Source organism: Heterodontus francisci, chromosome 1 (assembly GCF_036365525.1).
Source record: "Heterodontus francisci isolate sHetFra1 chromosome 1, sHetFra1.hap1, whole genome shotgun sequence".
In the NCBI taxonomy this organism is placed as follows: domain Eukaryota; kingdom Metazoa; phylum Chordata; class Chondrichthyes; order Heterodontiformes; family Heterodontidae; genus Heterodontus; species Heterodontus francisci.
In genome coordinates this window covers 168,828,449-168,900,537 of record NC_090371.1, presented here as the reverse complement: position 1 = coordinate 168,900,537, position 72,089 = coordinate 168,828,449, and the positions used below count along the sequence as shown (strand labels likewise).

The following is a 72,089-nucleotide window of genomic DNA, read 5'->3' as shown; positions in this document are numbered from 1 at the left end:
ATGACAACATTTTATTATAAGTCAGACCACAATCAACAGCCGTCCAGGAGACTAGATGTTATAATTCCAGGAGTTTCACTAGAGGGTGGAATCTTATTACAGAGGATGTACGGCACAGAAACAGGCCATTCAGCCCAACCGGTCCATGCCAGTGTTTATGCTCCACTCGAGCCTCCTCCCATCTTTCCTCTTCAAAATCTATTCCCTTCTCCCTCATATGCTTACCTAGCCTCCCTTTAAATGCATCTATACTATTCGCTTCAACCACTCCCTGTGGTAGTGAGTTCTAATTCTAATCACTGTTTGGGTAAAGAAGTTTCTCCTGAATTCCCTACTGGATTTCTTGGTGACTATCTTATATTAATGGCCTTTAATTGTGCTCTTCCCCACAAATTGAAACATTCTCTCTATATCCACTCTGTCAAAACCTTTCATAATTTTAAAGACTTCTATTAGGTCACCTCTCAGCCTTCTTTTTTCAACCGATAAGAAATCCAGCCTGTTCATCCTTTCCTGATATGTATACCCTCACATTTCTGGTATCATCTTGTAAATCTTCTCTGCACCCTCTCCAGTGCCTTTATATCCTTTAATAATATGGCGACCAGAACTGTATACAGTACTTGATACGGGTTTAGCATAACTTCCCTACTTTCCAAATCTATCCCTCTAGAAATAAAGCCTAGTGCTTGCTTTGCTTTTTTCATAGCCTTGCTAACATGTGGCATGACATTTAGTGATTTTTGTATTTCTACTCCAAGATCCCTTGTTCCTCTACCCCACCTAGACTCGCACCTTCAAAGTTATAAGTGATCTCCCTATTTTTCCGACCAAAATGTACAATCTCACATTTATCTGTGTTGAACTTCATTTGCCAACTATTTGCCCATTCTGCAAGTTTGTTAATGTCCTCTAGTAATTTGTTGCAGCCCTCCTCAGTATTATCTATCCCCCAATCCCCCCTCCAATTTGGTGTCATCTGGAAATTTAGAAATTGTGGCCAGAATTTTACATTGGGCTGGAGGCCCCGCCCACCAGCAGAAAAAGTCGGTGGCGAGCCTGTCTCCACCGGGCCTGGAAGCCACGCCGTTATTTTATGTGGCCCAGGGCCCTAATTGGCCTCGGGTGGGACTTCTGCCCCTCTGAGGTAGGAAGACCCATCTACAAGAGCTGTCTCTCAGACCATTCCCAAAGGTTCCCATTTGTGCAGGTTTTTTTTAAAACTGCTGTTGCAAGCAAACCTTATATAATGGGCTGAATTTTGCAGTCAGTGGTGAATGAACAGTTTTTGTCAAAAGACTTTCGATGGGCCGGCAGTTCTTCAGTCCCTGCAGTGTCACTGAAAGTGGTGGCCACTCCTGGGATTGCACCTGGTCAGGACCGGCAGGCTGGACGAGGCCCCAGAATGCAGGTAAGTGTGTGGGGCCTCGTCGGGGACAATCAGCTGGGCCCTGGCAAGGGTTGGGGGGGGGGGTCGCTCGAGAGGGGAAGGGAGGTGCTCCCAGTGGGGATGTCTTGTGCCGCGAGGGCCCCCCCCCCCCCCCACAGACTGCAAGGAGACCGCCAGGTTTTACTTGGCGGCCTTCTGAGCTACTGAACCGTCCGCCTGAGCTGGTAATATTCCAGCGGGAGGAGGCCCTTAAGTGGCAATTAATTTGTCACAAATACAAGTTGAAAACGTGGAAACTAGGATGGTGTGTGTATGTTGGCACCATGTGTATATTTGGGTGCATGTGTGTGTACATGCATGTGGGCATAGTGTGTGTGTGTGTTTGTATGTGTATATGTGAGGGAGAGGGAAGGAAAGGGGAAGAAGCAAAGCCATCCCTATGATATTATTCATGCTGATTTACAGGAAGCCTTTGATAAGGTCTCCATAAGAGATTACCAATAAGTCAAAGATCTGTGGAAACAATGGTAGCAGGTGGATTGATCAGAAATTGGAAAAATAATATATAGGAAGCTTGTGAAAAGTGTATGATCAAACTGGTGTCGGCATTGAGGAGAGTAACAAAGTGATCAGTGCTTGGACCTTTTTTTTTGTCTATGTAAGTGACCAGGATGGTGAAACCAATTGAAAGCTTCTTAAATTTGCAGGTGATACTAAATTAGGAAGTACAGTAGGGATGGAAGATATGGTTAACAATTTGCAGAATGTTTAGATTTGTTTTGAACTTGTGCAGACAAATGACAAATTAAATACCCGATGAATGTAAAGTATTACACATGTGAAATATTAAAATACATAGATATTCAATCAAGGATAGGGAAATGTGACAGTAGGCTTGTTCATTTCAACATCAAGACACTGGGGTAGATCCTGACTTTGTGTGATGATACTAAATGGGTGATAGCAAGGTGGCAGCCTGTTAGACATCTCTTTTTATTTTCATTGAAGTCATTGGAAATAAAAATTGGGTGAGATGTAAAACGAACTGTGTTCACCTGTTTTACACCATTGCACAAAGTCAAGATCTACTGCATTGTGTCTGAACTTACTTAGATTAGAATGCAGAAAAGTAATTGCAAAACAAAGTGCCCTGTTACTTAAACTTGTCCATACACGTTTAGGCATTAACATTTTTCCCACAAAGTTGCTGGAAGTGCGAGCTGATAACGTCACAGCGAGAGAACTCTGGTGAGCAATGAAATAAACAGTGTATCTCCTTAACAAATGAGATTTAAGGATTGAGAAATAAACAGTGAAAGGGCTAAGAATGCGGGTGAATTAGAGCAGGTGGATTCAACAAAAACAACTGTGATTTGATTTATGTAGTGCCTTTAATGTAGCAAAATGTGTCAAGGTGCTTCACAGCGTTATTAAACAAAGTTTGACACGTAAGAAAATATTCGGGCTGATGACCCAAAGCTTGGTCAGAGAGGTAGGTTTCAAGAAGCGTCTTAAAGGAGAAAAGCGAAGTAGCGAGGTGGAGAGGTGTAGGGAGGGAATTCCAGATCTTAGGGCCCAGGCAGCTGAAAGCATGGCCACCAATGGAGGAACGATTAAAATCAGGGAGGCCAGCATTGGAGGAATGCAAATATCTGAGGGTTATGGGGCTGGAGGAGACTACAGAGACAGGGAGGGATGAGGCCATGGAGGAACTTAAGAACAAGGATGATATTTTAAAATTGAGACGTTGCTTAACCAGGAGCCAGTGTAAACCAGTGAACACAGTGATGACAGGTAAATGTGATTTGGTGCGAGTTAGGACATGGATAGCAGAGTTTTGAATGACCTCAAGTTGATGGAGGATAGCTCATGGGAGGCTGGCCAGGAGTGTGTTAGAATCGTCAAGTCTAGAGGAACAAAAAGCATGGATGAGGGTTTGTGCAGCAGAACGGCTCCTTGTAGAGCAGCAACGGGAAATGTGTCTGCTTCTATCAGCATTTCCCCAGACAATGTGTGCCCTTGGAGACAGATTAGAGGAGTCCATCTCTTGCATGAGTGCCATGATGTCTCAGGCATTTACACTGATGTCCACCTCCATGGGAAGAGTGGTCACCTGCGTGGAGAATCAGATACAGCAGGCAACCAAGTGCACACTGGCCCAGACCAATGGCCTGCACACTCTGACTGCCACCGTACACAGGATGGAGCACAGCCTCGCCTTGGTGTCTCAACACCTCACTGACATGCAGCAAAGTGCTCTCCTGCTCTCTGCTAGTAGGGAAGTGCAGGTAGGGCATGAGGGGAAAGGCCAAATGGCAGTAGGGACTCTTCTCAAAGTGTTGCCACTTATGACCCCTTGCCCCACCCCCCGCCTCCCCCCCCCCCCCCCACCCCAGCTCAGTCAGAGTCCCACATGTTGCTTCCTGCCCAATGACCGAGTCTGCTGCTGCACAGGAGCAGGACCCTCCTTATCTTCTTCCTCTTCCTCCTCCTCAGAGGATGCCGAACAGCCCTCCCCTTCCTCCTCCTGCAGCTCCAGTCTTGTCTGCTGCACTTTGTTGTGCAAGGTCCAGCAGACCAGTATCATTCTGGACACCTTTGCTGGTGCATAATGCAGGGCAATTCCAGATCAGTCCAGGCACCTGAATCACATCTTCAGCATCTCAATGGTTTGCTCAATGATCACTGTTGTGGTCATGTGGCACTTGTACCTCTCCTCTGCATCAGTGATAGGGGTCCTCACAGGTGTCATTAACCAAGTCCTCACAAGGATGCAGCAACCTGCTCAGTCTATGTGGAGGTGCGAAAACTTGTGAGAGATGTGACTGTCGCAGAGTGAAGGAATTCTGGCAGCTTTCAGTGTATCTTGCTCAGATATGCATGATAACTTTCCAGTGGTCACAAACAATCTAAACATTGATGGAGTAAAATCCCTTCATATTGATAAATATCCCAGGCTGATCTGAGGGTGCCTTGATTGCCACATGTGTGCAGTCTATGACTCCCTGTACCAATGGGAAGCCAGACACTGCAGCAAATGTGAGATCCCTCTGGGCCTGACTGGCATCAGTGTAGAAGTAGGCAAAACTGGCAGCCCTTGCAAACATGGCATCGGTCACCTGGGAGAGATACATTTGTGGGCAGCTGATGCTGTGCCTGGAAGGAGTCGGAGGCAAAGAAATACAGGGCTGTGGTTACCTTGTCAGCCACCTTGTGTGCCCACCTTGCCCTCTGGGAAAGAGGTATAGTTTGAGGATTAGATTAGAGATACAGCACTGAAACAGGCCCTTCGGCCCACCGAGTCTGTGCCGAACATCAACCACCCATTTATACTAATCCTCCACTAATCCCATATTCCTACCAAACATCCCCACCTGTCCCTATATTTCCCTACCACCTACCTATACTAGTGACAATTTATAATGGCCAATTTACCTATCAACCTGCAAGTCTTTTGGCTTGTGGGAGGAAACCGGAGCACCCGGAGAAAACCCACGCAGACACAGGGAGAACTTGCAAACTCCACACAGGCAGTACCCAGAATTGAACCCGGGTCCCTGGAGCTGTGAGGCTGCAGTGCTAACCACTGCGCCACTGTGCCGCCCTACAGGCTGCAGATGTCAGCAATAACCTTCTGCAAACGTCTGAGCCTCCTGAAGCACTGATGATCCATCATAGCAAGGAAGCTGATCCTGTGCTGGTATAGCCTGTGCTGGGCATATCGCTTCCTTCAAGGTGGAGCTCTGTGTCCATCCCCTCTGTCCTGTGGAGTGACATGTGGCTGTGGAAAAGGCAGCTGCTGCTGGTATTGTTGCAGCTCCTGCTGCTGCTGTTGATACTGCTGTTACTGCTAGTGCTGGTGCAACTCCTGGTGCTGCTGGTGTTGGTGTGGCTCCTGGTGCTGCTGGTGTTGGTGTGGCTCCAGGTGCTGCTGGTGTTGGTGTGGCTCCTGGTGCTGCTGGTGTTGGTGTGGCTCCTGGTGCTGCTGGTGTTGGTGTGGCTGCTCCTGCAGCTCCTCATCAGCGGTCCAGGTTACTGCTGCAATAAGTTGAACACAGGGACACAGTCTCAGGATAAGGGGCCAATCATTCAGGACTGAGATGAGGAGAAATTACTTCACTCAAAGGTTTGTGAATCTTTGGAATTCTCTACCCCAGAAGATTGTGGATGCTCCATTATTGAATACATTTAAGGCTGGGATAGACAGATTTTTGGTCTCACAGGGAATCAAGGGATATGAGGAGCGGACAGGAAAGTGGAATTGAAGCCTAAGATCAGCCATGATTGTATTGAATGACAGAGCAGGCTCAATGGGCCATATGGTCTACTGCTCCTATTTCTTGTGTTCTTGTGTTCTCCCATGCTGCAGTGGAGGCTGACAGCAGGGATGATCAGATCAAGGTGAATAAATCTTACTGACCTGACAGGGTAGCCAATGGAAATAGTACTAGCAGGCCAGGAAAGTGTGGGAGAGCTTGATTTTGGCCAGGTTAAATTATTAAAAATAATTTCATAAAACATAATAAGTACAATTCCAATACTTACACTTCAACTTGTATTCATACATAGATTTTGAGCTTATCATTGATGAAGTGCTATCTGGTGACCATGTTGTGGAACCGCTAGCAGATTGAGGCTACACTTAAGGAATCATAGAGTCATAATTGTACAGAAAACCACCAATAGCAGTACACCAGATACTGCAGGTAAATGTGAACAATTTTAACATATATTAAAAAACTCCTTTTAGGGAGGTTAATGTAGTGATTTTGTCATGCAATGTATAATGAAGGACCCATTCTAGGCACATTCAGGGAAAAATAAATCCTTGGAAATTCCTCTCCAAGCCCACAAAGCCAGTCAGAATAAGTTCCAGGAGACCATGAGGCACATTAGCCAACATCAAACATACCTTTTGACTGCAGTAATATCAGCTACAGCGGGGAAATTGGCGAGCTCCCTTTTCAATGCTTGCAGCAAATCCTCACTCACTGTACGAGCCAGCAACTTGTTTCCTAGGTCAATGAGCCTCTGTGAAATAAAGACCTCCTGACATCCAACCTAGTTCTGCACTTACGGAACTTAAGTGCATGTGCTGTGGATCTTCCGAACCTAGCTAATTCATGTATCTTATCCAAATGGAAATGGACTTCACCATTTTAAACATTTCCATTAAAGCATCCCAAAGTCTACATTTTTCTGAAGTATAAAAACTAGCTCTCTAAATCTTTTGTGGTAACTAAAGACTTTTAAACTAGTTGGAGGACTTATCCTGTCAAGAAACAGGTCTCTAGACAGGTGGCTTAGAGAAGAAGGACTAACATGTCAATGGCTATGAGTCAGACACTAACCTTACTCTGCCACCTTATTTAGTTACAACTGAAGGGCTTCTACATTTATAACAATGTATTTAATGCATGCAGTAATATTTAAAAGAAAATGCAATACTGCTGTGTGGAGATGTTGTTTAGGAGATGAGAAATAAATTATTTGGCAGTTGCCATGTATTTCTTGTCATTAGTTCCCTTTGGTTTTGTTATATAGTTTTCCAGGCAATTTTCTCCTCACTCCCCTGAGGCCTGATTCTTGCTGGGGATCTGGATGCCAGCAGCCCTTTTTCACCTCACCCAAGGAGCTATTCTTTATGCATTCCTTGAAATAGGAAATGGTAGGCTTGAGATCAGTTGACTCAGCAAAATCAAAGGTCAAATCCAAGACCTCTCTGATTTGTATGAATCGGTACAAAACAGCAAATGCATTTACCCATTTAGCTTTACATTATTTTCACTTTTTTAATCATATTTTTTGTTGTATTTTTCTCTGCCAGTTTTCTCTTGGTGTCGTGATGATGTTGGCTCCTTGCTGTAATATGGTTCAAAAGGCACCAGTCACCTTCCTGTTATAACTTGCTCAAGTGGCCACTATTGAAGTGAGTCCTGACTTTTAGCATAGACAGGTTGTTCAAATGTGGGGATTATCACAATTGAGCCCAATCCTGTCCTCAACTGACACCCACACATGTGGTAATTTCTTGGGAATAGCAATTAGGAGAAGGAAGCCTGTTCAATTTTCCCCTCCACAACCTAGGGCACAGAAACCAATTGTATTACCACTGCCTTAATTGAAAATACAAAACACAATACAGACTATAGATTGAACCTGGAGCTTTCCTGGTCTGTATAGACAATGTACTCACTGGATATACTCATGGTTTTATATGAATTTTTAAAAATAATTATATCTAACTGGATTTTATCTTTCCAATCTGGGATTGTGTGTCACGATGACAAAGAGGAAATGAAACAATTAATTTGCGTCCTTTTCTTATGTTATAGAGGGTCTGGGACATATTTGAACATAACTATCAGGAACACGTTAGTGCTCACAACAGCAGTGCTAAACAGTTGCATAAAATGGGACATTTAAACTGAGTTGCTCATGCAGTGGCACTGACTTGCCATTGCTAGACCAGAAAGGCTTGATTTTGTGAGGAGAGAGTGTTTGGACTCTTGAGAGGAACATGATGCTGCTGGCATCACTTGGGCATCAGAGGTGGGTTGAGGAAGCCCTGGTAAACCAATGAGCAGCAGATGAAGCTGTTGAGATGGGAGCACTGAGAGTGCCACTCTTCCTTGGAAGAGGACGGGGAGGAAGAGGAGGATGAAGGGGGAGCTGCAGAGGAGCCCAGTATCCAGGCATTGGAGGAAGTCCCAGGGCTCATGGCGATTGGCAGGCTGGCAGGGATGCATGGGCCTTGTTAATTCAACAATGATTCACCTGAGTGCCTCTCAGACTTTATGACAAGACGGCTCTGTAACTCATCTTCCATGAATGAGGAAAAATAATCCATTCAGCACACAACTCTAAATAATCCCATTGCCACCCTTATAGAACGAACCTCAGGACTTCACCACAAACCGTCTCCACTAACACAGACCTTTGTGCCGCCTAACAACACCACAACCCCTGCCCATCCCCATCCTTCACTCCATGGCCTTATTGACATCAAGCAATGATAACACACAAGCCTGTTCATTGGCATAATCATTAATATTATAATGGATAACACAAAGAATACGCAAACTCAAAAATCATCACCCAAATGACCCAGAAATTGCATTCAACGATGTGGCATCTTGTGCTCATGCCCACTCCTATGGCTGAGGATGAGTTGGAGGGAGCCTGCTTGCTTGTCTCTGCATGCGGCTGAGATGTCCATTGCTTCCATTCTAGACATGCTAGTACCCGTGGGGGCTTCTCCACAGGTTGCTGCACCACCGTCATTGCAGGGGCAGCCTCTGTCACAGGCCTTGCTGCATGAAGGTTCCTTAAGTCAGAGAGGCCAAGGAGGTGGAAGATGATGCCAGCGCCTCAGCCCTTACATGGTTCCATTGTGTGCAGTATGGGGTAGAGGCCTGCTCAGGTTGGGAAAAAAGAACCCGACCTGAACATGGCCGAACCACAGCGGACCCGAACCCGACCCGGCCCGAGTCCCTCCGATTTTGCCCTGAGCCCGACCAGACCTGACCTGAACCTGTCCCAACTTTACCCGACCCGGCCATCCGTTTACTTACCTTCCTGACCCAGAAGCTGCAGCACATGCATGATAACATCATAGTAACGTCACTCGATCACTGCGCAGACTCAGTTTTGTCCCACACTCCCAGCTCAGGTAAGTTTTATAATTTCAATACTTACCAGCAGAGCACTTACCGTGTGTGTCCGGCCTGACCCGACCCAACTCAACCTGGACTCAGCCCAACCCGACCCGACCTGAGCCCGATAGCTGGACCCTGAAGATGGGCCCGACCCGACCCAAACCCAACACACGTTGTTGGGTCTCGTCGGGTTCGGGTCGGGTAGCAGATCTCTAGTATGGGGCTGCCAGCTGGGACGCAGCGGGTGTCTGCTCCAAGCATCTCTGCGCCGTCAGTGCCACTGAGCTATCAATGCTACTGAGAGTTTCACTCTTTCTGTGCATGTCAGTGCACTACTCCTGCATCCACTTAGAGTTTTGTTGTTTATGGTTCTGTAAGAGGTTGGCCATTCTCTCAATGGAGGAGTTCATGCGCTCAAAACCCTAAGACGTTATGGAGCTCATATGCTGAATGGACTCCTTCAATGTGTGCCCATGACTCTACAATCTGGGAACTCCGACATGTGGGACCATGGCTGGGTCTGTCCTCTATCCCCTGAGGGGTACTGCCCACAGTTGACTCTGCCTCACTCTCCTCCTCCTGTTCACGTATGAGGTGCACTTCATCCAGTGCTCCCCATTCTAAACTCGACTGAGGACCAACTGAGGTGAGTGTGTCTGTGCTGGTGGAAGGAGCGCTGGTATGATGTGAGGGTTCAGGCTAAGGGACATTTTACCCCCCCTCCACAGAGAAGGCCGGCAATGACTGGACTGTTGCTGCTGGATCCCCCACTGCAACTGGCCGTGTGGGAGACACAAGAAGGTGGTTATGAGAACGTGCCCTACTCAGCAGGTGCCTTAGCACAATCAACACAATATATAACAACAGTTGCATAGCCATAGCATACACTGGACAGGAGTGATGTCCATGCCCCTCACCTGCACATTGAGTTATCAAATGACCCTATTCTGGATGAGCTTCTGCCCTTCATCATTGCGTGATGTGGTGGGACCTTTGCCATCTCCACTGCAGCCTCTTCATTTGCAGTCAGTTTGGTGAGCTGGGCCACACCACGACATGTCTGAGCCATTTCGCAAACATTATGTGCTCTTTTCTCCTACAGGATCAAGAGAGAGTTAGGAGATGGCTGCCCTCCCTCACCATTCACATTCACATGAGATGTTGCCTTCTTCAGTGATGTCCCCTGTTCATTCTCACTCGAGATGTGAGGGTTGCTCCTGCCTCAGTGATGCTACTGGCCACTTTATCTGATAATGTTGAGGAAAACTATGTGCAATCGGTCTGCTCAGCTAGTGTGTATTCCTGGAGTCTACAGAGTTAGAGGCCTGTCATCCCGGTGTTGCTTGGCAGACTTCAGTAGGTCATTAAACACCTTTTGGCACTGGACCTACATCCTTCATATCACTCCCTGGTTGCTGATCTCCATGGCCATCTCTAACTAGGCCTGCTTGGTCTGGCTCGCTGGTCTTCCTCCAGATGGGGGGCAGGGTACAGCTCTCCTGAGCGCAGCAGCCTTGATCAGGGCCTCAAAGAAAGCATCAAAAAATGTGGGGCCGCCCAGGGACGGCTAACTAAATCACTACTGCCCCTTTGCTCTCTCTGCTCATCCATTTGCAAAGGTAGTGACAAACCCAGTCATGGGTTCCGTTGCCTTTTAAATTCTCCCTCTGTGCTTAGCTCTCACCTCCTGCCTGTGTCTGATGCCCTTAATTGGGCACCGAATTTGCATCTGGGCCAATTAGTGGCTGACACATGGAAAATTGTGTTGCATCACTAACACTGATGTAATGCGGGCTCAGGACCCGGCAATGTTCTGGGTGTCGGGGTCCTGACTCTGAATTGAAAATTCTGCCCAAAGTGTCTGGAAATGTATATAAATACGTTATATGAGTCATAGAGTTTTACAGCACAGAAACAGGCCCTTCGGCCCAACGAGCCTATGCCGACCATCAAGCACCTGTCCTAACTAATCCCATTTCCCTGCACTTGGCCTGTAGCCTTGTATGTTATGGCATTTCAAGTGCTCATCTAAATATTTCTTGAATGTCGTAAGTATTCCTGCCTCTGCCACTCCTTCAGGCAGTGTGTTCCAGATTCCAACCACCCTCTGGGTGAAAAAATTCCTCCTCAACACCCCTCTAAACCTCCTGCCCCTTACCTTAAATCTATGCCCCCTAGTTATTGACCTCTCCACTAAGGGAAAAGTTTCTTCCTATCTATCCTAACAATGCCCCTCATAATTTTGTATACCTCAATCAAGTCCCCCCGCAGCCTTCTCCGCTCCAAAGAAAACAACCCCGATCTATCTAGTCGGTCTTCATAACTGAAATGCTCCAGCCCAGGTAACATCCTGGTGAATCTCCTCTGCACCCTCTCCATTGCAATCACATCCTTCCTGTAGTGTGGCGACTAGAACTGGACACAGTATTCCAACTGTGGCCTAATTAGCGTTTTATACAGCTCCATCATAACCCCGCTACTCTTATATTCTATGCCTCGGCTAATAAAGGCAAGTAACCTGTAAGCCTTCCTAACCACCTTATCTACTATAATGTGGGAAAAGGTGAGGTTATCCATTTTGATGTGAGAAATAGAAAAGCGAAATATTAGTTAAATGGAGAGGGACTACAGAATATGGCAGGGAAGAAGACTTTGATCCCGTTCCAGGTAGTTTTTGAGTAAAATGGCTGTAACCAATTCTAGAGCTTCAGGCCAGGGAGTACGTAACACCGTTCGGGTGGTGATGAAGGATAAGGAAGGAGGTGCACCTGTTGACTGTACCTTCTTCATTAAGAAAATCCTCATTGATTGCTGTGGATTCCAAGCTGCGGACATCTTCTGCCTGCAGGACTTCCCCAGCAGTGGATATTTCAATGTGACTTTCAAGAACAAGGCGGGATGCCTCAAGTTCCTGAAGGTGTTCAAGGAGAAGGAAAATCAGGCACTGCTGTCGATCCTCACAGTGGAGCCACTCTTCACGTTGCCATCACAACGTGACCGGGTGGTGGCAATTCACCTCTATAACCCCCAGGTTCCTGTCGTGGATGTACTCACCTTCCTCGGCAGGTACGTCGAAGTGTCTGGCAGCAGCACTGAAGTCAAGGACCCCTTTGGGATTTGGACCAGCAAGCGGCAGGTCAAGGTGACCTTGAGCGTCGATGCCAATGGAGCCATCATCCATCCTCCCTCCAGCTTCACTATCGGGGGAAGTCGAGGCTTCTTTGTCTACGCTGGGCAGCCCAAGGTTTGTCACACCTGTGGCAAATCTGGTCACGTGGCAGCTAACTGCAGCACAGTCGTCTGCAAGAAGGAAGGACATCAGACCAAGGACTGTAAGCAGAGTAAGTGCTGCAATCTGTGCAGTGGGGCAGGTCACCTCTACAAAACCTGCCCCAAACACTGCCTCAGTTATGCTCAGGCGGCAAGGTCCAAGGAAAGGCCGGGAGAAGGAATGGTGAATGCGTCTGGTGCTGGAAGGAGACAAGCAACCCACTCCGCAGTGAGGAAAGTCTACCTCAGAAGGAGAAGAAAGGGGAGGCAGCTAAAACCAGTGAATCCAAAACCTACCTGCAGCAAAGCTTTACCAGACTGATTCCTGGGATGGCGAGACTGATGTACGAGGAGAGAATGAGTCAGTTAGGATTATATTTGCTGGAGTTCAGAAGAGGGGGGATCTCATAGAAACCTATAAAATTCTAACAGGACTTGACAGGGTAGATGCAGGAAGGATGTTCCTGATGATGGGGGAGTCCAGAACCAGGGGTCATAGTTTAAGGATACAGGGTAAACCATTCAGGACTGAGATGAGGAGAAATTTCTTCTCCCAGAGAGTGGTGAGCCTGTGGAATTCACTACCACAGAAAGCAGTTGAGGCCAAAACCTTGTATGTTTTCAAGAAGGAGTTAGATATAGCTCTTGGGTCTAAAGGGATCAAAGGGTATGGGGCGAAAGCGGGAACAGGTTACTGAGTTGGATGATCAGCCATGATCATAATGAATGGCGGAGCAGGCTCGAAGGGCCGAATGGCCTACTCCTGCTCCTATGTTCTATGTTTCTATGTTTACCCCGTGCACGGAATCCCCTCCTCTACAGACAGAATCAATGGAGGAGGAGGCAGCAGATGGACAAACTGGTCAGTGGCAAGTGGTACAAAGGAAAACCACAAAGAAAAAACCTCCAAAAAAGGAACAGGCCACCACCCAAACCAGTGGCAAGAGGAGGCTACCGTCTGAGACAGTCTACGGCAGCTCCTCCTCACTGGACGAGGAAGGGCCGGAATGACGGCACCTGCAAAAGAAGCGACAGAACTCAAAGGAGCTGGAAGATAAAGCCCCCCAGATCCGGGGCACTGGAAGCTGTGATGGGCCCAGCATGCCCCAAACCCAAAGCGCTGAACCTAGCGACATGCCCAGCGCATCTCAGCTCTGGGACACCGAGAGCAAAGAAGCGTTGGGCACACTTCAGCCCCGGGAAGCCGGGAGCAGTGATGTCTTCGAGGAGGAACAGAGGGGAAAGACACCAACAGCAGAGGACAGCCCAAGCCTTGTTGCCTACAAGACCCCCCTGATGTCACCCCAGTGAAACAAACCCTGCATGAGAAACCAGGAGGTGTTTCTGAGCCCAATGAACGTGAAACAGCTTGTGTACGCTATGGATATGCAGGAACATACCGAAGGACTGGGACTAGCAAGGACAAATGGTGTGGGAATCAACAACTAACTTAAAAATGGGTATAAAGATTGCTTCAATTCACGTGCATAGCATTAAATCCACTACGCGATGTGTTTCAACCTTGGACTACCTCGCCAAGGTCAAAGCCGACCTGCTGTTTCTGCAGGCTTGTGGAATACCATCCCTCAGCGCCCACAGGCAATGGTTGTGATGGTGGTCCCATGGGCCATCGATCTGGTCAGGGGGAAATGATTCCCGTTCCTCCAGCCTGGGTATTTTGCTGCGGGAAGGCAACCTCACCATCTCCTAAGTTAAGGAGGTGGTGGGCGGTCGCCTCCTCGTAGCAGATGTAATGTACAACAATTCTCCGCTCCAGTTGATGAACGTGTACGCCCCGGTACAATGCAGCGAGCGGTTGACCGTCTTCCAGCTGCTCCCACTGCTGCTGGCAACGTCCAGGCCGGTCATTCTAGGTGATGACTTCAACTGCATCATCGATGCAGCCGGACAATCCGGCAGTGATGACAGCAAACTGGACGCTACGTCCAGATTCCTAATGGAAACAGTAAAAGATGCCAAATGCAGGACGTCTTCAGCAAACCTGCAGATGGAGCGCAGCATAGATACACCTGGTCAAGATCGGACGGGTCTGCCCGTTCCAGGATTGACTTCCTGTTTGTATCCCGTGCTGTCACAGTAAGATCCACCGACGTCAAGCCGGTGTTCTTCTCCGACCATTGCCTCTTACTGGCCGACTGTCACTTACAGGCCGACCAGCAGGTTGGCAGGGGAACATGGAAGCTCAATGCTACACTGCTAACCCCAGAGAACGTTGAGGAACTCAAAAGGGATTACAAAGGTTGGAGAACCGTGAAACCCCTCTTTGAGTCTCCAGTTCACTGGTGGGAGGCGATCAAGGAGAACATCAAGAGGTTCTTTATCTTCAAAGGTGTTCAGAGGGCGAGAGAGAGACAGAGGGAAATGTCCCGACTCCAGAAAAGTATTCAAAATCTGCTCTGGCTGCAGTCGAGCGGGGGTCGAGGTCAAGGAGGATCTCCAAGAGGTGAAGAGTCAGCAGGCCTTGCTCTTTACCACGGAGGTCTCCAAGATCATCTTCCGGTCCAGAGTCCGCTCCGTTGAGCAGGATGAGACGTGCTCCCGTTACTTGTTCCAAAAGGTACACACAGAGAGCTCTGTGATCAGAAGCCTGAAGGAATAGGATGGCTCGGTGACGTCTTCACGGTCCGACATACTAAGGATCAGCAAATCCTTTTATGCTGGGCTGTACGACGTGAAGCCCATGGACAGCACGGCTTCCCAGTCCTTCCTGCCATCTATCACGGAGGCCTTAGATGACAGCATGAGGGAGAGACTGGACAAACTGCTAACTCTGGATGAGCTGACAAACGCCGTCAGGTACTTTGAGACGAGTAGAACTCCCGGAAGCGATGGCTTACCGGTTGACTTGTTTTCGGCCCTGTGGGACTGGGTCAGCCCGGACCTGCTGGAAGTATACGAGAGTATGCTCCTGGCCGGCAGCATGGCAGAATCCATGAGGAAAGGCTTCATCACCCTCATCTACAAGCGGAAGGGGGAGAGGGCAGAAATTAGAAATTGGTGGCCCATCTCACTGCTTAACGTTGACTACAAGATTCTGTCCAAAGTCATCACCAGTCGGGCCAAGTCTGCTCTGGAGTTGGTGATTCACCCTGACCAGACCTGCACTGTACCCGGCAGGAAGATCTCTGATAGTCTTGTGCTACTTAGAGATACGATCGCCTATGTACGGGACAGGAGGGTGGACACCTGCCTTATCAGCTTGGACCAGGAGAAGGCTTTTGACAGGATATCGCACACCTACATGATGGACATACTCTCCAAAATGGGGTTTGGGGAGGGAATCTGCAATTGGATCAAACTGATCTACACAAACATCAGTAGCGCAGTCTCAATCAATGGGTGGGAATCAAAAAGTTTCCCGATCAAATCTGGCGTCGGACAAGGCTGTCCTCTCTCCCCTGTCTTGTTTGTTTGCTATATCAAACCTTTTGCTGAATCCGTTAGGAAGGATGCGGGCATAAGAGGGGTGACAATCCCAGGCAGCGGAGGCACTCAGGTTAAAAGTCTCCCTGTACATGGACAACATCGCCGTCTTCTGCTCGGAAACCCTGTCCATTCGCAGACTGATGAGCATCTACGGCCAGTTCGAACTGGCCTCGGGAGCCAAAGTCAACCACGGCAAGTGTGTCATAGAGTCATAGAGAGATACAGCACTGAAACAGGCCCTTTGGCCCACCAAGTCCGTGCCGACCAACAACCACCCATTTATACCAATCCTACATTGATCCCATATTCCCTACCACATCCCCACCATGTTCTTTGGGAACTGGGCTGACTGATCCTTTGTTCCCATCACCGTCAGGTCAGACTACCTGAAGGTGCTGGGGATATGTTTCAGAGGGGCCAGGGCATGTGCCAAAACCTGGAAGGAGTGAGTAGCCAGGGTACACCATAAACTGAGCTTGTGGGAGCAGCAATCTCTCTCCATTATGGGTAAGAACCTGGTCATCAGATGCGAGGCGCTCACGTTGTTGCTGTACAAAGCGCAGGTCTGGCCCATACAGCACTCCTGCGCCGTGACGGTCACCCAAGCCATTTCCCGCTTTATCTGGAGATCCAAAATGGACCAGGCCCGGAAGAACACGATGTTCAAACCTCTGGATAAGGGCGGGAAAAATATACCCAATGTTGCCCTCATCCTGATGGCCACCTTTGTGTGCGCTGCATCAAGCTGTGCGTAGAGCCCCAGTACGCAAACACCAAGTGTCACTACATGCTGAGGTTCTATCTGTCCCCGGTGTTGAGAAGGTTGGGCCTGGTCACATTGGCGCGGAACGCTCCATCCAGCTGGACCGTGCCGTACCACCTATCCTTCGTGGCAAAGTTTCTGCGGGAAAACACCTTTGAACAGCAATCCATCAGGCAGTAGATGTCCTCAAGGCCCTACGGGAAAAGGAGATGGTGGATCCTGTCAGATGGTACCCCGAGTAGACTGCCAAAGTCATTTGACAGAATGCCTCATCACCAGAACTTTCAAACAAGCACCAAGATGCAGCTTGGCTGGTGGTGAGAAGGGCCCTTCCCGTCGGATCCTTTCTGCACGCCCGGAGTCTCGCCCCTCCACATGCTCCCCTCGGGGTGGCTGTGGTGGGGAAGAGACAGTTGCCCACCTCCTTCTGGAATGTGTCTTTGCAAAGCAGGTGTGGAAAGAGATGCAGTGGTTTTTGTTGAGGTTCATCCCAAGCAGCTCTGTAACACAGGAGTCTGTGCTCTATGGGCTGTTCCCAGGAACGCACACCGAGATAAACATCAACTGCTGCTGGAGGACCATCAATTCGGTGAAAGACGCCCTTTGGTCTGCCCGAAACTTGCTGGTCTTCCAGCGCAAAAAGTTGTCCACGACCAAGTGTTGCAGACTGGCACATTCCAAGGTCCAGGACTACGTGCTGAGGGACGCACTAAAGCTTGGGGCGGCCGCTGCAAAGGCTCAATGGGGAAAGACCACTGTGCAAGGTCCTCCCACCAAAGTGAACTGAGGGGCTGGACCCATGGGAAACCCCTCAGGCTGTATACACCAGATATGGGTTTGCTGTAAAATGTACACAGCATGTAAAATGGAATGGAAGGGTTGTGAGGCAACTCACTCCTATATTGAAGAAAATTGATTTCCTTTGCACTTTTTGGAAAGTCAACTTGGTGCTGATTTGAATTGGTTTGTAATGCATTTTTTACAGATTTTTATGAATAAAGTATATTTTTGGAAAAAAAAGTTACAGTACTGGGGGTCTGGGTGTCCTTGTACATGAATCACAAAAAGTTAGTATGCAGGTACAGCAAATAATTAGGAAGTGTTATGGTCAAGTGAGGAGGGGTTGAAGGGCTTCCCTCTTTTCCCTCCTTGTTTGACCACAACAGGTTTAATTCTTTCTTAAAGTGGATGTACTGGCTAATTCAGTAGGTGTTTGATTACTTACTTGCAATGATCATAACAAGAACCAATCGGACAGGTTTTCTTGAGTTAACAAAGAAAAAGGTTAACTTTATTGTACCTAAACCGAAATATTAAAATAATAAACAATGCACCAACTTTCATTCTCTCACACCCACTGGAGGTTTTGGTCTTATTTAAGGAGGTATATACTTGCATTGGAGGCAGTTCAGAGAAGGTTCACTAGATTGATTACTGGGATGAAGGGGTTGTCTACAGAGGAAAAGTTGAGCATGTTGGGCCTATACTCATTGGAGTTTAGAAGAATGAGAGGTGATCTTATTGAAACATAAGATTTTGAGGCCGCTTGACAGGGTTGGTGCTGAGAGGATGTTCCCCCTCATGGGGGAATCTAGAACTTGGGGGCATAATTTAAAAATAAGGGGTCACCCATTTAAGATGGCAATGAGGATGAATTTCTTCTTTTAGAGGGTTGTTAATCTTTCGAATTTTCTACCCCAGCGAGCTGTGGAGGTTGAATCATTGAATATATACAAGGCTGAGATAGACAGATTTTTGAACTTTAGAGGAATCAAGGGTTATGGGGAACAGGCAGGACAGTGGAGTTGCGACCAAGATCAGGTCAGTCATGATCGTATTGAATGGCGGAGCAAGCTCGAGTGGCCCTATGATCTACTCCAGATCCTATTTCTTGTGTTTTTTTGTTCAATCATCCCAGCCCCAGCACATCACTGCAGGAGTCCCAGAGGGCAGTGTCCTACGTCCAACCATCTTCAGCTGCTTCATCAATGACCTTCTCTTCAATCACAGGGTCAGAAGTGGAACATTTGCTGATGATTGCACAGTATTCAGTTCCATTCGCAGTTCCTCAGATAATGAATCAGTCTGTGCTCGCATGCAGCAAGATCTGGACAACATTTAGACTTGGGCTGAAAAGTGACGAGAAACATTCACACCACATAAATGCCAGGCAATAACTATATCTAACAAGAGAGAGTTGAATTACCTTCCCTTGACATTCAATGATATTACCATTATCAAATTCCCCACTATTAACATATTGGGGGGGTCACCATTAACCAGAAACTTAACTGGGCCAGCCACATAAAAACTATGTCTATAAGAGAGGTCAGAGGGTGGGCATTCTGAGGTGAGTGATTCACTGCCTCACTTCCCAAAGCCTTTCCACCACCTACTAGGCACAAGTACAGGTTACTGGTTAGCATCTGGAGTACTGTGCCCAGTTTTGGTCCCACCACATAGTGGGTGATATGATAGCCTTGGAACAGGTCTAGAGAAGAGTTATAAGAATGATTCATAGCTTAAAGGACCTCAGCTACTTAGATAGGCTAAAGGACCTGGGTCTACTTACTTTAGAACAGTATTGACATAGAGGTGACCTGATAGAATTCTATAAAATAATTAAATGTCTGCATAGTGTCCCCTTGATGGATTACTCCAGTTTTACATCTTGGGGAGGTCCAGCAGACATGAGTTTAAATTATGTAAGAGTAGGAAAAGATTGGATGTTAGGTGGTTCTTCTTTTCTCAGAGAATTGTCAGCTTCTGGATTACATTGTAGGCTGGTGTGATGGGTTCTGATTCTGCATGCCTTCAAGAAGGTACTGGATTGGTTCCCAACTGGGGCAGAGATCACATCATACAGAAGGTTAAATCTCCTTATAGGGAATACTTTGTCCCTGTGATCCCCTGGTTTTGATCGCCTGAGCGAGTTGGAGAGTATTGTTTCTCTTATTGGCCCTAGGTTTTTCTCTTTTTTGCTCAGTTGATAACAAGGTAACAGTGATGGGTGTGAGGTGGGGTTTAAGTGGGAGTTGGGGAAGGGAGGAGTTTGCGGGAGGGAAGAAATGTTTAACCCTGATGGTCCTGCCTTCATGGTATGGGCCAGACTTGATGCACCAGCTGGTCTTTTCCTACCAGTCAATTCCTTATGTCTGTATCGATAGGACGTACTGCAACAACTCAACAAGGCTTCTTCGACATCACCTCCTAAACCTGTGACCTCTACCATCTAGACGGACAAGGGTAGTTGGTGCATGGAAACGCCATGGGATTAGTGTAGGATTAGTATGAATGGGTGGTTGATGGTCGGCACAGACTCGGTGGGCCGAAGGGCCTGTTTCAGTGCTGTATCTCTAAACTAAACTAAAAAGCCATCCTGGAACTCTCTACCTAACAGCACTGTGGGAGCAGTTTCCCCACATTGCCTACAGCAGTTCAAGAAAATGGGAAACAAGGATGGGCAATAAATGCCGACACCCATATCCTGAGAATGAATTTCTAAAAAAAAACAATCCTTCCAATTTCTTCTCCTTCCCTGCAAGAATCTCCTTTTCAGACATCCCCACATTGCAATGCTTAAATCTGGTGGGAATTGTAAGAATGAACCTGTGTCCTACCATTTCATTGAGTAATGTAATACGATGCATCAATTGGTAGTATTTTCCTCTTTGCTATTGTCTTTTTTTCAGTTTCTCCCCACCTCTTCTAAAGACATTGACTCCTTGCGGAGGTACTGGCATTGCCATTTTCATGTGTGATCTTAGGAAGTGAGTGTCAGTAAGCTATTTAAATGTGGAAGATATTACAGCCAAACTTGATCCAGTCCTGATTCAACAGTCACAATTGTAGACTTTCTAGAAAAAAGTCACTGAATGCAGACCAGGATTTGGAAGAATTGCTGATGTTTCTCCCTCCAAGCCCAGGCACTGAAACAAATTACAGCAAGGCTAATTATTCCCTGGTTTGGGATTTACAGACAATGTCCCAGACACTGCCATCACCATCCCCGGGTATGTCTTGTCCCACTGGCAGGACAGACCCACCAGAGGTGGTGGCACAGTGGTATACAGTAGGGAGGGAGTTGCCTTGGGAGTCCTCAACATCGCCTCCGGACCCCATGAAGTCTCATGGCATCAGGTCAAACATGGACAAGGTAACCTCCTACTGATTACCACTTACCACCCTCCCTCAGTTGATGACTCAGTACTCCTCCATGTTGAACACCACTTGGAGGGAAGCACTGAGGGTGGCAAGGGCACAAAATGTACTCTGGGTTGGGGACTTCAATGTCCATCACCAATAGTGGCTCGGTAGCACCACTACTGATCGAGCTGGCCGAGTCCTAAAGGACATAGCTGCTAGACTGGATCTGCGGCAGGTGGTGGGGGAACCAACAAGAGGGGAAAACATACTTGACCTCGTCCTCACCAATCTGCCTGCCGCAGATGCTTCTGTCCATTAGATTAGAGATACAGCACTGAAACAGGCCCTTCGGCCCACCGAGTCTGTGCCGAACATCAGCCACCCATTTATACTAATCCTACACTAATCCCATATTCCTACCAAACATCCCCACCTGTCCCTATATTTCCCTACCACCTACACTAGTGATAATTTATAATGGCCAATTTACCTATCAACCTGCAAGTCTTTTGGCTTGTGGGAGGAAACCGGAGCACCCGGAGAAAACCCACGCAGACACAGGGAGAACTTGCAAACTCCACACAGGCAGTAGCCGGAATCGAACCCGGGTCCCTGGAGCTGTGAGGCTGCGGTGCTATCCATGACTGTATTGGTAGGAGTGACCACCGCACAGTCCTTGTGGAGACGATGTCCCACCTTCACATTGAGGATACCATCCATCGTGTTGTGTGGCACTATCACCATGCTAAATGGGATAGATTTCGAACAAATCCAGCAATGCAAAACTGGGCATCCATGAGGTGCTGTGGGCCATCAGGAGCAGCAGAATTGTACTCAACCACAATCTGTAACCTCATGGCCCGGCATATCCCCCACTCTACCATTACCATCAACCCAGGAGACCAACCCTGGTTCAATGAAGGGAGCAGGAGGGCATGCCAGGAGCAGCACCAGGCATACCTCAAAATGAGGTGTCAACCTGGTGAAGCTACAACACAGGACTATCTGCGTGCCAAACTTTGTAAGCAGCATGCGATGGACAGAGCTAAGCGATCCCACAACCAACGGATCAGATCTAAGCTCTGCAGTTCTGCCACATCCAGCCGTGAATGGTGGTGGACAATTGAACAACTAACTGGAGGAGGTGGCTCCACAAATATCCCCATCCTCAATGATGGGGGAGCCCAGCACATCAGCGCGAAAGATAAGGCTGAAGCATTTGCAACAATCTTCAGCCAGAAGTGCCGAGTTGATGATCCATCTCGGCCTCCTCCTGAAGTCCCCAGCATCACAGATGCCAGACTTCAGCCAATTCGATTCACTCCGCGTGATATCAAGAAACGACTGAAGGCACTGGATACTGCAAAAGCTATGGGCCCTGACAATATTCCGGCAATGGTACTGAAGACCTGTGCTCCAGAACTTGCGTGCCCCTAGCCAAGCTGTTCCAGTACAGCTACAACACTGGCATCTACCCTGCAATGTGGAAAATTGCCCAGGTATGTCCTGTACACAAAAAGCAGGACAAGTCCAACCCGGCCAATTACCGCCCCATCAGCCTACTCTCAATCATCAGAAAAGTGATGGAAGGTGTCATCAACAGTGCCATCAAGCGGCACTTGCTTAGCAATAACCTGCTCAGTGACGCTCGGTTTGGGTTCCACCAGGGCCACTCAGCTCCTGACCTCATTACAGCCTTGGTTCAAACATGGACAAAAGAGCTGAACTCAAGAGGTGAGGTGAGAGTGACTGCCCTTGACATCAAGGCAGCATTTGACCGAGTATGGCATCAAGGAGCCCTAGCAAAACTGAGGTCAATGGGAATCAGGGGGAAAACCCTCCGCTGGCTGAAGTCATACCTAGTGCAAAGGAAGATGGTTGTGGTTGTTGGATGTCAATCATCTGAGCTCCAGGACATCACTGCAGGAGTTCCTCAGGGTAGTGTCCTAGGCCCAACCATCTTCAGCTGTTTCATCAATGACCTTCCTTCAATTATAAGGTCAGAAGTGGGGATGTTCGCTGATGATTGCACAACGTTCATCACCATTCGTGAATCCTCAGATACTGAAGCAGTCCGTGTAGAAATGCAGCAAGACCTGGACCATATCCAGGCTTGGGCTGAGAAGTGGCAAGTAACATTCGCGCCACACAAGTGCCAGGCAATGACCATCTCCAACAAGAGAGAATCTAACTATCTCCCCTTGACATTCAACGGCATTACCATCGTTGAATCCCCCACTATCAACATCCTGGGGGCTACCATTGACCAGAAACTGAACTGGAGTAGCCATATAAATACCGTGGCTACAAGAGCAGGTCAGAGGCTAGGAATCCTGAGGCGAGTAACTCACCTCCTGACTCCCCAAAGCCTGTCCACCATCTACAAGGCACAAGTCAGGAGTGTGATGGAATACTCTCCACTTGCCCGGATGGGTGCAACTCCAACAACACTCAAGAAGCTCAACACCATCCAGGACAAAGCAGCCCGCTTGATTGTCACCCCATCTACAAACATGCACTCCCTCCACCACTGACGCACAGTGGCAGCAGTGTGTACCATCTACAAGATGCACTGCGGCAATGCACCAAGGCTCCTTAGACAGCACCTTCCAAACCCGCGACCTCTACCAACTAGAAGGACAAGGGCAGCAAATACATGGGAACACCACCACCTGCAAGTTCCCCTCCAAGTCACACACCATCCTGATTTGAAACTATATCGCCGTTCCTTCACTGTCGCTGGGTCAAAATCCTGGAACTTCCTTCCTAACAGCACTGTGGGTGTACCTACCCCAAATGGACTGCAGGGGTTCAAGAAGGCAGCTCACCACCACCTTCCCAAGGGCAATTAGGGATGGGCGATAAATGCTAGTCTGGCCAGGGATGCCCACATCCCATGAATGAATTTTTAAAAAAATTGAAGGAGCAGAGGGCATGGAGTCCATCTTATTGAGGGGATGGAGGTGTAGGCCAACTGGATATCAATATTGAACAGGAGACCATTGAGGCTACAGAGCCTGAAAACATCAAAGTGGCAAAGAACATAAAAGAAAGTCAAAGGCATAGATGGGTAGAGACTGAATAAGGTGAGAATAAATTGTTATGACAACAGAAAATAAGTTTGATAGGACAGGAGCAAGCTGAGGCAATGGATTTCCCACAACAGTCCTGTTTTTGAACCTTGAGTTGAGAGTGATGAAATAGCTGAAAAATATCTGGAAAAGATGAAATCAGTGATGATCTGGTAGATGATTGTGTAGTATTAGATAGTGGGGTATGGTCACAAGGGAGCTACTGTCAACTTGGCTCAGGCAAAGCATTCTCACATTTGAGTCAGAATGTTGTGGGTTCAAATTCCATTCTGAATTTAAGCAAATAATCTAGGCTGACCCTACAATGCAGTACTGAGTGTGAGCTGCATTGCCAGAGGTGTCATCTATCAGATGAGATGGTAAACAGAAGTTCTGTTATGCCTGCTGCAGTGGACATAAAAGACCCCATTGCACTATTTGAAAAAGTGCAGGGTGTTGTCCTAATGCCCTAATCACATTTATCCCTCAACCAACATCACCAGAAACAGATTAACTGGTTATTTATCTCCCTGTTGTTTGTAGTCCCTGCTATGTGTAACTTGGCTGTCCTTTTTTTCCTACATAAAGTAATTATTCTTCTGTGAAATGCTTTTGGGTCATCATGAGTCCGTGAAAGGTGCTACATAAATGCAAGTTCTTTCTTTTTTCCTATATGAAGAATTAGATTGTTTCCAGTTTGTCTTCAGTCAAGTAGAGGCCTTTGTTGTGGACACCAATAGCACCAATTGTCAGCAGGTTTAATAAAATTAGGGACCAAAGAGGGGATTTACATATGGAGGCAGGGGGCATGGCTGAGGTACTAAATGAGTACTTTGCATCTGTCTTTAATAAGGGGGAAGATGCTGCCAAAGTCATAGTGAAAGAGCAGGTAGTTGAGACACTGGATGGGCTAAAAATTGATAAAGGGGAGGTATTAGACAGGCTGGCTGTACTTAAAGTTGATAAGTCACCAGGGCAGATGAGATGCATCCAAGGATATTGAGGGAAGTAAGGGTGGAAATTGCGGAGGCACTGGTCTCTTCCAATCTTCCAGTCCTCCTTAGATACATGAGTGGTGTCAGAGGACTAGAGAATTGCAAATGTTACACCCTTGTTCAAAAAGGGTGTAAGGATATTTCCAGAAACCATAGGCCAGCAGGTCAGAAGATTGGACAGAATATAAAAAACAGCAAAGAAGGACTAAAAGATTGATAAGGAAGGTAAAATTAGAGTACGAGAGAAAGCTATCCAGAAATATAAACACAGATAGTAAGAGTTTCTATAGATATTTAAAAAAGAAAAGAGTTAACAAAGTGAGCATTGGTCCTATAAAAAGTGAGTCTGGGGAATTAATAATGGATATTAAGGAGATGGCAGATGAATTGAACAGATATTTTGCATCGGTCTTCACTATTGAGGATACAAGCAACATCTCAGTATTAGCTGTAAGTCAGGAAATGGAAGGGAGGGAGGAACTCAAGAAAATTACAATCACCAGGGAAGTGGTACTGAACAAATTGTTGGAGCTGTGGGCTGACAAGTTCCTGGTTCCTAATGGATCTAGGGTGTTAAAAGAAGTGGCTAGTGAGATAGTTGATACGTTAGTTTAAATTTTCCAAAATTCCCTGGATTCGGGGAAGGTTCCTTTAAATTGGAAAATAGCGAATGTAACTCCTTTATTCAAAAAGGGAGGAAACTACAGGCCAGTTAGCTTAACATCAGTCTTAGGGAAAATGTTAGAAGTTATTATTAAAGATGTTATAGCAGGGCATTTAGAAAAATTCAAGGTAATCAGGCAGAGGCAACCTGGTTTTGTGAAAGGGAAATCATGTTTAACCAATTTATTGGAGTATTTTGAGGGAGTAACATATGCTGTGGATAAAGGGGAACCGGTGGATATATTGTACTTAGATTTCCAGAAGGCATTTGATAAGGTGCCACATCAAAGGTTATTGCAGAAAATAAAAGCTCATGGTGTAGGGGGTAACATATTAGCATGGATAGAAGATTGACTAGCTAACAGGAAACAAAGAGTGGGCATAAATGGATCATTTTCTGGTTGGCAAGATGTAACGAGTGGTGTGCCACAGGGATCTGTGCTGGGACCTCAACTTTTTACAGATTATATAAATGACTTAGATGAAGGGACCAAAGGTATGGTTGCTAAATTTGCTGATGACACAAAGATAGGTAGGAAAGTAACTTGTGACGAGGACATAGAAGGCTACAAAAGGATATAGATAGGTTAAGTGAGTGGGCAAAGACCTGGCAATTGGAGTATAATATGGGAAAGTGTGAAATTGTCCACTTTGGCAGGAAGAATAAAAAAGAAACATATTATCTAAACGGTGAGAGACTGCAGAGCTCTGAGATGTAGACAGATCTGGGTGTCCTAGTGCATGTATCGCAAAAGGTTAGTCTGCAGGTACAGCAAGTAATTAGAATTAGAATATTACAGCGCAGTACAGGCCCTTCGGCCCTCGATGTTGCGCCGACCTGTGAAACCATCTGACCTGCACTATTCCATTTTCATCCATATGTCTATCCAATGACCACTTAAATGCCCTTAAAGTTGGCGAGTCTACTACTGCTGCAGGCAGGGCGTTCCACGCCCTTACTACTCTCTGAGTAAAGAAACTACCTCTGACATCTGTCCTATATCTATCACCCCTCAACTTGAAGCTATGTCCCCTCGTGTTTGCCATCACCATCCGAGGAAAAAGACTCTCACTATCCACCCTATCTAACCCTCTGATTATCTTATATATCTCTATTAAGTCACCTCTCCTCCTCCTTCTCTCCAACGAAAACAACCTCAAGTCCCTCAGCCTTTCCTCGTAAGACCTTCCCTCCATACCAGGCAACATCCTAGTAAATCTCCTCTGCACCCTTTCCAAAGCTTCCACATCCTTCCTATAATGCGGTGACCAGAACTGCACGCAATACTCCAGGTGCGGTCTCACCAGAGTTTTGTACAGCTGCAGCATGACCTCGTGGCTCTGAAACTCGATCCCCCTACTAATAAAAGCTAACACACCATATGCCTTCTTAACAGCCCTATTAACCTGGGTAGCAACCTTCAGGGATTTATGTACCTGGACACCAAGATCTCTCTGTTCATCTACACTACCAAGAATCTTCCCATTAGCCCAGTACTCTGCATTCCTGTTACTCCTTCCAAAGTGAATCACCTCGCACTTTTCCGCATTAAACTCCATTTGCCATCTCTCAGCCCAGCTCTGCAGCCTATCTATGTCCCTCTGTACCCTACAACATCCTTCGGCACTATCCACAACTCCACCGACCTTAGTGTCATCCGCAAATTTACTAACCCACCCTTCTACACCCTCTTCCAGGTCATTTATAAAAATGACAAACAGCAGTGGCCCCAAAACAGATCCTTGCGGTACACCACTAGTAACTAAACTCCAGGATGAACATTTGCCATCAACCACCACCCTCTGTCTTCTTTCAGCTAGCCAATTTCTGATCCAAAGCTCTAAATCACCTTCAACCCCATACTTCCGTATTTTCTGCAATAGCCTACCGTGAGGAACCTTATCAAACGCCTTACTGAAATCCATATACACCACATCCACTGCTTTACCCTCATCCACCTGTTTGGTCACCTTCTCGAAAAACTCAATAAGGTTTGTGAGGCACGACCTACCCTTCACAAAACCGTGCTGACTATCGCTAATGAACTTATTCTTTTCTAGATGATTATAAATCCTGTCTCTTATAACCTTTTCCAACATTTTACCCACAACCGAAGTAAGGCTCACAGGTCTATAATTACCAGGGCTGTCTCTACTCCCCTTCTTGAACAAGGGGACAACATTTGCTATCCTCCAGTCTTCCGGCACTATTCCTGTCGACAATGACGACATAAAGATCAAGATCAAAGGCTCTGCAATCTCCTCCCTAGCTTCCCAGAGAATCCTAGGATAAATCCCATCTGGCCCAGGGGACTTATCTATTTTCATACTTTCCAAAATTGATAACACCTCCTCCTTGTGAACCTCAATCCCATCTAGCCTAGTAGCCTGAATCTCAGTATTCTCCTCGACAACATTTTCTTTCTCTACTGTAAATACTGACGCAAAATATTCATTTAATGCTTCCCCTATCTCCTCTGATTCCACACACAACTTCCCACTACTATCCTTGATTGGCCCTAATCTAACTCGAGTCATTCTTTTATTCCTGATATACCTATAGAAAGCCTTAGGGTTTTCCCTGATCCTATCCGCCAATGACTTCTCGTGTCCTCTCCTTGCTCTTCTTAGCTCTCCCTTTAGATCCTTCCTGGCTAGCTTGTAACTCTCAAGCGCCCTAACTGAGCCTTCACGTCTCATCCTAACATAAGCCTTCTTCTTCCTCTTGACAAGCGCTTCAACTTCTTTAGTAAACCACGGTTCCCTCGCTCGACAACTTCCTCCCTGCCTGACAGGTACATACTTATCAAGGACACACAGTAGCTGCTCCTTGAATAAGCTCCACATTTCGATTGTTCCCATCCCCTGCAGTTTCCTTCCCCATCCTACGCATCCTAAATCTTGCCTAATCGCATCATAATTTCCTTTCCCCCAGCTATAATTCTTGCCCTGCGGTATATACCTGTCCCTGCCCATCGCTAAGGTAAACCTAACCGAATTGTGATCACTATCACCAAAGTGCTCACCTACATCTAAATCTAACACCTGGCCGGGTTCATTACCCAGTACCAAATTCAATGTGGCATCGCCCCTGGTTGGCCTGTCTACATACTGTGTCAGAAAACCCTCCTGCACACACTGGACAAAAACTGACCCATCTAAAGTACTCGAACTATAGTATTTCCAGTCAATATTTGGAAAGTTAAAGTCCCCCATAACAACTACCCTGTTACTCTCGCCCCTGTCGAGAATCATCTTTGCTAATCTTTCCTCTACATCTCTGGAACTATTCGGAGGTCTATAAAAGACTCCCAAAAGGGTGACCTCACCTCTCCTGTTTCTAACCTCGGCCCATACCACCTCAGTAGACGAGTCCTCAAATGTCCTTTCTGTCGCTGTAATACTCTCCTTGATTAACAATGCCACACCCGCCCCCTCTTTTACCATCTTCTCTGTTCTTACTGAAACATCTAAATCCCGGAACCTGCAACATCCATTCCTGCCCCTGCTCTACCCATGTCTCCGAAATGGCCACTACATCGAGATCCCAGGTACCAACCCATGCTGCAAGCTCACCCACCTTATTCCGGATGCTCCTGGCATTGAAGTAGACACACTTTAAACCAGGTTCTTGCTTGCCAATGCCCTCTTGCGTCCTTGTCACCTTATCCCTGACCTCACTACTCTCAACATCCTGTACACTGGCACTACAATTTAGGTTCCCATTCCCCTGCTGAATTAGTTTAAACCCCCCCGAAGAGCACTAGCAAATCTCCCCCCCAGGATATTGGTACCCCTCTGGTTCAGGTGAAGACCATCCTGTTTGTAGAGGTCCCACCTACCCCAGAAAGAGCCCCAATTATCCAGGAAACCAAAACCCTCCCTTCTGCTCCTAATAGAATGTTATCGTTTATCACGAGGGGAATTGAATACAAAAGTACGGAGGTTATGCTACAGGGCATTGGTGAGACTACATCTGGAGTACTATCTACAGTACTGGTCTCCTTATTTAAGGAAGGATGTAAATGCGTTGGAGGCAGTACAGAGAAGGTTTACTAGACTAATACCTGGAATGGGTGGCCTGTCTTACGAGGAAAGATTGGACAGGCTAAGCTTGTACCCGCTGGAATTGTGAAGAGTAAGAGGCGACTTGATTGAAACATATAATATCCTGAGGGGTCTTGACAGGGTGAATGTGGAAACGATGTTTCCCCTTGTGGGAGAATCTCAAACTAGGGGTCACTGTTTAAAAATACGGGGTCGCCCATTTCGGACAGAGATGAGGAGAAATTTTTTCTTGCAGAGGGTCGTGAGTCTTTGGAACTCTTTTCCTCAAAAGGCAGTGGAAGCAGAGTCTTTGAATATTTTTGAGGCAGAGGTAAATAGATTCTTGATAAGCCAGGGGGTGGAAGGTTATCGGGGGTAGGTGGAAATGTGGTGTAATCAGTTCAGCCATGAACTTATTGAATGGTTGAGTGGTCTACTCCTGCTCTTAATTCGTATGTCCGTATGTAACCTCGTTGGTGGGAAACCTTTTAGAAACAATAACTTGGGACAAAATGAATAGTCATTTGGATAAGTCCTGATTAATTAAGAAAAGCCAGCACGATTTTCTTAAGAGCAAATCGTGTTTAACTAACTTTCTTGAGTTTTTTAATGAGATAACTGAGAGGATTGATGAGGGTAATGTGGTTGATGTGGTGTACATGGACTTCCAAAAAGTGTTTGATAAAGTGCCACATAACAGGTTTGTCAGCTGAAAGCACGGTTGCCAATGGTGGACCAAACAAAAAAAGGAATGCGCAAGAGACCAGAATTGCAAAAGGACAGATAGGGATTGAAAATAAGAACGAGAATTTTAAAATTGAGGCGTTGCTTGACCGGGAGCCAATGTAGGCCAGTGAGCACAGGGGTCTTAGGTGAACATGATTTGGTGTGAGTTTGATAAAGGTGTACCAGATTATGACAGGTTTAGATAAGGTGGACAAAGAAAAGCTATTTCCATTAACTGATGGTACAAGGACTAGGGGACACAGATTTAAGGCTTTTGGGCAAGAAGTACAGGGGGATCTAAAGAAGAGCTTTTTACCCAGCAAGTGGTAATGATCTGGAACTCATTGTATACTCGGGTGTTGGAAGTGATGATGATCAATGATTTCAAAAGGATCAAAAATAGGCACTTGAGGGAAAGAAACGTGCAGGACTACGGGGATAGAGTAGGGGAATAGTCTGACTGGATTGCTTTACAGGGAGCCAGCATGGACTCAATGGGCCTAATGGCCTCATTCTGAGCCGTCATGACTCTATGGCTCTATAAAAATATTGGGTTGGAGCTGAGACAATGGAGAGGTAGCAGTTCTGTGGGGTTCCCTATCTCTACAACTACTTCCAGCCTTATATCTCCTCCTCAGTTCCCTTATTCTGACCCTTTGTGCATCCCATTTTCTCTTAGCCCCATCATCTGTGGTGGATCCCTCAGTTACCTTGACCCTATACTCTGGAACTTTCTGCCTAAACCCCTCTACCTCTCCCTCTTGTCTCTCCACCTTTTCAAAACTTTCTCAAAACCCATCTTTTTGATCAAGTTCTTGCTAACTTCTCCCAGCATGGCTCAGCATTTGTTCCTTTATCTATTTTATTTATTTTCTCTTCTCCCTCTAAAGCGCTATGTTAAAAGATGTTATACAAATGCATGCTGTTGTTATTGTCTTTTCTTGTTTCATACTTAAAATATATTATTGCATAATCTTGAACTAAAATAACTCGACAATGTTTCCTTGAGAAGCATGGATTTATCCAGGTTCTGAATCCAAGACAATTAACCTTCCACTAAACAATTGTCTGATTCTGAAATTTCCAGGTCATTGGCCAAATGGCTGTGTAAGTGTGGGATTGTAGTGATTATGTTAATGGACTAATAATTCAGAAGCCTGGCCTAATAATCCAGAGGTGTGAGTTCAAATTCCCACAATGGCAGTTTGTGAATTTGAATTAAGTTAAAAAGAAGCTGGTATCAGTAATGGTGAAGCTATTGGATTGTCATAAAAACCCAACTGGTTCATTAATGTCCTTTTGGGAAGAAAACCTGCAATCCTGACCTGGTCTGGCCTATGTGTGACTCCAAACCCACAGCAGTGTGGTTGACCTTTACATGGCCTCGCAAGTTATTCAGTTATATCAACCACCACCAAGAAATACAATAAGAATAAAACTGGACGGACCACTAGCTTCAATCTAGGCATTAGATTCAGAAATAACAAAGCCTCATCCAGTCCAGTTGACCCCGCAAATCCTCCTCATTAACATCTCGGGACGTGCCAAATTTTGGAGAGTTGTCCCACAGCCTAATCAAGCAACAGCCTGACCTAGTCATACTCATAGCATTGTACATATCAGTCAACATCCCAGACTCTACCATCACCATCCTGTGGTATGTCCCACTGGCAGGACAGACCCACCAGAAGTGATGGCACCGTTGAATACTGTCAGGAGGGAGTGGCCCTGGAAGTCCTTAGTCTGAAGTCTCATGGCATCAGGTCAAACATGAGTAAAGAAATCTCCTGCTGATTATCATCTACTGCCCTCCCTCAGTTAATGGATTAGTACTCCTCCATGTTGAATATCACTTGAAAGAATCACTGAAGATAGGAAGGGCAAAGGATGTACTATTGGTGAGGAATTTCAGTGTCTATCACCAAGAGTGATTCACTGACTGAGATGGCTGTGTTCTGAAGGACTTGCAGCAGGGATTGAGAGAACCAACATGAGGGAAAAATCTACTTGACCATGTGCTCATCAACCTACCTGTTGCAATGCATCTATCCACGACAGTATTGGTAGGGATGACAACTACACAGTCCTTGTGAAGATGAAGTTCCATCTTATAGGAACATAGGAAATAGGAGCAGGAGCAGGCCATTCAGCCCGTCGACCTGCTCTGCCATTCAAACAGATCATGGCTGATCATCTACCTCAATGCCACTTTCCGCACTATCCCCATATCCCTTGATGTTATTAGTATCCAGATAGCTATCAATTTCTGTCTTGAGCATGCTCAATTATCGAGCTTCCACAGCCCTCTGGGGTTGAGAATTCCAAAGGTTCACCACCCTATGAGTAACGAAATTCCTCCTCATCTCCATCTTAAATGGCCTACCCCTTATTCTGAGACTGTGTCCCCTGGTTCTAGACTTACCAGCCAGAGGAAACATCCTATCTGCATCTACCCTGTCACACCCTGTAAGAATTTTGTAAGTTTCAATGAGATCACGTCTTATTCATCAAAAATATAGAGAATACAGGCCCAGTTTCTGCAATCTCTCCTTACAATTTAAGAATCACATTAGATGTTTGCTAGGCCTCTGGCACTATTCCTTTTCTAATGAATTTATATATATATGTAATAGTGTCTTTGCTATCTCTTCCCTAACTTCTTTTAATATGTGTGGATGCAATTCATCCAAGGGCTTGATCCTCTCTAAGTTTGATTAGTTAATTACTTCTCCCCTTTCTCTGCTAAATGTCTTTAGATCTTTTCTGATTGTTTCTTCTCATGTCATGTCCACCATGTTTCCCCATAAATAAATACCGAGATAGTTTAATTATTTAATATTTCTGTCATTTCGCTGTCATTCCCTGTTAATTTATCATGGGTATCCCTGGGTGGCCCTATACCTATTCTTGTAACTCATAATTTATTTATAATTATTTGTTACTTATGTCAATATAGAATATTTTACCATTTCTTTTTATATCCCTTGATAATTTAATTTTGCAGTTTCTCTATGTCTTCCTAATTGTCTTTTCACTTCTTTCCTAATCTTTATATTCCTTTTTGTTATCCACTCCTTTGTTCTCTGTGTACTTAGTGTATGCCTCTTTCTTCAGTTGAAATGTTGCCATTATTTCTTTATTCATTCATACTGGCTAGTTTTTTTTTCAGATCAAACTCTGCAGTTCTGCCACATCCAGTCGTGAATGGTGGTAGACAATTAAACAACTAACAGGAGAAGGCTCCATGAACAAATCTATCCTCAATGATAGTGGAGCACAGCATATCAGTCCAAAATGCGAAGCTGAAGTGTTTGCAAACATCTTTAGCCAGAAGTGTTGAATGGATGATCCATCTCTGCTTCCTCCTGAGGTCCCCACCTTCACAGATACCAGTCTTTAGCTAATTCGATTCACTCCATGTGATGTCAAGAAACAGATGAGCGCACTGGATACAGCAAATACTATAAGTCCTGACAACATCCTGGCTGTACTGCAATAAATGCCAACATACTGCAATAAATGGAGGGCAGGAGAGATTAAATGACAATAGGTTTCATGGTGCAAGGCCAAAGGGAGTGTCAATGAGACAAGTTTGGTGGTGGGGTCATAGTCCGGGGGAGGTAGGAGGAAGTGTCAGAGAGTTGGTGTTCGGCCTCTGCGAGGTAGAGGTCAGTATGCCGGACAACAACAGCACCACCCTTGACAGCAGGTTTGATGACAATGTTAGGGTAGGACCTGAGAGAATAGAGTTGAGACCTGTAGAGACCTGCAGAGAACAGATATGGCTGCAAGTTCAGAGAGACAGGCTAGAGTGAGTAAGGGGAACAGAGAAATTAGCACGGCCGATGTCACTTGGCAGTTCTCAATGAAAAGATCTAGAAAGGGTAAGAGAGGGGTCCAGTTGGAGTGAGAATACTGGAGACTGTAAAAGGGTCTGCTGAGCGAGCAGGAAGGCTCCTAGCCAGAGAAGTGGGCGCAAAGGCGAAGGCAACAGAAGAAGAGCTCAGTGTCGTGCCGAGCTCGAAATTCATTGAGGTGGGAGCATACAGGGATGGAGCTGAGGCCTTTGCTAAGTCAGATTGTTCAGGGTCAGAGAGAGGAATGTTGGAGGGTATTGTGAATACATGATAAGGGGTGAGATTGGAAGAAGGGGTGGCATCAGAGGGAAGTGAAGACAAAAAGGATCCAGAGGAATGTTGGTACCTATGAGTTGTTGAAGTTTGTGATCCTTCACACCTGAAAGATAATTTTTTAAATTAATGTGCCAGATTAGGCGAAGGATGAAACGAAACTGTGGAGCAGGACAGCTTTGTGATAGAGTGAGCTGGTGCTGCTGAAGAGAGAGGTTGAGAGTGCATATGGGGCAGCAGGAACAGTGGTTCGAGGAATGCGGAATGTCTAGGAGATATATGTAATCATGGGTGGATTTGAAACACGAAGGGTGGACTTTCAGTTGGAATCCACATGGAGCTGGAGACAGTTGCTGAGGAAGGAGATATGGCTGTGAAAGCAAGGTTTGGTAGATAACTGATCAAACATGAGAAGGGAAATAGAAAGCAATGAAGGTGAACCAAGGTCGGAGAGATAAATGGAAATCCCATTGAAGAGAAGAGCAGAACTTCTACAAGGTGGGCATTCCTGAGCGAACAGGCAGTGAATTAAACACTAATACAAAACCAAAATACTGCAGATGCTGGAAATCTGAAATAAAAACAGAAAATGCTCTAAATACTCAGCATACCTGGCAGCATCTGTGGAGAGAGAAACAGAGTTAATGTTGCAGGTCTGTGACCTTTCATCAGAACTGGGAAAAGTTAGAAATCTAATAGGTTTTGATCATGAGAAAGAAGGGAGGGATAGGAGAGATTAAATGACAAAAGGTTTCATGGTTCACTCCCAAAGGGGGTAGTAATGGAACAAGTAAAGAAAGAAAAGATGTGTGTAGAGGAGGTGTGAATGGCAGGATAAGAACATAAGAAATAGGAGCAGGAGTAGACCTGCTCTACCATTCAATACGATCATGGCTAATCTTCTGCCTCATCTCCATTTTCCCCACTCGCTCCCCATATCCTTTAATTCCCTGAGAGACCAAAAATCTAACCTTTGTCAGTTCTGATGAAAGGTCACAGAACAGGGTAGCACAGTGGTGCAGTGGCTAGCACCACAGCCTCACAGCTCCAGTGACCCGGGTTTGGTTCTGGGTACTGCCTGTGTGGAGTTTTCAAGTTCTCCCTGTGACTGTGTGGCTTTCCTGTGGGTGCTCTGATTTCCTCCCACATGCCAAAGACTTGCAGGTTGATAGGTAAATTGGCTATTGTAAAAAATGCCCCTAGTGTAGGTAGGTGGTAGGAGAATTGAGGGAAGGTGGGGATATGAGAGGGAAAAATAGGGGATTAATGTAGGATTAGTATAAATGGGTGGTTGATGGTTGGCATGGATGTGTTGGGCCGAAGGGCTTGTTTCAGTGCTGTATCTCTCCATAACTGAAACGTTAACTCTGCTTCTCTCTCCACAGATGCTACCAGACTTGCTGAGTATTTCCAGCACTTTCTATTTTTGTTTTAGACCAAAAGATCTGTCCATCTCTGTGAAAGACACACCTTGCATTGGCCAAGAATGGATCCAAGGCTTCCCACGTGGCAAGCAAGAATTCTACCATAGAATCACTAAACAGTCTAAACACACAGTAAAGGACGTACGAGAAACGAGAGATAAATCCTAGTTATCCTGCTCCAGTGTGGGTAAGGAGGGACTGAGAACTTTAACAAAGCACCGCCCCTGCAAACACAGGCGTTCCAATCGGTTGACACTTCTCAATAGCTAGGCCCCGCCCCCGATTGTTTGATTGTGTTGTGATCTGTCAATCATGACGCTACTCCCCCAGGATTGGCCTGAGGCTCCGGGGGCGGAGTTGTCGGAGCGGTCATGCATCGGGAGTCAGGTGAGGGCAGCGGGTTGTGTGTGGATGCAGGTAGTGTGTGTCAGTGTGGCTCTGCAAAGTACTGCATTGTGGTTCTTTATACTCATGCACTCGGTAGAGTGATCACCATTGGTCTCCACTGCTTTAATTTTCAGTTTGCCGGCCGACTGATATAGCCCTACAGGTGACTTTAAAGTGCGCCATTTCATTTAAAATATGTCTTATTCATTTGCAGCAATAAATAAGAGAACTTGTGTGCTTCTTGATGTGAGGCCACGTTTCCAATCTCAGCCGCCTCGTATTCACCTGAGGGTTAACAGGCCACAGGGGATGGTGATTATGGTAAATAATTTGAGTGGCGTGGCCCATGTAACTGGTATATTACCGAAGCGAACCAATATTCGTAATTGTTTAAATATAATCTATTTACCCCAGGCTTATTCTGTTTGGATTCCCTGGCCATCATGAAGAGAATCTGTCAGGGCAGCTTCTGCTGGCAGAGTCTGTTTCAATCTGTGTTATTGTCGATGAGACCAATATAGTTGGTGAGTTAAACTGGTTTATGAGGGTAATTCATTGTCAAGAACGTTTCGAATTTTGTTTTTGTTTGGTGATGAAACGTTCTCTGTTCTATCCCAACAATGTACCTCGATTTTTACCTGAGAAAAGCAAACGTATCAGTGTATTTTTGTTCCCATTTTCTATACCATCAAGTTTTATGAGCTCAATAGGGGGAAAATACTTGTTACATCTTCAGAACCTTGCCTCACATTTCTAAATCTTTCGGGTGTAGTGGTGCCAATCATCCCTTAATTGGTCTGAGCGTCCTGCATTTGGGAGTGTTCCTGGACTACCCAATATTTAACTGTACATTGGTGTAATTTTAGGGTGTAACAATAGCATTCTCGCAATCTGAACTGGATATTTGTGTCTTTCACAGTGTATTTATTTGATGATTACAAGTGGGTTGAATAGACACTTGGTAAGACAAGGTTAGGTGCAAGCCATTAAATTGCTTTATTTCCACAGCATGCGAACTAACAGATTATGATCGGATCTATGTAATTCAATTCGTATAATCTATTGTTGAGTAATAATACAAAATACAGAAGATGCCACACTTCCCCACATCAGTGTGCTCTCTTACTTGATTTAAGTCAAATGACTTCTAACCATCATCCAGCGTTAGTTGGATGTCTTGGAAGGTCAGATTATCTTGGACTGTTTTGTTTCAAAACTCTGACCGTTGTGTTCCTGTCTCTGTCTTATTTCCCTCTGTCCACAGCTCAAACAGAGAGCCTGCTAGACAACCCCTGCTGAACATCGGGATCAGTGACTTTACAACAAAATGGATGTGAGGTTTTTATTGATTACTAAGCCAAGCTAAAGAATTGCTTATATAGTCTATACAGAAAGAACATCAATGCTAGCTCATTAGCATTTTAATTCTATATTGTTCTCAAAGCCCTATTTTCACTGGTGCAAATACAATATTCTTTAAAAGACCACATTTTAAATCTTTCTAAATCCTGTTTGTGGGAACATGGTCAAAAGATCATGAAATATGACTGGTATTTGCATATAGAAAATTTGTAAATTAATTGTTTGTTTATACATGACTTTATATTTATGCTGTAAATAGTGAATAGCTTAAATCTGAGATTGATAATGCATGCTAAATTGTGGGAAGTTTTGACCTGTGGCCTTTGTTCAGTAGGAATTGGTTTGAAACTGTTAATCTTCTCTTAGGATGTCTGCCGCCTGCCGTGAGGAAACTTTCATCCTGCTGTTCTGGGTTGGATTTGAAACTGACTCTTTGAGATAAAAGGATAATGTGCCTCAATCAATGAACCATTTAGTGCCCTATTCTTCTGTAATTGTAAAGCTTGGTTGCTATGCTATTACTTACATTGTACTTTTCTATCTGGTGTGAGCATCATGTATTCCCAGTTCACGTATAGTACAACCATCTGCGGACCAAAGCTTCCTCTCCTCTGCTCCGACAATGCCAACTTGTATTTGTGTTACACCTTTCACATAAACGAAAGTCACTGGGTACCCTACTGCAGGACAAGATAAAAAGGGATTGATAAGGGAATGAATGCCAAGCAGTAAAAAAAAAAAGTTTAGAAGGGGTTACAAAAGCTTTTTGAAATGGGATTTTAAAAGATTTTTAAAGGTAGAGAGACCAGGGACAGTGTTTAATGAATGTGTTCCAAAGATTATGGCCAAGGTGACTGAAAGCTCTGAGACCCGTAGTTGAGTAGAGAGAGATAGGAGTTGCACAAAAGTTCAAGAGTTGGAAGACCAAGGGGTTGTGAACTTTGAGGTTGCAGAGATAAGGTGTGGTGAGGCAAATGGAGGGATCTGAAGATGAGGATTTTAAATCTAAATTGTTGATGAGCTGGGAGGCACTGTAAGTTAACAAGGATGGGGGTGCAGGACAAAGTGCAGGATGGCGTACATGCAGCTGGGTTTTGGAGAATTGGAGTTTATGAATGGCATAGACTCTAAGGATATAGGGAAAAAAAAGTCTGGAGGCATTGGGCAGCATTTTCAGCTTCACTACCTGGTGGAATGGAATGTGGGCCCAAGATAGAACCTTAGTGATTGTCATTCCATTGATGCCTTTGCCCTGCAAGATGATCATTTTACTTGGCATCCTTATAGCAAGCAGAGAAGGGAGCTTTTTCATCCATTTTTCTGGGATGGATTTAAAACTACGTTTTCTGAGCTAAAAGACAAGTGTCCTAAAACTCCACATCATCTAATGCTGAAAGTTTTACCAATTGTGGATAATGTAACTAGTCAGCAGTTAAATGAAATGAGGTGTATAGATATTACAACAATACCAGATAGTCCTTTAAGATAATGTTATCATCTTATCTGCTGTGTTTCAGACAAAAGAAACAAATTATAAGCCAAGACGGAAGAAATGCAGTCTCTGGATGATTTTACCCATTATAGTCAGTCTCTTAGCAACAATTGGACTCTGGGTTGTGTAAGTCCACCTTACTAATTTTTTCATTTTATTCTGAAAACAGCATTTTAAAAAAAAAATAGGCAATAGTTGAAGTGGGGTTTTGACTTTTCTTTCCTTTAACTTTTTTTGGGGAGCGGAAGATGTTGTTCACTCTCTAAACAGATATTTGATTGTACAGCACCCATTTTTCAGGCACCGTTTAGTTTAGAGATACAGCACTGAAACAGGCCCTTCGGCCCACCGAGTCTGTGCCGACCATCAACCACCCATTTATACTAATCCTACACTAATTTCATATTCCTACCGCATCCCCACCTGTCCCTATATTTTTCCCTACCACCTACCTATACTCGGGGCAATTGCTAATGGCCAATTTACCTATCAACCTGCAAGTCTTTGGCATGTGGGAGGAAACCGGAGCACTCGGAGGAAACCCATTCAACACGGCAATGAGGAAGCACACACCCATTACGAGACAAAAGTATTCCAATGTAAAGAAAGAAATAGATTTTTGAGGCTCACACCTCAATAGCCTTTAGGTCCCTTACTTGAATATGCAAAGGGACTAACGCCTGTTTGAGGTCCTCTGTAAGATTGACTTGCTCTGAGGCAGCCAGTGTGGGCACTGGCTTCAATCAGGGAAACTAGGTTTACTAGTAGACTAGTAGGGGTGACAAAAACTAGAGGGCATAGATTTAAGGTGAGAGGGAGGAGGTTTAAAGGGGATCAAAGGGGTAAATTTTTCACACAAAGAATAGTGGGTATCTGGAATGAGCTACCTGAGGAGATGGTGAAGGCAGGAACAGTAGCAACATTTAAGAGGCATCTGGACAGGTACTTGAATGAGCAAGGCATAGAGGGATATGGAATTAATGCAGGCAGGTGGGATTAGTATAGATAGGCAATATGGTCGGCTGTTTCTCTGCTGTATGACTCTGAGACCTAACAGATGATCCTTAAATGGACTGCTGCAGGCCACAACCAATACAGTGTTTAAAATATACTTACTTGAATGGGGAACCTGGAGTGTTCCTCCCGACCCCAACTTAAAACCGGTGCTGCTGGCCATTACTTCCCCACTGTGATCGCCACTACTTTGATTACCCTTCCCACTCTCTCTCAATTGCAACTTCTACAATCTCTCTTCTACAACCCCCCCAGCATTGCACCCTCACCCCCTTCTCCTGATTACCTCAGTCACCTCCCTCCATCTCAGCTTCTAACCTCTCCACTCCTGGCCTCTACCCTCTTTATTCTAAACCTTTCCTGATCACTACCCATCCTTCCTGATCTCTCCCTTTCTGTTTAAGGACTTAGCTGAGGGCTCCCACTACCGTCGTAGCAGGCCAGTCTTTCAGTCTTTTCTGGCGAGCTGTCTGGTGATGAGCCCTGAGGCATAATACATATGAACATGTGAACTAGGAGTAGGCCACTCGGCCTCTTGAGCCTGCTTTGCCATTCAACAAGATCATGGCTGATCTGATTGTAACCTCAACTCCATATTCCTGCCTACTGCCAATAACCTTTCACCAGCTTGCTTATCAAGAATCTATCTACCTCTGCCTTAAAAATATTCAAAGACTCTGCTTCCACCACCTTTTGAGGAAGAGAGTTCCAAAGACTCACGACCCTCTGCGAGAAAAAAATTCTCCTCATCTCTATTTTTAAACAGTAACCCCTAGTTCTAGATTTTACCACAAGAGGAAACATCCTTTCCACATCCACCCTGTCAAGACCCCTCTTATGTTTCAATCAAGTCGCCTCTTCCTCTTCTAAAGTCCAGCTGTTACAAGCCTAGCCTGTCCAACCTTTCCTCATAAGACAATCCGCCCATTCCAAGTATTAGTCTAGTTAACCTTCTCTGAACTGGTTCCAACGCATTTACATCCTTAAATAAGGAGACCAATACTGTACACAGTACTCCAGATGTGGTCTCACCAATGCCGTGTATAACTGAAGCATAAGTATTCAATTCCCCTCGCAATAAATGATAACATTCTATTAGCTTTCCGAATTACTTGCTGCACCTGCATACTAACTTTTTGTGATTCATGCACTAGGACACCCAGATCCCTCTGCATCTCAGAGCTCTGCAATCTCTCACCATTTAGATAATGTATGCTTTTTTTTTTCAATCATCTTGCCAAAATGGACAATTTCACATTTTCCCACTTTATACTCCATTTGCCAGATCTTTGCCCACTCACTTAACCTATCTTTATCCCTTTGTAGCCTCTTTATGTCCTCTTCACTACTTACTTTCCTACCTAACTTTGTGTCATCAGCAAATTTAGCAACCAAAATATCAAGTTTTCATTGTGCTTATACATTCAGGCACGGGGGTTATTCCCTGTGCCCCCTGCACATTTATTTCTGGGTGTGATGAAAATTCTAGCCCTTCATTTGTATCATGGATTGAAGTGAACAAATGTTATAGTATGCCTCGCTGAGTAAACTGTCATTAAAATCGTGCATGGATTAAATCCAACTGATACATGGTTACCTTTTGGTTGGTGACAAATCTTCATTTACCTTTTTTAAGTTTTAATTCCAAATAAGTATTTACAAAGACTTGCCTTAAATCTGAGGTTGTTTTCCAAACATAATTAATGATGCATAAACATCTGACACACATTGCTGTGGAGTTTCTCCTTTTCTGCTCCTGTCCTACTTTAGACTGAGAGTTGTCATTCCACATCATTAGCAAGAATTCTGTACTTTAGGAGTCCGGAGCACTAATTATTGGATTGATTGTGCGACAAATCCTTCTACTCATAGGAAAGGACGAAAAGAAGCAGGACTATAAAAACAACAGCATATTTATATAGCACCTTTTAACAAAATAAAATGTCCCAAGGTGCTTCAGAGGAGCACTGTAAAACAAAAAATGACTCAGCTATGTAAAATGATATTAGGGCAGCTGGTCAAAGAAGTAAGTTTTAAAGAGCATTTTAAAAGAGGAAAGCGAGGCAAAAGGTGGAGCGGTTTAGGGAGCGAATTCCAGAGCTTAGGGCCTAGGCAGCTGAAGACATTGCCACCACTGGTGGAGCAGTTAAATTTGGGGTTGCTTAAGAGGCCAGAATTAGATGAATGCAAATATCTGGGAGGGTTGTGAGGCTGGTGGGGATTACAGAGATAGAGAGGGGTGAGGCCATGGAGCGATTTCAAAACAAAGATGAGAATTTAAAAATCGAGGCTTTTTTGCTGAACCAAGACCCAGTGTACGTCAGTGAGCACAGGGGTGATAGGTGAACAGGACTTGCTGTGAGTAAGGACATGGGCAGCAGAGTTTTGAATGACCTCAAAGTAATGGAGGGTAGAACTTGGGAGGCTGGCCAGGAGTGTGTTGCATTGTTCAAGTCTAGAGATAACTAAGGCATGGATGAGGGTTTCAGCAGCAGTTGAACTGAGACAGGGGCGGAGTTGGGCAGTGTTATGGAGGTGGAAATAGGCAGTCTTTGTGATGATGTCTCCAATCTTTCAGTAAACTGATTGCTTTTATTTTACAGACAGTATGTGAATGTATTGAGTAACAGTTTTACAAAATATGGCTATAAATTGGCTTACCTCGATTTTTGGGTGTCGGGGTCACAATTCCTGACCTGCCGATGCTGGTTCCATTGGAGGTGGGCAGCATGTAAATTTGGTGTTGCTACTTCATTACCATGATTGTAGTGTCGGGCCAATCCTCCTGCTGGCTGCCATTGCTCTACACAGGGGGCCAGGCAGCGTTGTGTTAATAGTACATGGTGAGGCCAGCCTGCACCTCTTAAGGGAAGCTGCACTGAATAATATTTCTGCAATTTAAAACACTAGGGCAGAGAGGGGGTTCCAAGGTGACTGATGCAGTGTGGGAGGTATTAGTGGTGGAGGTTTGCACGAGGAGGGATCCCATGTTCTGCAGGAGACACTCAAGGACCACTCTGAGAATGGATTGGGAGCAGGTAGCCAGGGAGGTCAATTCCTAGTGCCTGGAGCTGAAAACCTGGCAGCAGTGCCACAAGAAGTCTAATGACCTCACTCGGATGGTCAAGGCCAGTGAATGCATCTTCACATGATAACATCTACCCACTACACCACCAACCACTCGCGTTGCTCAATATGCCACACCCCCATCACTCACCGGTGAGGTCACTGGTGAGTTCTGCTGCAGAGGACTCGGATGAGGATCGCAGTGGGACAGCATACAGGACAGCCCTGGTGGGCTTGCACATGCAGATTCTGGGTGCATTGGCAGGCCTGCCAGACAGCCTCCTGTCACTCAAGGAGCATAGAAGAGTCTGGCTCCAAGTTACCAGAGGACACCATGCAGTGTTTGCCCTCTTCACAGTCACTGCTCTATCTCCCTGTTGTCCTGCAGACCCAGAGACACTGCCATTTCTAGCAGGTCACTTAATCCTCTATCCTTGCTGTGAGGATGTAGCAACACTTGCTGCCAAGTCCTGGAACTCGCTACAACTCCTCCAAAAACACTCCGAAGTACAGACACTATGCAATAGCAGAAGCTATTGAAAATGATCTTGCCTGCAAGTTGCGTGCCTGGGCCTTTAAATAGCACTGGCCCATTTTGCAGCCTAGCGCTTGCTTTTTGTAGAATGACGTGAATTCATTGCCTGGACCTGCGTGGTCCAAATTAGGTAGTTCGGTGTCAAATCAGCCAGTTGGGCTGTGTGACATCAGGACAGCGCCCCATCACTTGCTTCCAACGCATGCAAGGGATGCCCATGCCGCACCCTTAAGAGGCCATGGCAGAAGTAGCTGGCAGCACAGCATGCACCAGCAGGAGGGTGCAAGGTTCTTTTTCTCCCATATTGAAATTAGTGCTAATATCTTGTACGATGTGATTCTTGAATTTATATTTTGAAACAAAATATGCCACTTAGTAAGCAGCTTGATGAGAAAATGTTTAGAAAGATTTAAGAATGTCTTTATCAAAAACAGCAGTTATTTTCATTCCCCTGTCTCAACAATCTGAATATCTCACTTTTGGACCACTGCCTTAGTCAGGCTGTGCCAAATAGAAATAAATGTGGATCAGTCTAAAAGCTGATTGAATCTGGCTGTCCACAGGCAGATCTGTCCTGATCATGTGTCTACAGTTTTAGTCCTTAACATTCAGTAAAGCGATTCATAAAGTCATGGCCAGAGCTTTTACCTTAGATTGAAGTTCATTTATTCCAAGAGGTAACAGTACTTAATTTTTATCTACCATTGTATTGTTCCTTTTTGGACATAGAGTGCTATTAAAATGCTGTTTAGTATGGAGCTTTGGATTTTTTATGCAGATAGGACCAAAGATATCTACCAGTGTAGACAGTTACTAGTTTTCCTGCTACCAAAACATTCAGTGAACCCATTTCCAAATTGTATAGTGAAATCAGCTTTACAACATTTGTTCCATCAGATCCACTAAGTAAGATAAATGGCACATCATTGGCCAATGTACAAAGATTTTCTTGACTCTATGGGCTGGACTTTAACCTGCCTTTGGAAATGGGGTGGGAGGTGGGGGGCACACAAAATAGTGTGGGGTGGCGCTAGGCTGTGTGGTCAATGTTGTCCTGCCCCTATGCCATTTTGTCTGCGGTGGACGCCATGGTGGCGGAAAATCCATTGGGAGGACAATTAAGTCACTTCATTGGTCCATTAAGGGTCTGCCACAGTGTGAAGACACCACCAGCTGAAACCTGGAGCTTGGGGTGGGGGGAATCCTTCCTCTGGGTGCAATTCATGGTGGTGATGGCCCACCCCCCCCCCTCCCTCCCCCATGCCCCATGGCAAGACCCCACCCTAACCAACCACCCAGCCCCCTCACCAGGGCCTGCCTACTGGTCTCAATGACCCTGACCTGGGGTGTCCTCCATTGGCACTGCTCCTGGCCTCCTGCAGTATCAGCAATGGCCACTGCTCCCAGTTTAAAGTCCTGACCTATATGTAAGATGGTTACATGCAAAAAATGCATTTTTTTATGAAGCATTGCTGCATTGATCTGACAGTTTAAGATCTCAAGTTCTTTGGTGCTTTTGTACTTCAGGCCGGCTTCTTAAATAAATCATCAGGTTACTTGGCCATATTTTTCTAAATCAATGGTCCAATTCATTTTAATGTAAAGGGTGAAGAAAAGAGGAAAAATGTTGGATTATCTGTCCTCTGTATAATAGTATAGTAATCTGTAGTACTCATTTTGTTTTAACTATAGTCCATTGTCCACAACATTTTTAACATATCTTTTTAATATTGAAAATATCCCAAGGCACTTTACAAAGGGTAAGAAAACAAATAAAAAGGATCAGACATTAAAGCATGGTGGGAGAGGCAATGAAAAATGTGATCAGTTTTAAGAAGGTGATGGTGGTGTGAGGAGTGAATGAGCTGAGGGGTCTAAGGAGGAGATTACAGAGAATCAGGCCAAGAAAGCTGTACACTTTGTCACCAATTGTGGGATATGGGAGGAAGATGCAGAAAGCTCAGCGCTAGTTTGAATAGATTGACAAGATCTCAATCTGCCTGAACGAGGGGCAAGGGAGCAGAGAATGTGGCAGCGGCTGAAAATAGATTTTTTTCTTCCTTAAAATCAGTTGGAGGAAATTTTAACTTATCCATGGAATAATGACATAGGCATAGAAATGGTAATAGAAGTGATCGAGGGGGCGAACTGGGTGCCATCAGCATATGTATAGAAACTGACCTCCTTGCCTGTGACAATGTTACTGAGGGGCAACACATGGATGAGGAGAGGGCTGAGGACAGCTCTTCTGGGACTCTGGACATAATTATGTACAGCAAGATGATATTTGGGTAGATAGGAGTGGACACACACTATGGCAGTGCCACCCAGCTGGATAACAGGCGAGGCAATGAATGAGGACGACATTGCCAATGAGATGAACTGTTATGGAGCGGTTGAGAAGAACAAGGAAGAATAATGAGGAAAGATTTGCGTTTGTTAGTGTCTTTCACAACCCCACTGCATCCCAAAGCATTTTACAGCCAATGAAGTACTTTTTGAAGTTTAGTCACTGTATAGAGAGAATGATATTACAAAAGAGTAGAAGGGGGACTTCTTGAACAGGGAGGTGATGACAACAGGTTTGAAAGGGAGAGGGACCGTTCCTGGGGGGAAGAGAGCCATTTACTGTGTTGGCAAAAGAAAGGGCCAGGAAAGGTTATTGTAGTCAGGATTTGAGTGGGAAAAGGATTGAAGGAGCTGATCAGGAGTGGGGAAGGGAGTGTGATGGCAAAGGCAACTGTAGGACAGTCTCAATCTAAGAAGTGAAGAAATCCATGGGCATTTTGCACTCCATTTTGAAGCTGAAGGCAGAGGACGTGAAGGAGATTTGGAGAAAAAGAACCTCATGTTGTCCTCACCCTCCAGGATACTTCTGCATTAATAAAATTATTTGGCTGAGGAGAGGTAGGCATGGAAGTACTAAACGCCTACAGAGGGTTCCCTTCTACACCTCACTGTCTGACTTTGACAACTTGGTGCTTTTACCATATCTGTGTGTATATTTGCCTCATTGGTCAATACATCCAATTTTGCTGTTGCCACAGACAAAGAAATGAGGTGCAAATCGAGAACAAGTAGGCTTGGTCATATCACACACATAAGTAGTGTAAGGATTGTACCCCACCCCACCTCTTTTTTCGATCATTGTCTACAGATTTTGTACATGGAGATTGAGTGACTTCTATTCAAAGAATGAAGAAGGTACTGAAGGTTGTTTTTGTTTTAAAGTGGATATTTGTAGCTTTTGTGTATTTTATTTTAAACACAGCTTTTTAATGATTTTTGTGTTAACCAAGATAAAAGTTGTTACTGGGGAACACCTTCCTTTTCAAATGCCCAGTGTCGGCATCAAGCACTCCCAGGGGAGGCAGTACTCTTAGACATATGGGATGACTATTATCTTGCACAGCTTGTGGAAAGTAATGTTTATAGGGAACTTGCCTCTGGATGGAAAGTCATGGGCTGCATGATCTGCTCCCTGACAGTGATGCTCCCCACTGGGAGTCCTGGATCACAGTCACGCCATTGGAATAAAGCCTTCTAAATTCTGCACAAGCTTCAAAAGAGCACCTCAATTGCACTGTATCACATTTTCTTTTTGCCATAGCCAGCCATCCTTTGACCTCTAAATGAAATTGCTTCTTAGTGCTTAATCAGGGACAATTTTATGCTGAGGGCCCAACGTGAGTTGAGCTGAGACTGTTCAAACTTAGTTCATGAAGAACCCTTGTAGTTGGCGGAGAGGAGACTTTCATCCCATCAATCTGGGCTGGCTTTAAACCCACGTCCCAAAGTCAAAAGGCTAATTTTTGCTCCTTGCATCATCCAATTCCCGAAACAGTAAGTAATCTATCGGGTAGCTATTATCGTGTTTTGAAATGTTATATTTGGGTTATTTTTTGGATGTTTGCAAAATAATTGTTTTATTTTAAACAGGTACATAATTGCAGTTAAGGGCAAAAAGATTTGTAGCCTTGATGTAGCGGACTTGTGAGTAACTTCTTTTGATCTCATAAAAGTTTAAAGATACTTATGCCTAAACATGGACTTGAAATTATACTTGTACCTTGCATAAATAAGACAAATTGCACTATTGGAACCAACTGTAGAAAGGTATAAACATCTGAGAGGGATGGAAATATTCCATGTCATTTTAAAGGTATGGATCCCCTGTTTATTGCATTCTAATCTGCATTTCTCAGTTTTGAAATTGTTGATGGTGAGTACTAGCTTCATGGTACCCTATTGTAGAGAATTCATTTGAAAGAGATGAACTCTTGAACTTGTTTGTTAGTGTGCAGGTAGCAAAGGTACAGAAAGCCTGCTCCACTCCCAGCATATGCCTTTTCCGTTAGCAGCCACTGATGAAATGCGCAGTAATTTTTTTATACCTCTTAAGTGCTCAATACTACATGTTCACTGTCAAAAACTTCAAAACTGTGGGAAAACTGGGTCGTATTTGAGTTAGAACCCCAGTAAGGATTATGTTGGATGTACAGTGAACACTGATATTTGTTTAGATGTATTGCGTGAAAGGCTTGCACTTCTACCAGGTGTTTTTTATTCATTGTTACTCCATCGGTTGGCCTGTTCATAAAATAGAGTCAAAGCCATTTTCAGCATCTTGCAGCTCAGTAGTTATATATGTCACATGGTGTGATACTGTGCCATGTAGTCCAGGAAGGTCTGGACTGACTGGAAGGTCTCCAGTTTGATCTAGACTGTCAGTCTCAGCCAAAGTAGCGATGGTAGTTCTGTTGGGATGGGGTGTCTAATTTAGCTCATTGAAGGATAATTCTGTGGGGCTCTCTTGAACTGGTGCTATAATCTCGGCAGAAAGCCTGGAGAAACATCTACATAATTTCCGAGTTCTGTTGATCATCCATGTGGGAGACGGAGAGAACCCCGGCAGAAATTACAGGCAAGTAACACGAGACTATGGGAGACAAAATCAGCCAGGGTTCCCGCTCCTGATTAGCGTCTCATGACAATTGCTGGAAAGTATTTTTTTTTGTTTTTGTTTAGAAGGTTGTGATATAATTTTGCATACAAATCAGACTTGGTTAGGTGCACAGGGCAGCATAAGGAATGAATTGTTGTGCTGTTTGCCACAAGGTTATATACTAAATATGTTGCTTTTGCAGATAGGCAATGCCAAGAAAATGAATAGGGAACAGAAAATGTAGACACATGATGGGTGGGTGAAGAAAATTGCAACTTGGAAAGCATGTGTTAGTGGCTGTTTGATTAGGACCAGATCTGGCTCAACTATATTGCTCTTTGGTTAAACAACTTCCTTGTAGTCAGTACATTGACTTACACATCTAGATCAACTAAATGGCTTTCTTTTCAGGCCACAAGTAAATTACTATGTTTTGAAAGGGGAATGGTACCAAACTTTGTTGCAACTGGCAGCTGCCATGTTGACTTATGCCCTGACACCCACAGGTTGCACATACACATTTTGTTTCTCGGCACTCTTGTAAAAGAAACAAAGTTTTACCTGTTTAAATTTGTCAGATTCATGCCTGAGAACTGGAATTACTCCATTTTAATCACTGATTATTAAATCTGATTTCACATACCCTTATTTCCTTAAGCATTCAGAAGGTATAACAGAATATCAAATGTATGCCCTAAGAAGAGAATGTTACATGTGTGAAAGCTTCCACAGTCATTTTAAAAAGCGCTGATATAAGAGCTGCAGCATTTCAGCATCTGACTCACTCTGGAGGTTACAAGCTCAGGAATGGGATTACTTGCTGTGAAATGTTGCTCACCTCAGATCCACATGAGCAGTTGTGGCACCAATGGTAGAAAATTAAGGGAAATATAAATTTAATTTTAAAAAAACAGTGCATAATTTTAAAAAATCATCTTTTTTGACCTGATTTGTGTTGAATCTAGGCAAGAGCACTGTGATTTACGCCATCCTTTTATAAGGTACAGTAGATTTTCCTCTATCCAATGCACCCCGACCTCTCCCTTTATCCAGTGCACATTTATTTACACTGAATTGATGGGATGCAAATTCAATAACCTTTTTCTTTTAAAGTGTTATAGGTGACCACCCACCAGAAAGCTGTGTTTTCAGCCAAGTACTGAATATGTTAGCATCTCTAGGTAGGAAGGAATCAGTATTCGATCTTATCCATACAGATGGGAGATGCATTACAAAAAGTATTCTACGTTTCTTTTTATTTTCATAATTTTTGCCTGTTTGAAGTGTTTACCATTTTCTTTAGAAGGAAAGAAAGAGTGACTGAAAGCTGGCTTTGGTTAAATTTAGAATCATAGAAATCATAGAATGTTTAAGGCACGGAAAGAAGCCACTTGGCCCATCGTGTCTGTGCCAGCCGAAAAATGATCCACCTATTCTAATCCCACCTTCTGGCATTTGGTCCGTAGCCCTGCAGATTATGGCATTTGAGGTGCATATCCAGACTCCTTTTAAATGAGCTGAGGGTTTCTGCCTCAACTTCCCTTTTCAGGCAATGAGTTCCAGACCTCCTCCACCTTCTGGGTGAGAGAGATTTTCCTCATCTCCCCTCTAATTTTTCCACCAATCACTAAATCTATGCCCCCTCGTCAGTGATCTTCCTGCTATGGTGAATAGACCCTTCAACTCCACTCTATCCAGGCCCCTCAAAATTTGGTACATTTCAATCAGATCTCCCCTCGGCCTTCTCTATTCCAAGGAGGACAACCCCAGCCTATCCAATCTTTCCTCATAGCTGCATTTTTCCAGTCCTGGCAACATCCTCGTAAATCTCCTTTGTGCAATTGCTCTAGTGTAATTACATCCTTTCTTAATGAGGTGACCAGAACTGCGCACACTACTCAAGTTGTGGCCTAAACAATGAATTATACAGTTCCAGCATAACCTCCCTGCCCTTATATTCTATACCTCAACTAATAAAGGAAAGCATTCCATATGCCGCCTTAACCACCTTAGCGACCTCACCTGCTACCTTCAGGGATCTGTGGACATTCACTTGAAGGTCCCTTACTTCCTCCACACTTCTCAGTATTTTCCCATTAATCGTGTATTCCCTTGCCTTGTTTGACCTCCCCAAATGCATCACCTCACACTTCTCAAAATTGAACTCCATTTGCCACTTTTCTACCCATCTGACTAGACCAACGATATCTTTGCAGCCTACAGCTATCCTCCTCGCTATCTACCACACGGCCAATCTTTGTGTTGTCTGCAAACTTCTTGATCATGCACCCTACATTTATGTCCAAATCATTAATATGTACCACAAAAATCAGGGGACCCTTTACTGAGCCCTGCGGAACGCCACAGGAAACAGCCGTCCAGTTGCTAAAACACCCGTCAACAATTACCCTTTGTTTCTTGCCAATGAGCCAATGTTGTATCCACCTTGCTGCATTTCCCTGGATCCCATGGGATTTTATTTTTTTAACCAGTCTGCCATGTGAGACCTTGTCGAAAGCCTTGCTGAAATCCATGTAGACCACATCAACTGTACTACCCTCATCTATCTTACTTGTTACTTCTTCAAAAAATTCGAACAAGTTGGTCAAACAAGATCTTCCCTTAACAAATCCATCCTGACTATCCTTGACTAACCTGTGCCTTTCTAAGTGACAGTTTATCTTGTCTCTCAGAATAGATTCCAATAATTTACCCACTACTGAGGTTAGATTGACTGGCCTGTAATTATTTGGTCTATCCTTCACTCCCTTTTTAAACAGAGGTACAACATTAGCAGTTCTCCAATCCTCCAGCACCAAACCTGTGAGGACTGGAAAGTGATGGCCATGTTTTGACATGACGTTAAAGAATGTGGTGGGTTGCATCAAGTTCCTGAAGGCCTTCAGAGAAGGGAAACCAGGCGCCACTATCCATCCTCACAGTGAAGCCGCTCTTTACGCTGCCGTCACAACGTGACCGGGTGGTGACAATTCACCTCTATAACCCCCATGTTCCTGTCGTGGATGTACTCACCTTCCTAGCCAGGTACGTCGAAGTGGTCGGCAGCAGCACTGATGTCAGGGACCCGTTTGGGATTTGGGCCAGTAAGCGGCAGGTTAAGGTGACCTTGAAGGTCGATGACAACATCTACTCTCCCTCCAGCTTCGCTATCGGGGGAAATCAAGGCTTCTTAGTCTATGCGGGGCAGCCCAGAGCTTGTCGCACCTAAGTCAAATCTGGTCACATGGCAGCTAACTGCAGTTCAGTTGTCTGTAAGAACTGCAAGAAGGAAGGCCATCAGACCAAGGACTGTAAACAAAGTAAGTGTTGCAACCTGTGCGGTGGGGCAGGCCACCTCTACAAAACCTTCCCCAAACGGGGCGGCACAGTGGCGCAGTGGTTAGCACCGCAGCCTCACAGCTCCAGCGACCCGGGTTCAATTCTGGGTACTGCCTGTGTGGAGTTTGCAAGTTCTCCCTGTGTCTGCGTGGGTTTCCTCTGGGTGCTCCGGTTTCCTCCCACATGCCAAAAGACTTGCAGGTTGATAGGTTAATTGGCCATTATAAATTGCCCCTAGTACAGGTAGGTGGTAGGGAAATATAGGGACAGGTGGGGATATGGTAGGAATATGGAATTAGTGTAGGATTAGTATAAATGGGTGGTTGATGGTCGGCACAGACTCGGTGGGCCGAAGGGCCTGTTTCAGTGCTGTATCCCTAAACTAAACTAAACGTTGCCTCAGCTATGCTCAGGCGGCAAGGTCCAAGGGAAGGCCAGGAGAAAGAACAACAAATGCGTCGGGTGCTGAGAAGGAGACAAACAACCCTCCCCGCTGCAAGGAAAGCCCACCTGAGGAGAAGAAAGGGGAGGCAGCTGAAACCAGTGACAAAAGCCTTCCCTGTGCCCGGAAACCCCTCCTCCACAGCCAGAGTCAATGGAGGAGGAGGCAGTTGATGGTGAAACAGGTCAGTGGCAAGTGGTACAAAAGAAAACCACAAGGTGAAATCTGTCTAAAGCGGAACAGGTCACCATCCAAACCAGTGGCAAGAGGAGGTTACCGTCTGACACAGACAACAATAACTCCTCTTCACTGTCGGAACGACGGCATCTACAAAAGAAGCGACAGAACTCAAGGGAACTGGAAGATGAAGCCCCCCCAGCCCCTGGACACTGAAAGTTGTGATGGACCCAGCACGCCCCAAACTCAAGGTGCCGAACCCAGCGACACGCCAGTGCATCCCAGCTCTGGAACACTGAGGGCAACGACACATCTGGTGCGCTGCAGCTCCGGGAAGCCGGGAGCAGTGTTGTTTTCGAGGAGGAAACAACAGCAGAGGACAGCCCAATCCTTGCTGTCTTCAAGACCCCCCTGACGTCACCTCAGCGGAACAAACCTTGCAAGAGAAACCACGAGGAGTTTCTGAACCCAACGAACATGAAACAGCTTGTGTACACCATGGGTATGCAGGAACATACATATTCTGCTGCGGGGAGGTAATTTCACCATCTTTGAGGTAAAGGAGGTGGTGGGCAGTCGCCTCCTTGTAGCAGATGTAATGTACAACAATGCTCCGCTCCGGTTGATCAACGTGTACTCCCTGGTTCAATGCAGCGAATGGCTGACCGATTTCCAGCAGCTCCCACTGCTGCTGGCGACGTCCAGGCCGGTCATCCTAGGCAGTGACTTCAACTGCATCACCGATGCAGCTGGACGATCTGGCGCAGTGACTACAGAAAACTGGACGCTATGTTCAGATTCCTAATGGAAACAGTAAAAGATGCCAAGCTGCATGACGTCTTCAGCAAACCTGCAGACGGAGCGCAGCGTAGATACACCTGGTCAAGATCGGACGGGTCTGCCCGTTCCAGGATTGATTTCCTGCTTGTATCCCGTGCTGTCACAGTAAGATCCACCAACGTCAAGCCGGTGTTCTTCTCCGACCACTGCCTCTTACTGGCCGACTGTCACTTACAGGATGACCAGGTTCGCAGGGGAACATGGAAGCTCAATGCTACACTGCTAACCACTGAGAACATTGAGGAACTCAAAAGGGATTACAAAGGTTGGAGAACCGGTGGGAGGCGATCAAGGAGAACGTAAAACGGTTCTTTATCTTCAAAGGTGTTCAGAGGGCAAGAGAGAGACAGAGGGAAATGTCCCAACTCCAGAAAAGTATGCAAAATCTGCTCCGGATGCAGTCAATGGGGATCGAGGTCAAGGAGGATCTCCATGAGGTGAAGAGCCAACAGGCCTCGCTCTTTGCCACGGAGGCCTCTAAGATCATCTTCTGGTCCAGAGTCCACTCCATTGAGCAGGATGAGACTTGCTTGCATTACTTCTTCCAAAAGATACACAGAGCTCTGTGATCAGAAGCCTGAAGGAAGAGGATGGCTCAGTAACATCTTCGCAGTCCGACATACTAAGGATCAGCAAATCCTTTTATGCTGGACTGTATGACGCGAAGCTCATGGACAGCAGAGCCTCTCAGTCCTTCCTGTCATCTATCACAGAAGTCTTAGATGACAGCATGAGGGAGAGACTGGACAAGCCGTTAACCCTGGACGAGCTGAGAAAGGCCGCCGAGTCCTTCGAGACAAGTAAAACTCCTGGAAGTGACGGCTTACCGGTTGAGTTGTTTTCGGCCCTGTGGGACTGGGTCAGCCCGGACCTGTTGGAAGTATACGAGAGTATGCTCCTGTCCGGCAGCATGTCAGAATCCATGAGGAAAGGCATCATCACCCTCATCTACAAGCGGAAGGGGGAGAGGGCGGAAATCAGAAATTGGCAGCCCATCTCACTGCTTAATATTGACTACAAGATTCTGTCCAAAGCTATAGCCATTCAAGTCAAGTCTGCGGTGGAGTTGGTGATTCATCCTGACCAGACCTGTACTGTACCTGGCAGGAAGATCTCTGATAGTCTCGCATTACTCAGGGATACGATCGCCTATGTACGGGACAGGAGGGTGGACACCTGCCTCATCAGCCTGGACCAAGAGAAGGCTTTTGACAGAATATCACACACCTACATGATGGTGTACTCTCCAAAATGGGGTTTGGGGAGGGAATCTGCAATTGGATCAAACTGCCCTACACAAACATCAGTAACGCAGTCTCAATCAATGGGTGGGAATCAAAGCTTCCCGATCAAATCTGGAGTCAGACAGGGCTGTCCTCTCTCCCCCTGTCTTGTTTGTTTGCTGTATTGAACCCTTTGCTGAGTCTATTAGGAAGGAGGCGGGCATAAGAGGGGTGACAATCCCAGGCAGTGGAGGCACTCGGGTTAAAACCTCCCTGTACATGGATGACGTCGCCGTCTTCTGCTCGGACCCACTGTCTGTTCGCAGACTGATGAGCATCTGTGACAAGTTTGAACTGGCCTCGGGAGCCAAAGTTAACCACGGCAAGAGCGAGGCCATGTTCTTTGGGAACTGGGCTGACCGATCCTTTATTCCCTTCACCGTCAGGTCAGACTACCTGAAGGTGTTGGGGATATGGTTTGGAAGGGCCGGGACGTGCACCAAAACCTGGAAGGAGCAAGTAGCCAGGGTACAGCACAAGCTGAGCATGTGGGAGCAGCGATCTCTCTCCATTGTGGGTAAGAACCTGGTCATCAGGTGCAAGGCACTCACGTTGCTGTACGTGGCGCAGGTCTGGCCCATACCCCACTCCTGCGCCGTGGGGGTCACCCGAGCCATTTTCCGCTTCAGATGGAGATCCAAATGGGCCGGGTCCGGAGGGACACTATGTTCAAACCCCTTGATAAGGACGGGAAAAATGTACCCAACGCCGCCCTCATCCTGATGACCACCTTCGTGTGCGAATGCATCAAGCTGTGCATAGACCCCCCAGTACGCAAACTCCAAGTGTCACTACATGCTGAGGTTCTATCTGTCCCCAGTGTTGCGAAGGATGGGTCTGGTCACATTGCCGCGGAACGCGCCATCCAGTTGGACTATGCTGTACCATCTATCCTTCGTGGAAAAGTTTCTATTGAAAAACACCTTTCACCACCGATCCATCAGGTGGTGGTCTGCACGGAATGTCCTCAAGGCCCTACGGGAAAAGGAGATGGTAGATCTGGTCGGATGGTTCCTTGAGCAGACCGCCAAAGTCATTTGGCAGAATGCTTCATCACCAGAACTTTCAAACAAGCACCAAGATATAGCTTGGCTGGTGGTGAGAAAAGCACTCCGTCAGATCCTTCCTGCATGCCCGGAGTCTCACGCCCTCTGCACAATGCCCTCAAGGTGGCTGTGGTGGGGAAGAGACGGTTGGCTACCTCTTTCTGGAATGTGTCTTTGCAAAGCAGTTGTGGAAAGAGATGCAGTGTTTTCTGTCGAGGTTCATCCCAAGCAGCTCTAACACAGGAGTCTGTGCTCTACGGGCTGTTCCCAGGGACGCACACAGATAAACATCGACTGCTGCTGGAGGACTATCACTTTGGTGAAAGACGCCCTTTGGTCTGCCCGAAAATTGATCTTCCAGCGCAAAGAATTGTCCACGACCGAATGTTGCAGACTGGCACATTCCAAGGTCCAGGACTATGTGTTGAGGGACGCACTAAAGCTTGGGGCAGCTGCAGCAAAGGCTCAATGGGGAAAGACCACTGTGTAAGGTCCCCCCACCAATGTGAACTGAGGCGCTGGATCCATGGGAAACCCCTCAACTGTATCCAGAAAATATTTGTTTTGCTGTAAAATGTACATAGCATGTAAAATGAAATGAAAGGGTTGTGAGGTAACTCACTCCTGTATTGAAGGAAACTGATCTATTTTGCACTGTTTTTATTGTTTGACTTTGTGCTTTTTGGAACTGTTTTGTCATGTATTTTTTTTATAGTTTTTTTTATGAATAAAGTATATTTTGGAAATTAAAAAAAATAGTGGCAGCAGCTACAAAATAGATGAGGACTATTTATATATCAGCAGTGAGTTATTTAGTGGATTTCCTGTGCATGTACGAGCTGAAATATGTATATATAGGGGTAGAGTTTCCACTAGTTTGCGCTGGCTTTTCCAGCCAAAATTGGCCAAACTAGCTCAAATGTTTGAGGAATTTCAAGTGCAAATTATGTCCAGCACAAATTGTATTTCCAGTTCTTCAGCACTGATTTAAAAAACCATCATGCTAAAGCTGGCCATGTACCCAGATTGAATTCATCATGATGCAAGTTTCTGCTAATTGTGCCTATTTGAAGGCCTTCAAGGAGGTTCTTAATATCCTAGTGCCAAAAAAGTAATTTTAATAGATACAAAAGTAGCTACTCTACATCAATGAAACTAGTAAATGGTTCTAGACAGCTTTTTTTTTTAATAGTCAGTTTCAATTATTTGAAATCAGGTTACTCACACGTAAGAATACTATTTTTTTTGTGATAAACCCATTTTCGACTGTATTAATAAAACTGCACAAGGTTGTTAACATACATCAAGCATTTTTTTTATTACAAAAAAAAAGTCACGGCCAGGTGGTAAGGGGTTCCCACTGTTCACTTCCCAACTGACCATTGTAAGTGTTTTTGTTACTAGGGTTTTAATCCCTTTGTCTGTTTATTTGACAAGAATAGATAGATAGACAGGAAAAGGTTTTAAGTGAGGTAGGTGTTCGGGATTCACGGTAAACCTGTTGAACCTTCTGAGGTCAATTTCTCTTTTAATGTTGCAGACCTGGGTGTTTATAGTTTCCTGGTGGTTAAGACTTTAGGCTGGAGGCAGTGGTCAGTTTCAGTTCTCTACTGCAGCAAGCTGAAGTTGAATTCACAGCAGGGCCTCTTTGGTTTTTGTTGGATTCCTCACAGCTCTTGGCTGTAGTTGCTGTAGTGACCAACAGTAGACCACACCTTCTTTGTCTCAGAAGAATCCATTCAATTCAGGAATGCCTTTTGATGGTTTCAGGATGGGCGTCATTGACATCTCTTAGCTTGAAATGTTTCCTTTTGTCCTTAACAGACAGTGAGACAGTTTGAATATACAGGCCCAGTCAGCCCAACCTTCAGTGGCCATTTTGCAGCATATTGTCAATTTTTTATAACTTCAGTTTGGTTCTGTATTTTTATCGCTGCACTTCTTGTGAGTGAGACAATCAACAATAACATTCTAAAATGCTGCCTAATAGCTCTTAAAGGGGAGGTGCATTCTGGCTGGGGTAGGTGCTGGAAGTCTTTCCTGCCCTACTCTGAGGTTGTAGCTCTGCCTGCAAGAGGTGGCTGATTTCTGTGAGCACCTCCTTCATAAAATGGAGCTGATGCACACACAGTGCTTGGCTTAGGTTGAGGTAAGAAAAATGCTCCCAGAACACAGTAAGTGGATAAGGGCTGCCTTCTGAGAGCCCTTTTCCCTCACCTGCTCCCCCTGTGTGCAGCTTATCCTCTCCTATGCTGCCTCTGCTTAATTTCCCTATCATGCTGCAGGCCAAGAGCAATGGTAACTACGGCACCCATGACTGGGAGAAAGTGATCTTATCAGGACCAAGCCTTCTCCCCATGCAGCACCACTGTCTCTCGCCTTTGCCAACGTTAAACAGCAGTAGGAAACTCATAGCATTTGTAGAGAGCCTGTAGAAATCAATCAGCAACTAACCTGAAAGCAGTTGATCCCTTTAAAAAGCACAGGTTGGGGGGTTGAGGGAGGTCCTTCCTGCTGCTGAACGCATGTTCAGCTGTGCGTGTTTGAGAGCTGGAGCGGCGAGGTTGAAAATGTCAGCGCTGGCATCAAATTAGCATTACACACTGACATAACATGATTTGACTACTCTGCTTACTTCTGGAGCATGCTTCTAACACCCGTTCGACTGTCACCACCAAAATGGCATCTGGTGCAGGCCACACTGGCAGTGTGCATGTGCAGCATGGATACCTTTTGATACCAAAATGGCACTTTTAGCTGTAAAGCCACAGGCACTACAGTACCAGATTTTGCGTCCTTTGGATCTAGAATTAATTATAGTGGCTGTTCGGGAGGCAGGAGAATGGGAACCTGAATGTAGATTCAGAGGGAGACAAGCAAAGCTGAAAATGAAAGGCAGCAAATTAGTAAGCGATTATGAAAGATAGAGAAACAAAGGTAGAAAATAAAAAGAGGAGTTGTTCAGTGATTAGTGGTATATAATTCAATGCAAGGATTCTAGTGAATAAGGCAGATGTGCTGAGGGCACTGATAGCTATGATATACTTCCAAGAGTCTATTACTGAAACGTAGCTTAAAGAAGGGCAGGAAAGGCTCAACATTCTTGGCTGCAGGGGTTTTAGATTGAATAGAGAAGATAGAAAGTGGGGCGGGGGGTGCAATATTGGTTAAAAGAAACATTATAGCTGTGAGGAAGGATGGTAATGCTAGAAGGAACATCAAATGAGACCATATGGGTTGAACTGAGGAACAAAAAGGGGCAATCATACTGCTGGGAGTATACTATAGACCACCCAAACAGAGGGTGATAGAAGAGCAAATACTTAAGCAAATTGCTGGAAAGTGCAGCAACAAGAAGGTAGTAATAGTAAGGATTTTCAACTACCTTAATATTAACTGGGATAAATTCAGTGTTAAAAGATAGAGTGCACAGGATTCTTCAAATGCATTCAAGGGAACATTTTTAGCCAGTACATAGCAAGCCCAACAAGAGAAGGGGCGTTTCTGGACTTAGTTTTAGGGAATGAAGCTGGGCAGGGGGAAGGGGTATCAGTGGGAGAGTATTTTAGATGGGATTACATAGGATGTACGGCACAGAAACTGGCCATTCGGCCCGACCAGTCCATGCTAGTGTTTATGCTCCATTCGAGCCTCCTCCCGTCTTTCCTCTTGTAAATCTATCATCGTAACCCTCTGTTCCCTTGTCCATCACATGCTTGTCTAGCCTCCCCTAAAATGTGTCTATACTGTTGGCTTCAACCACTCCCTGTGATGGCGAGTTCCACATTCTCACCACTGTTTGAATAAAGAAGTTTCTTCTGGATTTCTTGGTGATGGTCTCTAGTTATGCTCTTCCCCACAAGAGAAACCATTCTCTCTCTATCCATTCTATCAAAACCTTTCATAATTTTCAGGACTTCTATTAGGTCACCCCTCAGCCATTTTTCCAAGGGAAAAGAGATCCAGCCTGTCAATCCTTTCCTGATGTGTATACCCTCACATTTCTGGTATCATCCTTGTAAATCTCTACACCCTCTCAAGTACCTCTTTATCCATTTTTTACGATATGGTGACCAGAACTACACACAGTAGAATCATAGTCGTGGTGGTAATCATAATTTGTTTAGATTTAGAGTAATTATGGAAAAGGATAAAGATAGACCAAAGGGTGAAACTCCCAAATCTAGACCACCCCAAATATCAAAAAACGTAGAGCGTAGGACAAGGCAAAAAAAGACGAGCTTATGTCAGATAACGAGAGCTCAGTACTGCAGAAAGCCTACAGAAGTATAGAAAGTACAGGGGTGAAATTTAAAAAAGAAAATTAGGAAAGTGAAGAGAGGGCATGAAAAAATCTTGGCAAGTAAAATCAAGGAAAACCCAAGGATGTTTATAAATAAATAAAGATCAAGAACATAACTGAGAGTAGGGCTGTTTAGAGACCAAAAAGGCAAAATGTGTGTGGAGGCAGAAGATGTGGGTATGGTTCTCAATGAGTACTTTGCGTCTGTCTTCACAAAAGAGGGATATGAGGCAGACGTTGTAGCTGAGGAGGAGTGTGAAATATTGGATGGTATAAACATAGCGTGGGAGTAAATATTAAGGGGTTTAGCATCTTTCAAAGTGGATAAATCACCAGGCTGGGATGAAACGTATCCCAGGCTGCTAAGAGAAGCAAGGGAGGAAATAGCAGAGGTTCTGACCATCATTTTCCAATCCTCTCTGGCTACAGGCATGGTGCCAGGGGACTGGAAGACAGCTTAGGGCTGGAGCTTTACGCTGACAACCAACCCCCCTACCACTGCCCCCCACCCCCCCCCCCACAAACAAAGCGGGCTGAAGGCAGGGGGGTGTAAAATTTTCCCTTAAGAGATCAATAACCAGGGGGCATAAATATAAAGTCATTGGCAGAAGGATTAGAGGGGAGTTGAGAAATCTTTTCACCCAGAGGGGGGGTGGGGAGTGTCCTGGAACTCATTGCCTGAAAGGGTGGTAGAGGCAGAAATCCTCATCACATTTTAAAAAGTACTTGGATATGCACTTGAGGTGCAGTAACCTAAAGGGCTACAGACTGTGTTGAAAAGTGGGATTAGATTGGATAGCTCTTGGCTGGCACAAGCACGATGGGCCAAATGGCCTCCTCCTGTGTCATGAATTTTCTACGTATGTATAATCCAGAACCCCTTGAAAATAAAGCAGAAGATATACAGACTGTGACTATGCAGTTGGTTCTGAAGAAAAGGACTTTGAGCCAGTGTTTTCTGTTTCTGTGCTGCCCAGCCTGTGGTTTTCCTTTCCATTAAAATGAATGGGATTAAAGTTTGGGCTGGAAGTTGCATAATTGGGAAAAATAGGAAGTGTTGGAAACATTGAGCAAGTCTGGCAGTTTCTGTGGAGATAACAGAGTTAATATTTAAGATGTGGATCCTATGTCAAACCTGAAATAGTCTCCTCTGTTCTCTCACAGGTGTTAATTGATTTGCTGTGTTTCCAGCATTTTTGTTTTTGTTTCCGATTTCTAGCATCTGCATTTTCTTCTTGGCACAATTAAAAAAAATCCAACCTTTAAATCTATTCTAGCTGTAGTGTAAGCTCTGTGCTGTTTCAGGGGATGGAGGACTGGTCACTTAATGCTTTAATTAGCTCAGGAATTTCTATCACTGCTTGTAACCTGTTCATTTGTTTTGGTCACTTTATTTAAGGAGTGATGTACTTGTAATGGAAACAGTTCATGGAAGTTTAACTAGGCTGATTCCTGGGATGAGGGGTTTGTCATATGAGGAAAGGTTGAGCAGGTTGGGCCTATACTCATTGGAGTTTAGAAGATTGAGAGGTGATCTTATTGAAACATAAAAGTGACTCATGACAACACAGAGCATGTGCAGAACGATCGCAGACATCATCAATGTGTGCGAGCCTTTGCCAGTATGAATGCGTGCATGCATGTGGATGATGTCATCACGCAATGATGTCCTCACCGTCTCCATTCAACCGAAGAGTACCTCGCTCCCTTCCATCACCCCTGCTTCAATTGCCGCTTCACCCCGCTCAATCCCCGCCATGCCACTGCCTTCCCTCAGCCACCCGCTCCTCCTGCCCGCTTCCCCCCATCTCAGCTACTCGCTCCCACCCCACTCGACGCACTCCCCCCTCGGCCACTCGCTCCAGGCCTCGACGCTTTCTCCCCCCCGCCAGCTGCTCGCTCCAGATCGCTACTGCTACCCCGGCTTTCCCTCGGCCAATCATACCCTGCTCTTCAATTCCTCCCCCCAGCCCTCAGCTCCAAGCCAGGCCGATTCTCTCCTCTTGGCCATTTGCTCCCACGTTCAATCGTTCTCCGCACGCCGCCCAATGGAGCAAGGTGGGCTACAAGGGGTGACGGGGCAATGTGGGAGCGAGTGGCGGAGAGGAGGGAAGCAGCGCGGCCTGGAGCTAGTGGCTTGGGGGGGGTGGGGGGAAGCGAGTGGCCGGAGAGTGGGGTGGTGGGGGGGGAGCAGCGAGGCTGGAGCGAGTGCTTAAGGGAAGGCAGGAAGGAGCCAGTGGTGAAAAGACAGGCACAGGAGGGACCGATAGAGAGCAGCGCAATGGCAGGAAGGAGCAGGCAACTGTTGGGGGTGGGAGGGAGGTGGCAATGGCAGCCATTGAGGAGATTTTCATGTTGAATTTGTTTTTTTGTGATAAATTGAGCAGTGCCATCTTTAATCCTGGCAGCTGCCTGAAACAATGGAAGAGGCTGTATTTGCACGACTGCCAGTACTGCGCCACCTAGTGGTTGTGTTGTCAGCAAACGCAGCCTTGAAACATATATAGTTTGGGGGGCAGGGGGGTTCTGGTTTGACAGAGTAGATGCTGAGAGGATGTTTCCCCTCGGGGAATCTAGAAATAGGGGGCAGTTTCAAATTAAGGGGTCTCCCATTTAAGACAGAGATGAGGAGGAATTTCTTCTCTGAGGGTTGTTAGTGTTTGGAATTCTGTACCCCAGGGAGCAGTGGAGGCTGAGTTCTTGAATATATTCAAGGCTGAGGTAGACAGATTTTTGATTGACAAGGGAGTCGAGGGTTATCGGAGGCAGGCAGGAAAGTGGAGTTAAGGCCACAATCAGATCAGCCATGGGACATAGGAACAGGAGTAGGCCATTCAGCCCATTGAGCATGCTCCACCATTCAGTACGATCATGGCTGATCATCCACTTCAATGCGTTTTTTCCATGCAATCCCCATATCCCTTTATGTCATTGGTTTTTAGAAATCTGTCAATCTCTGCTGTAAACATACTCAATGACTGAGCTTCCACAGACCTCTGGGGTAGAGAATTCCAAAGATTCACAACCTTCTGAGTAAAGAAATTTCTCCTCATCTTGGTCCTAAGTGGCTTCCCCCCTTATTTTGAAATTGTGACCCCCAGGTTCTAGACTCCCCAACCAGGTAAACATCTTAGCTGCATCTACCCTGTCTATCCCTTTCAGTATTTTGTAGTTTGCTACTCCTGTACTCAAATCCTTATGCAATAAAGGCTAACATACCATTAGCCTTCTTAATTGTTTGCTGCACCTGCATGTTAGCTTTTAGTGACTTATTGACGAGGACACCCAGGTCCGTTTGTACATCTACACTTTCTAATCTCTTACCATTTAAGAAATACTCTGCACATCTGTTCCTCCTACCAAAGTGGACAACCTCACATTTTTCCACATTATATTCCATCTGTCACATTCTTGCCCACTCACTAAGTCTGTCCAAATTCCCTTGTAGCCGCTTTGCAACTTCCTCACAACACACATTCCCACCTAGTTTTGAGTCATCCGTGAACTTGGAAATATTACATCTGATCTCCACATCTAAATCATTGATATATATCGTGAACAGCTGGGGTCTAAGTACTGATCCTTGCGGTATCCCGCTGGTTACAGCCTGCTGATGTGAGGATGACCCTTTTATTCCGATTCTGTTTTCTGCCTATTAACCAATCCCTAATCCATGCCAGTATATTACCTCCTATCCCATGTGCTTTAATTTTGCTAACCAACCTCGTGTGGGGGACTTAATCAACAGCCTTATGAAAATCCATGTATACTATGTCCACTGACTCCCCTTTATCAATTCTGTTAGTAACATCCTCAAAAAACTCCCAACAGGTTTGTCAAACATGATTTCCCATTCATAAATCCATGTTGACTATGTCCAATCAGGTCATTATTATCCAAGTGTTCATTTATCACATCCTTTAGAATAGATTCTAGCATTTTCCCTATTACTGATGTAAGGCAAACAGGTCTCTAGTTTCCTGTTTTCTCTCTCCCTCCCTTCTTAAATAGTGGGGTGACATTTGCGACCTTCCAATCTGCAGGAACTTTTTCAGAATCTATAGAATTTTGGAAGATGATCACCAATGCATCCACTATCTCCATAGCTACCTCTTTCAACACTCTGGGATGTAGACTATCTGGTCCTGGGAATTTAGCAACCTTCAGCCCCATTAATTTCTCCAATACAACCGTCTTTCTAATACTAATCCCCTTCAAATCCTCATTCTCCCTAGTCCTTTGGATCTCCAATTCTGGGAGATTTCTTGTATCTTCCTCAGTGAAGACAGACACAAAGTAATCATTTAGCTTCTCTGCCATTTCTCTATTCCCCATTATAAGTTCTCCTTACCCTGCCTGTAATAGACCTACATTTGTCTTAACCAAACACTTCCTTTTTACATATTATGGAAGTTTTTACAGTCAGTTTGTATGCTTTTGCTAGTTTACATTCATATTCTAGGTTCTCTTTCTTTATCAGTTTCTTGCTCCTCCTTTGCTGTATTCTAAAATCCTCCCAACCCTCAGGTTTACTACTATTTTTGGAAACTTTACAGGACTTTTCTTTTAATCGTATACAATCCTGAACTTCCTTCGTTAGCTATAGTTGACTGACTTTTCTTTTTGTGTTTTTGTGCCTTGAAGGAATGTTTAGTTGCAGTAAACTATGTAATCATTCTTTAAAGACTATCCATTGCCTATGTACTGTCATACCTTTTAATGTATTTTCCCAATCCACCTCAGCCAATTTGCCCTCATACTTTTTTTTTATTTCCAAAATATACTTTATTCATAAAAATCTGTATTAAAAAAAAATGCATTGCCAAACAGTTTCAAACAGCACCAAGTCAAAAATTCAAACAGTGCAAAGGAGGTCCGTTTCCTTCTATACAATCATGAGTTGCCTCACACCCCTTCCATTTCATTTGTCATACCATTAACATTTTTACATTTTACAGCAAATGAAAATTTTTCTGATACAGTTCGAGGGGTTTCCCATGGGTCCAGCCCCTCCGTTCAGCTTGGTGGGGGGACCTTACACAGTGGTCTTTCCCCATTGAGCCTTTGCTGCGGCTGCCCCAAGCTTTAGTGCGTCCCTCAGCACGTAGTCCTGGACCTTGGAATGTGCCAGTCTGCAACATTCGGTCGTGGACAACTTTTGCGCTGGAAGACCAGCAGGTTTTGGGCAGACCAAAGGGCGTCTTTCACCGAATTGATAGTCCTCCAGCAGCAGTTGATGTTTGTCTCGGTGTGTGTCGCTGTAGAGCACAGACTCCTGTGTTACAGAGCTGCTTGGGATGAACCTCGACAAAAACCACTGCATCTCTTTCCACACCTGCTTTACAAAGACACATTCCAGGAGGAGGTGGCAACCGTCTCTTCCCCACCACAGCCACCGTGGGGGCATTGTGTGGAGGGGGCGAGACTTTGGGCGTGCAGGAAGGATCTGACTGGGAGGGCTCTTCTCACCACCAGCCAAGCTACATCTTGGTGCTTGTTTGAAAGTTCTGGTGATGAAGCATTCCGCCCGATGACTTTGGCGGTCTGCTCGGGGAACCATCCGACAGGATCCACCGTCTCCTTTTCTCGTAGGGCCTTGAGAACATTCCGTGCAGACCACTGCCTGATGGATCGGTGGTCAAAGGTGTTTTCCCGCAGAAACTGCTCCACGAAGGATAGGTGGTATGGCACGGTCCAACTGGATGGAGCGTTCCGTGGCAATGTGACCAGGCCCATCCTTTGCAACACCGGGGACAGATAGAACCTCAGCACGTAGTGACACTTGGAGTTTGCATACTGGGGATCTGCACACAGCTTGATGCAGCCGCACACGAAGGTGGTCATCAGGATGAGGGTGACGTTGGATACAGTTTTCCCGCCCTTATCCAGAGGTTTGAACATCGTGTCCCTCTGGACCCGGTCCATTTTGGATCCCCAGATGAAGCGGAAAATGGCTCAGGTGACCGTCACAGCGCAGGAGTGGGGTATGGGCCACACCTGCGCCACGTACAGCAACGTGAGTGCCTCGCATCTGATGACCAGGTTCTTACCCACAATGGAGAGAGATCGCTGCCCCCACATGCTCAACTTTTGTTGTACCTTGGCTACCTGCTCCTCCCACGTTTTGTTGCATGCCCGGCCCTTCCGAACCATATCCCCAGCACCTTCAGGTAGTCTGACCTGACGGTGAAGGGGACAAAGGATTGGTCAGCCCAGTTCCCAAAGAACATGGCCTCGCTCTTGCCGTGGTTAACTTTGGCTCCCGAGGCCAGTTCGAACTGGTTGCAGATGCTCATCAGTCTGCGCACGGACAGCGGATCCGAGCAGAAGACGGCGACGTCATCCATGTACAGGGAGGTTTTAACCTGAGTGCCTCCATTGCCTGGGATTGTCACCCCTCTTATGCTCGCCTCCTTCCTAATAGACTCAGCAAAGGGTTCAATACAGCAAACAAACAAGACAGGGGGAGAGAGGACAGCCCTGTCTAACTCCAGATTGGATCGGGAAACTTTCCGACTCCCACCCATTGATTGAGACTGCGCTACTGATGTTTGCGTAGAGCAGTTTGATCCAATTGCAGATTCCCTCCCCAAACCCACCTCAGCCAATTTGCCCTCATACTTCATAGTTTCCTTTGTTCAACACCCTGGCTTCAGATTGAACTACCTCACTTTAAAACATAATGTAAAATACTATCATATTATGGTCACTCATCCCTAAAGGTTCTTTTACAACATAATTATTAATTAGCCCTTTCTCATTACATAATACTAAATCTAAAATAGCCTGGCGGTTTCTCAACATACAGCTCTAGAAAACCATCTCTAACGCACTCTAGAAACTCATCCTCCACAGCATTAGTGCTCATTAGGTTTACCCAGTCTATATGCAGATTGAGATCACCCATGATTACTGTATCACCCATGCTTCTCTAACCTCCTGATTAATTCCATGCCCCACACTACCACTACTGTTTGGTGGCCTATAAACAACTGTTACCAATGTTTCCAGCCCCTTGCTGTTTCCTAGTTCCACCCAAACAGATTCCACATTTTGTTCTTCCAATTTGAGATCCTTCCTTACTAATATACTGATTCCATCCTTTATTATCAGCGCAACACCACCTCCTTTTCCTTTTTGCCTGTCCTTCCTAAATGTCGAATATCCTTGAATATTCAGTTCCTAGTCTTGGTCACCCTGTCGCCATATTTCTGTCATGGCAATTAGATCATACCCATTTACCTCTATTTGTGCCTTTAAATCATCTACCTGTTGCGAATGCTGCGTGCATTCAGGTAGAGTGCCCTTAAGTTTGTCTTTTTGACATTAATCTGCATTCTAAGTCTAGTTGATGCTCAGCTTTGTTTCGCTTGCCTTCTAATTTCACTTGCTACTTTTCTACTTCCTGTTACCATCTTTACTTCCTTCCAATTTGAGCAACACCTCAGGTTCCCATCCTCTGACAAGCTAGTTTAAATCCTCCCCAACAGCACCTGCAAATCTCCCTGCGAGGATATTAGTCCCGGTCCTGTTAAGGTGTAATCCATCCATCTTGTACAGGTCCCACTTGCCCCAGGAATAGTTCCAATGTCTCAGAAATCTGATGCCCTCCCTCCTACATCAATTCTCCAGCCACAAGTTCAATTGATTAATCCTCCTATTCTTATGCTCACTCGCATGTGGCACTGGGAGTAATCCTGAGATTACTATTCTTGAGGTCCTGCTTTTTAATTTCCTTCTTCACTCACTAAAATCTGCTTTCAGGACCTCATCCCTCTTCCTACCTATGTCATTGGTACCAATGTGGACCACGACCTCTGGCTGTTCAGCCTCCCCCAGAAGGATGTCCTGCAGCCGCTCCATGATATCCTTGACCCTGGCACCAGGGAGGCAACACACCATCCTGGTGTCACGTTTACTGCTGCAGAAACACCTGTCTGATCCCCGACTCTCTAATCCCCTATTACTATTGCTCTTTAACTCTTCTTCCTTCCCTCCTGTGCAGCTGAGCCACCTGTGGTGCCATGAACTTCGCTCTGGCTGCACTCCCCTGATGAGCATTGCCCTCACCTATATCCAAAATGGAAAACCGATTAGCAAGCAAGATAGACTTGGGACTCTTGCATTACCTGCCTGGTTCTCTTAGACTGCCTGGCAGTCATCCATTCCCTTTCTGCCTGCATGCTCCTAACCTGTAGTGTGACCACCTCCCTAAATGTACTATCCACGTAGTCCTCAGCCTCACGGATGCACAACAGTGACTCCAGCCACCGCTCGAGTTCTGCAGCCAGTGACATTTCCTGCAGATGTGTTTGTCTAGGACATATGGTGCATCCATGACTTCCCTCATATTTCACTTGGCTGAGCTGACCTGCCATACTGTAACTTCAAAAACTATTTATTACAATTAGAATAGCGTACCAGTTACTCACCAATCAGCTTCTTCCCCGTACCAACTTAAGAGCGCTGAGAAAAGGTAGAAAAAGAATGGTTGGCCCCTCCCTCCCTACACTGAGGAAGCCCAGCTTTTATACTTTCTGAAAAACAACTGATTCAAGCTTCTGAAAACCAGTTTAAGCCAACTACCTAAGTAACAAGCTGCAGCTGCCCGCAGAGAGCTTGTATACCCCTGTTTTAAGGCTGGAATAAAACTGAACTTCTCGAGGAGTAATTTTTAGTAAATTGCTAAATTGAAGGAAAAAAACTAGACTTTAGATAGAAATTAACCCTTAAAATTCCCTCTCATCAGACTCACCAGCTTTCAGTGCAGACCACCATGATCTTATTGAATGGCAGAGCAGGCTTGAGGGGCTGAATGGTCTACTCCTATTTCCTATATCCTTAAGTTATGTTTGTACACAATAGCAATTAATTCACAGTTGCATGCAGCTCCTTTAAAAATGCATATAGCATTAATTTGATGTGACAATTAGTTACTATGCAGATATATTGCACTGTATGAATGAACAGTCTCCTATTTTTGTGTACAATTCTTCAATGTTATTTTATTCAAAATGTTTAATAGGTTCAGGATAAATTGCTGTCCCATTGATAGCAGATATCATAGAAGTGAGCAGATATTGGTCATTATCACTGAAACTGATTAATCACACTTCTGTTTGTTTCTCTCTTCCTCCTCACGCCATCGCCCCCCCCACCCTACCCCACCCAACAGCGTTTGTTATTGCTATACTCCGTTTTTCACAGCTTAAGTCAAAAGTAAGGAGACCATGGCTGAATATTTTTGCGCTGATGGCACACTGCCTGTCATCTTTTGGACTGACTTTAGTGGCTAATTTTCAGGTATAACTTCAAATTCTTCGATAATTAATACATCATCTTTCATACCATCTGTTATAGTGAAGTACTTCACAGTACATAACCGCTTTTGAAACCATCAACTTGTCACCGTGCATGTAAGGTACATCTTGGCCTAGCGATTACCCCATGTGGCGAGTAAGTTCTAGAAATTTACTATGTCGTCAAGGAAATGTAGTGTGAACACCCTCGGCAACTTGAGACCATTATTTTGTACAGATACAGAACATGATGGGCACATGCTGCCCTCAGTGTCAGAGAGTAAGTCACATGTGGGGGAAAGGAGGTTAGTAGGACCAAGGAGGGGAGGAAAAATACGTTTCAAAAGGTGAGTGGGGAGGGGTGGCAGAAACCCTGGTGTAACAGTGTGAAAGGCCATTCCTCTGAGATTTATACCAATCTTTCACTGAAGTTACCACTGCTGATCAGGGAGACCCAGTGGAAATTCCACCATGTTGTCTTTCCATTATCAAACTATCAGCAGAAGACATTTGTCCACAATTTTCAGCAGTGCAATGAAATCCACGATTTTTTTCAACTCTTCAAAAAGACAGTTTTTTTTCATTTCCATTTCTTTGAATCACATAATCAAAACAGATGAGGAATGTCATGCTTCTCATTTTAGCATTCCATTTTAAAATAAGCTGATAGTTCCCTCACTGCAACATCCAAAATAAGTCTTAAATGATTCCTTGGTTTTTGCTTCCATTACCTTATTTGTGATACATTTATGTGTTGACCTCCTCTTGATCTCAGTATGTTTTTGAAGATTTCTACAATGCCCATGAGAAGATTTGTGTGTAGGTGGTATGAACAATGTCAGGGAACTCTTACTGCAGTCAATCCAAAAGCACTATTTTCAGCACTGTTCTGCAGAGGAAGTAGCTTTGCCCTTGTAGCTTAAACATCTACAACTGGGCAACTAAAAGTAAGGATCTTGAATTTAAAAAAAAAAAACCTGAATGCTTTCGACATTAGTCCCAAACTATTTGGCAGCATATTTTACTGTAAAGTGGGGAGGTTTATAATAGTTTTAATTAAACAAAATTTTTAACCTTAACATAGACTTTGAGTCTCTGCACTGACAATGACATTGTACTTGCAGCAATAGAAGTGTGTTTCGTGTTTAAATAATAACCCAATTTTTGATACTCCCAGCTGTCCAACAATGAGAAGGTGCATAATACAGGCCTGGTCTTCACCTTTGCTTTTGGAACTGTGGCCTGCTGGATCCAGGTTCCTCTGACTTTCCAGACAAATGTAAACAACGAAGGGCGAAAAGTTGGAGTAGTCCGTGTTTTGCTTTCAATAACAGTCACTGTGTGCCTCAGCTTGTGTATCTTTTGGCCTATTGGTATGTTGAATAGAAATGGGAATAATGAATCAGAACAATCAAACTGTTTATTATTGGAAGTTCCATGGCAGCCTGACTTATAAAGCTTTTCTGGTTGAGTTTGATTAGATGCCAGATGTCAGAGATGCCACAGATGCTCAGTGGGTAAATGATCTCCATGTTGTGGCCATCTATAGCCATACAGAGCTGGGCGGCCCAAGTATTGACCCAAGTGCATGCTGAGTTTGTTAGCAACACCTGAGAAAGGAGTACAAATGTTGGACACAGTTTCCTTTTTTTGTCCCCATATGCTGTCTAATTAGCTATGTATTTCCAGAATTTGTTTTAAATCTAAAGATTTTCAATTTTTCTTCCACTCGCTTCCAAATTCAGAGGTATTTTGTGCTTCCATACAAAACATCTCTAACTTTGCCTGTATAATTTGTAAATTAATGCAGACTTTTAATTTGTATTTGGTTGGATTTGAACCTGATTAACATGCATGACAGTCCATCATTTTGTGATGTTACATGTTCACAAGTCAATCACAATGATAATGCTATTGGTCAGTCACTGTTGTGCTTTTCTATAATTATTTATGCCAAAAGCAAAATTATTTACTATATTCCTTAACTAAGTTGTAAATAGATTTTTTTATGGTTGCTCAACATTACTTCATACATGGAGCAAGAGCCCAATGGGCAATGGCCACGTGTTTTCTCCTCTTCATTGGGACATTTGCAATTGAACTTCGACATGCTAAATTTGTGATCCATTGCATTGACAGTCAACAAAATGCAGCAAATCTTTCAGAAAGTGCCTCCACCATCATCAAAGAGTTCCATTCAGATCACTTTTAGAGAAATGTATTAATGACAGTGTCATTCCAGTAGTCCAGAATATTAATGGATACTAATTTTTACTTTGAACCTAAATTTAATGTTTTAAAACTTCTGTTTGTGCAATATTTCTGTGACATTAAATCTTTAAACATTTAAACTTCTTTGGTACCTTATTACTGATAATCTAATCGTGGCTTTACACATTATTGCTGGAATGGGTCTTGAAATTTAAAAGCAGATAGCGTGAGGACAGACAAGCTAATCCGATGTAGAAAACTGAGATAGGTACATACCAGATAATCCTTGGGTGAATGGGTTGACAGGCATGTGATTCTGAGCTCCAAGTGCCCATGGTCCAGTCTTGGACTCCTATACCATTCATTCCCTAACACTGTTACATACGAACATACAAATTAGGAGCAGGAGTAGGCCACTCGGCCCCTCGAGTCTGCTCTGCCATTCAACAAGATCATGGCTGATCTGATTGTAACTTCAACTCCACATTCCCGCCTACCCCCAATAACCTTTCACCCCCTTGCTAATCAAGAATCTATCTACCTCTGCCTTAAAAATATTCAAAGACTCTGCATCCACTGCCTTTTGAGGAAGAGAGTTCCAAAGACACTCAACCCTCT

General features: G+C 45.1%; 1 protein-coding gene across 1 annotated transcript; it reads left to right on the top strand.

Moving 5' to 3' along the window:
- Nucleotides 1–36,166: 36,166 nt before the first annotated feature.
- On the top strand, nucleotides 36,167–71,536 carry tmem150c (transmembrane protein 150C). Its single transcript, XM_068013920.1, has 9 exons — nucleotides 36,167–36,280; nucleotides 37,382–37,450; nucleotides 38,997–39,097; nucleotides 47,526–47,579; nucleotides 49,497–49,532; nucleotides 49,645–49,712; nucleotides 69,137–69,264; nucleotides 70,438–70,615; nucleotides 71,261–71,536. The coding sequence occupies exons 2-9, from the start codon at nucleotides 37,445–37,447 to the stop codon at nucleotides 71,470–71,472; spliced, it is 783 nt and encodes a 260-aa protein (XP_067870021.1). The 5' UTR covers nucleotides 36,167–36,280; nucleotides 37,382–37,444; the 3' UTR covers nucleotides 71,473–71,536.
- The last annotated feature ends 553 nt before the right edge of the window (nucleotides 71,537–72,089 follow it).

Excerpts from the sequence above, each read along its gene's own strand:
- tmem150c (XM_068013920.1), top strand. Across the intron at positions 39,098-47,525 it reads ACAATTGGACTCTGGGTTGT|GTACATAATTGCAGTTAAGG; the intron begins GTAAGTCCACCT and ends TATTTTAAACAG. Across the intron at positions 70,616-71,260 it reads CACTGTGTGCCTCAGCTTGT|ATTTTTTTATGGTTGCTCAA; the intron begins GTATCTTTTGGC and ends AGTTGTAAATAG.